The following is a 70227-nucleotide window of genomic DNA, read 5'->3' as shown; positions in this document are numbered from 1 at the left end:
CAGATTTCAGCTGGATATAAGAAAGCATTTCCTGGTCATTAGTGCTGTCCAGCAGTGAAATCGGCAGCCTCTGCCTCTGGAGGGAGACGACTCCTTCCCATTGGAAGTCTTCAAGTAAAGGGAGAGCGATCACTTGTTGCCTATGTTTGTAGAGGGGATTTGTTTTTTGGGTGTACTGTGGGTTGGTCTACATGGTCATTGAAGTTCCTTCTAGCTCTGAAAATTCTGTGATTTGGGGAACCCTCTTGCCAGGGTAAGCAATAAATTATTAGCACCACTTTACAGATGTGAAAACTCAGACTCAAAGTTTCAAGGGTAGTAAATATCAGAGTTAAGATTCAAGTCCAGAGTTCTTTGCCTGAGCTGTTTCTAACATGACACCTCATTGCTAACCTGATTTCCAAAATCCCTTGCCCCTCCTCCTCTCTTGTTCTCTCTTGTCCATACCCTCTCCCCCCACAACAATACCTGCTCTCAGATCCTTCATTCATACTTGGGTTTTAATGTCTGAGAACAGGTCCTAGTATTCTTCTTATCAGAAGGTTTGTATTTGAATATGGGTCAAAGCTTTAAGCCAAGGGAAGACTGGATAGAGTTTCCCGCATGAGTAAGCAGAGATGAGAGGATATTTTGAGATAGCCATTCTGTCCCTGAAATCACACACCACCTCCCTTATCCCCCTACATTTACAACCTGTGTGGCCTTGGACAAGTCATTTCCTTTTCTCTTGGCTTTAATTTCCTCAACTCTAAAAAGACGGTGCTGGACTATGTAGCCTCTAAGACCCTGTCTAGATCTATTATAGGTTTTTAACCTGGGATCTGAGAACCTGTTTAAAAATTTTTTGATAGCTCTATTTCAATATTATTGGTTTTCTTTGAAATCCTATTTTATTTTGCAAATTTAAAAATATTGTTCTAAAAAAGGTCTTCACCAGACTGTCAAAGGGGTTCGTGATACAAAATGGTTAAGAACTGATCTCATCCAAACTCCTCATTTTCTAGAGGACGAAACTGAGGCCCAAGAGAAGACATGGCTTGTCAATGGTCACAGTGAGTTAATGACAGAGCTGGAATAAGACAAAGTCTGGGTATCCTGGCTTTCCTAGTTCAAAGCTCTTTCCACCTCCCTGATCATCCTACTCAAAGGGATCAGGGCAGTAGAGTTGATCAAAAGCAAAGAAACCAGAGGATTGGGCTCAAGTTGCAGCTCTGCACTTCCTTGCTGTATGATCCTGGGCAGGCATCATCATGTGAAGGTGGAATCCCAGTTGGTCATTACACGGATCAGCATTCTTCCAATGTTGTTTGCCTTTACAATGTTGATGTTGTTGTAGAAAATGACTTCACATTGTTCTGGGAAACTGGCTCTGGTCTTGGATGGCAGGGGGATTAGAAATAGAAGGGAGCAAGCCACTGGAAACTCCATCCCATCTCCTGGGAATGAGCCCAGTTAGCTTTGAAACTCCCAGCGTTTGTACCCTGGTCACACTTGCCCAATCCTTAAATATTCTCCTTCTGCTCTCCCAGCAATGATGCCCAGTGGGTGGGTGTCAGCATTGTGTACAAGTTCAATGTCCCTGTCCCTGTTGGTCTTCAAGGCCTGGCTGACCGTCTTGCCCGTGAGGTGAGAGACACACACATCCAGAAATCTAGCATCTCAGTCAACGGTGAGTCCATTCTTGATTACCAGTTACCTTTCTGCATAAGGGGGAGGAGTACCTTCATTAGATGGTGCAGTTGCAGTATGGCCTAGGGTTCTAAAAGTTGGAAAATTGAGGTTTCTTTCTCACTCTGTCCTTGACTGGGGCCAGTCACTTAAGCTCTCTGATCCTCAGTTTTCCTCTTCTGTGGATATGGGTATAATTAACCCTTGCCCCACTTCAGAGGACAGAATGCAAAACTTGTCAATTGAATTCAGCTCCTTTAAGGGAGAAACTCTTGCTATACATGCAGTGTCTGTCTAAATTGAGTTTGTAGAAATTAGTAAAATAACAATAACCTTTTATATTTGTATAGCATTATCCTTTCCGCAAAGAATGCCCCCATTCTAACACTGCAACTAGGAAGGAAAGGGAAAGGGTTATTTGTTCAGCAAAGCTAGGCTTAGAACTCATTGTTCCAGAAAGTATGATAAGCCCCAAACATACCAGGGTTATCTTGTCCAGCTAAGTGGATAAGAGGAGCCAGGGCAGGACACCCTTTCCTGAGTCAGATGGCTTGGTCACAAGGATCATGCATCCAGGAACTCAGCCCACTGCTTCTCTCTCCAAGGAGATAATTATAGTGCCTCCCTCCAGGAGCTATCCCTCCCCTACATCTAGCTTGGATTCCCCAAAGGAATGACTACCATCTCACAGTCAAAGTTATTCTGTATCATCTCCCTCTTAAAACAATAGCTCATGAGCCCCCATCAGTGTTTTCCTCTCCAACAGTCAGCCAATAGACATAATTATCTCAAAACAAAGACATTTACTGAGGCATCATGGTAAGAAGAGTAACTATGAAACATTTCCCTTATAAATCTGGGGAAATTCATGTAGCATTAGTGGAAAGGCTGGGTACAAACTTAGGTATATTGGTAATGGAGCACACATGTAGGGAACATGTATGGAGTTCAAAGGTCCTTTCCCTTTCTTGTCCCTGTGTATAGATCCTACAGAGCAGGTTACTCAGTTAAGCTCCCTGAGCCTGTTCTTCTCTGCAGTTTGGCTCCTGGCTGCCTGGGTTACTTTTTTTTCTTGAATCTGTAATTGATTCTCCTCTCTGCTGCCAGGGTGACATTCCTTGGAGCTACTTCAGTGAGTCTCTCTTTATTTCCTTTCTCTCTGGATCTGATTCTGGGTGGCAGTGTTCTTTCTTACCAAAAGAGTATGAAAGAGCAAGATGCTATGGCCAATGGAGAAAGGGGAAGAAAACAAATCCCTTTCTTTCCCTAACCCCCATGACCTCTGGTAAAGATGTAAGTGAAAAAGTAGAGAGTGATCTCTTCCAAGGTTTTTCCTTCATAGGAAGCTGTCTTCCATGGCTCCAGAGTTTGCACCTCACAAAGCTTTCCTGCTTCAAATGTGTCCAAAGCAGGCAAGCCAGCTTTCTGAAGGCAACAGAGGTAAAGCCCATCTTCAGCTAGCCAATGGAGAGCTGTCCTCTAATTCCATCAGGGACAACTTTCTGACGTGCAAAGGGCTCAGAGCAGGGCTGGGGAATCCAGTTTGGATTCAGTCAAAGGGTTGCACTTAAGGACCTAGAGGGCTACATATGGCCTTGAGGTCACAGGTTCCTGACCCCTGGGTTACAGTGATAGACAGATCTTACCACTTCATTTATTTATTTTTTCTCTCATTTTTTTTTAAATTTTGAGCTCCAAATCCTCTCCTTTCCTCCCTCCTCTCCCTCCTTTTCAAGAAGGCAAACACTTTGACGTAGATTGAACATTTGCAGTCATGCAAAACAGATTTGCATATTAGCCGTATTTTGCACTTTATTTAACAAATGAACCCTTCTGTCACCTGCTCACTACTTTTTGTGATTAAATCAACTGGCCTGAGGGAGGAGGATTAATTGATGAGGATCCCACTTCCCCTCTTACATCTTCATAATTCTCATTTTTATGGCACTTGAAAGGTTGCAAACCACTTTCTTCACAACTCCAAGAGGTAGGTGATACAAGTATTATTATCCCCATTTTATAATGAGGAAATGGAGGCCTTGAGAGGTTAAGTGACTTGCCCATGATCACAAAACCAGTAAATGTTTGAGGTAGGATCTGAACCCAGGCCACTTGATTTCAAGTACCACCATGCTCTATCCGCTATGCTTAGAGGGCTGAGTTTCACAAGGCATACACCCTGTGTGCCTAAAGGAGGTTTTTGGATAGGATAGGAAATCCTCCCCATCCCTTGCTAGGGTTGACTTTCCATCCCCCCTTCACTGTTCAGAAGAGAAGGCGGAACTGACTGTATACAACTTGTGGCTTCGGATCCCTAAGTGGCCATTTTCTGAGGGGCTGAAGGACAAGGCGAGCAAGGAGTCTCAGGAGCTAAGGGGCAGGCTGACCCATGGGGTGAGTCTATGTTTTTTAAAAATAGAAGGGGAGTGGGGGTTGGGAAAAGGAGAGGCCCGGTGAAGGCCATGACCCATAATTCCTCCTCCTGTGTCCCAGCTTACCACCATCCTCAAGTCCACCGAGAATTTTGCAGAAGTCATCGTGGAAGGATTCCTGTGAGTGTCTGAACTGCTTCCCCCTTTCCCTTTCTCCACTCTTTTTTTATTCCCCCAGGACCAGCACCAGGAAGACCTGGGAGTCTAGTAACTTGATTCGGAAGGGGCAGGCAGCTAGAGGGTTACCTCCATAGGCTACCTCCAACCCAGTACCTTTGGGTGCAAGCCTTTGAATGTCAGATTTCTCTAAGAACAGAGACACATGTAGAGTCAGGGGGATGGACACATTGACACACTAGGGGTAGGGGATACTTCCTAAATCAGAGGATTCAGACAGTCTGAGCCAAGCTTTCCTGCTTTGCCCTCTGCATCCCCACCCCCTCCACATTCTGGACTCTCTTCTTTCCACAGGTTCAGCCCTGTGATAGCCACAGTGAGGCTCACCTACTTCAAAGCTGCACCTTCAGAAAGTGATGTCCAAGAATGGGTGACCAAGGGGCTGAGAACCCTTGAGGATGCTGATGGCCTCTACTTGGAGTTGGCTGTCCCTGACTTTGGTCAGTGCTTTTCACATGCCCTGGCCTTTTCTCCCTCAACTTCCTCCCCCAGTCTGTTTCCTGGCTCCATTTGCCCAGCTCTCTCTGTGTGTCTTCTCTATCCATATGTCAGATTACTTTTGTTTCTTCCATCCATCTATCTGGTTCCCTGTCTACTTGCAGCATTGACAGAAGTCATTGAATTCAACTTTTACCCAAGTAGAAGTTCCCTCATGGCCTCCTTCCAGGGCCTTCCATTTCACTGGCATGATACGTCATGTACACTGAAAAGTAAATTCAAGATTCATTTTTGGAGGGATGTCTCTGGAATGGTGGTGGTGGAAAGGGGAATCAGGACAAGCTTCCTGTAGGAGGTGGCACCTAAGCTGGGCCCTAAGAGGTAGAGGTAAGGTGGTGGAGACAAGGGATTAAATACCTGGCTTAGGGAATAGCTAGTAAGGCTTACGTATCTGCTTGTATAGAGTAGATAAGAGAATGTGAAGGGGAAATAAGCTTGTAAGGGTAGGCTGCAGCCAGATTGCAAAAGGCATTAAGTGGCGAAATGGAGTTTGGATTTTTTTCCCAGAGGCAATAGGGAGCCACTGTAGATTCTCAGGTGAGTGGCACTATTAACCTATATTTTAGGAATATTAATTTGGCAAATGTGCAGAGGGTAGATCAGAAAGAGGAAATTCTAGTAAGAGGGAGAATGGCCAGGAGGCTATGAAAATAGAGGTGATGTTTCAGTCTCTTCCAAACCTCATCTGTCCTTCAAGGCCCAGCTCAAATCCTACATCCTTCAGCAAACAATGTCCCCAGCCCTCAGTGATTTCCCCCTCTTCTGACAACTCCTACTGCTTGTATACTTTACATGGCACCTGATTCTTCCTAGGCCTCATGTCTTAGCTTTGTGTGTGTCTCCTCTCCTGAGCCAGAATGGGAAGGGAAGGTCCATATTTGCCCTCTAGACCAGTCAGTCAACACGCCTTTGTCAGATGTGTGGGGTACTGTGCCAGGCACTGGGGGATCTCCCGCCTTGCTATGGCCTCTTCTCTTTCTGTTCTAGACATGCCAAATTCTGGGCCCTCAGGGCTGTCTGAGGCTTCCTTCCCTCCTTATGCTGTGGCCATGACTGTCCTGGGCTTCCTGTTCCTCTTGGTTTTCCCCCTGATTCTTGTCCTGGTGAGTGGTTCTCCCTCCTGGGAGGGTGGGAACCTGGGGTACACCGTGCCTATAACTACGCTGGCCTGAACTGAGGGGGTTGTATGGTTATTTGAACCTATGACCACACCCCAAGCTTTTGAGATGCTAGAGGAGAGATGATATCCTGGGACAGAGGAAGAAGCTCTGAATGGTCCAATTCACCCACTTATTACCTGTGTGATCTTGGATGATCGAAATAACCTCTCTGAGCCTCAGCTACCCCATCTGTAAAATGAGAGGGTTGGGTTTGAAGGCCTCTCAGATCCCTTGCAGTTTTACATTCATGATCCTCTGGGCAGGAGGGCTGGGGAACATTGAGAAGACCAGCCGCAGGCCAGTCCCGGTTGGGGGGGTGACGTTGGACCCTTGGGTGAGGACAGAGACTGGATTCAGTCATTCACAGACACATGCACATCTCTTCCCACCTCCAGGCGTTTAAGACAAACCTGAGCAGCCAAATAGCTGGCCTGTGTGTCTGGAAGCCTGGCTGCGGCCGCCAGGTCACTGCGTCCCAGTATACGGTAGGCCTGGAATCCCCCCTCCTGGCTTTCTGCTAGAGACACAGAGCCTGGGATGAGCTGGGAGGGTGGGGAAGCCCGCAAAAAAAAGCCCACAGCTGAATGGGGTAGTCATGAAGTCTGGCCCACCTAATGTTGTCTCCCCCATGAGGCTGGGAGCTTCTCAAGGCCAGGGACTGTCTTTAGCTTTTCTAGCTAAAGCACTTATCACTCTCACACTTAATGTGGTGCTTGGAACAAAGTAGGCCTAAATAAATGTTATTGACAGACTGTCAGGTCTTGATTCCTCCCCTGACCAGGTATTAGACCCTGTGTGGGGGCCCTTTCACACAGACCACTGCTCTCTCTGAGCCCCACCTGTCAATACTAGTTAATTCTCATTTCTCTGGTGCTTTAAGGTTCATAAAGTACTTTCCTTACTGCATTTCTCTGTGCAAGGAGATACAAATATAATTAGTCGTCTTTTATAGGTGGAAGTGAAAGGACTAGCCGAAGGTCATAGAGCAGGGCTACCATCCAGATTGCCTGACTTTTCCCACAGCCTCTGGAGGGCTATTTGGAAAGGTTCTGATAAACCAATTCATATTGAAATGTTATTGATCGATTGCTTAGGATAGGGCCCTGCAGGGCATTGTCCTTAAAATGGAGGTTCTGGGAAGAACCAGCCAATCAGAGGGAGAGGCCACACAGGGTGGAGGGTACTTCCAGTGTGAGAAGTCCGTGAACTTCCAGAGGGAGGACATTTCTGTGGCACAGTAGAGAAAGGCTGTATGTAGAGGCAGCGTAGCCTCTAAGCAGAAACCCTGGGAGCCCTGACCCTCCCCCAGGAATATTCCTTCTACCACTGGAAGCTTGTCTAACCTGGGCTTCTCCTCCCACCCTCACAGATGCAATCCTGTGACCTCAAACACTGATGCACGGCCAGGAGCAGAGACCCCTGAGACAGCCTGATGGAGATGTGCCTCCTTCTGGTCACCCGGGGTCCCTATGGGTCACAGTCATTGCCTTAAACTGGAAAAGGAATTGGGGTGGGAGTGTTAGAGGCTGAAGTGTGATGGGAGGTTTGAGTTTTGCACCCTTCTCTGATCAGGATTGGTCCCTTCCAGTCCTGGTCCCATAAAACCTTGCCTGGACTTGAGGGGACGGAATTGGAGATGTGATGAGTGGCCAAATTTCTTCTGGGCAACTTTCCAGGCAGCATCCAGGGCTTCAGACTGATCCCTCATCACCCCAAATCCAACCCTTCCTCTATTCAGATCTTTGCTACAGAGAGCTCTTTTCATAAACCAAGGGGAGATACCCAAAAGCTTAAGTAGCACCCTTCCCAGGTGGTGGTTCTATTTTTCTGCAAGGGTCTTCTGGTGATGGTGTAACCCAGAGGAAAGACTCCAATGAGGGGATAAGGCCCCATGGAAGGTTCTTTTTTTGAGGGGAGGGACTGGAAATCCTCTTCATGTTATTCTAAGTGGCTGAGTAGCCCAGAAATTTCTTCTATGCTCACAGGGCTTCTCCCTGGGACCAGAGCCCCTATCTCTTCCCCAGGCCCATTTCAGCGTTGCCCTGCTCGGCTCCCTCCCATCCCTCTGCCCTTTGAGAGTCTGTGGTCTTCAGTTGCCACAGATCACCCCTGGATTTGTGTCAGCCATCAACTACCCCAGAAAAACTAGAGGGAAAGGGACACTGGGATCACCTTATCAGCAGGTGCCCAGGGTTTGAAGTTACTCTCCCCGCAGGTGGGGGCTGGGGAACAAACCCTCTGAGCAAGGGGAAACAGAACCGCCACCCTGGCTAGGGCAAAGGGTTGCATCTGGGGGATAAGAGTGGGGTTAAAGGGAGGTGCAGGTCACCTTGTGAAAGTTCTCAAAGGCCAAGCTTAGGCATCTGGACTCCCTAGGCCTCATTCCCTGGGTGCAGTCCCCCACAACACCCACATTCCTACTGTTCTATGTATGGGGCAAGTTGCTGACCTGAATCTTGGGACACAGAGGGTGACACACTCACGGGAAACCTGCAGAAGCTGTGTCCAGCCCCCTGCTGCTATATAGGCTACTCACCACCAGGCCCACCCCCTCCACCTCTCAAAGCTTCCCTGTCCTACATCCTCTGATAAAGTTATTCCTTGCAGACAGGACTGTAGTTAACTTCCTTTTGAGGAATTTCCCTTAGCACATAGTGCAAAATGGCCAGCCCTATCTACATTCTAGGATATAGAGATATAGTACTTACAGTTTTACCACGTATCAGGTACTGTGCTAAAACCCTAGGGCTACACATATGAGCAAACATAGCTCTTCCCTTCTTACATTCTAATAAAGGAAGACATATCTAGGGGAGTTGGAGGTGGGGACGGGGAGGGAAAGGGTGCTCATGTGGATTCAGGGAGGCAGGTGAGGAGGAAAAGCCAGATGTGAGTGAGGTGAAGAAGGTCACCCTAAAATGGGTGATGAGAAGGGAGTCACTAGTCAGTAGAGGAAGGCAGAGAAAAGGAAGAGGGGGAGAGGTCTGGAGATTGAATACAGGTGTGGGTGAGAAATGGGGGGGGGGGACCAAGAATTCTAGCTTAACTCCTTATTTCACAAAGCGGGAAACAACTAGTGCTGTAGAGTACAATGGACAGAATGCTGAATTTAGTGTCAAGAAGTTGCATTTGAATCCCAGCAATCACTTACTACCTGTGAAACTTGGGCGGTCCATTTTGCGTCTGAGCCTCAGCTTCCTCTTTTGTTGTTAAAATGAGAGAGTGGCTCTAGATAGCCTCCAGGGCCCTTCCAGCTCTAAATCTGATACTTGACTGAAGTCTGAGGATGGACCTGGTCACCAGGGGCCCAGTCCGACTTCCAGGCCCATGCTCTTGGCATTCTTAGTGGTTGAATGGAGCATGAGAGGGACGATGATGGTTGTAACAAGGCCAGTCTCCCCCTCCCTCGGGAGCTCAGGAGCTTTAGAACTCCTACTGGGAATTAGTTGTTGGCCATGAGCTGAGGGGCAGGGGCAGGAAAGGAGGTCGGAGAAGACTGAGTAGGGGCTCAGTAATAGAGTCCCAAGTCTTTGGAAGAAAGAGGTAGCAAATAAGGAGACCCTGAATCCTGGGCCAAATGATGGGAGAAAGGATAAGATAAACCAAAGAGGAAATTAAGACATTGGCTCAGAGTTTTAAAAAATTGCTTTTAATTTAAACATCTAGACAAACAAGACATAATTCACAATAATCTCCCTTCTGAAAGAAAAAATCCCAAAGTATGAAACAATCTTAAAAAAAAACAATGCACGCACAAAGCAGCATATTCTGATAGGGACAGCAGCTGGTCCAAGGAAAAATCAGGCCCAAACCCAGCTCTAAGGGCTGAATAGAGACAGCTGATTGATGGGGGAAGCATAGTGGGAGGGGGGAAAATAAATAAGAAACTGTGTCCTGGCCCAAGACTGTAGGACTCTCAACTCTTCTCCTTGGTCCAGGCAGGACAAGATCTGGGCCAGGCTGCTCATTACTTCAGAGGTTCTGGTACAAGAAAGAGATTCTCTTAGCTGCTGCTTCCAGAGTCCTGAGGATATAGGAGGGAAGTGAGATCAGGAGGGAAGGTTGCATCATTGAAGGGAGTAGACCAGAGTCTTCAACCAGGTAGACTCAAGGGGGCAGAAAGAAGACAAAGACTGATGGAGGCAGGGTTTGGAGGTGGGGGTAGAAAAGAAAGGTTCTTCCTTTTTGGTGCCCCAGATATTTACCTAGTACATGTTTATTTCTGTAATGACCATAAGATCTACAGAAGAGGGATGCCCTTCCCTGTAGGGTATGGGCAGGACTGGACAGATGCTTTATTCCCTCTTCCCCACTGCTCCATTTCAGAAGACATGAGCTAGGAGAGACTTTAGGAGTTATCTAGTCCAATGCCCTATTTTTACAGATGGGGAAAGTAAAGGCCCAGAGATCAAACGTGACTTGTCCAAAGATGACAACCAATGAGTGGCAAAGTTGGACTAGAACCCAGGTCAAACTCCCAGTCTGAAGGTTTTTCCATCATCCCGCATATCTTTTCCCTCCACTTCCATGCGCAATGGCTGCCCAAACCAGTTTCTGCCAAGGATATTTGATGTGGCTGAAACACTGAGCACATCTGGAGCCTCCTATGGGAGGTAGTTAGCAACTGGCTCCACCAGGCTGAGACTCACCTCTTCCAATGTGCCTTGGAAGCCCTGGTTATCCATCCCTAAAATTGGACTCCCTTCCTGTTGGCCAGAGTACTCATGCGGGCTCTCCATCTCAAACATCTCGCCATGCATCTGGTAGGCTCCAGGAAGTGAGAGTGTGCCTCGTTGCTGATGATGGAACAGCCTACACCGATGGAACGGCCTACACCTTACACACTGCAGAAAGGGAGAGAGGCTAGAGATAGGCTGGGGGGATCTGACCAACCACAGACAGTGTGGTTCCTAGAGGCAGATGGACTTCTGGTTCAGAAATCTGGAGAATTCCAAGTTCTCCATCTATTTGCTCCCCTACCTCTGCAGGATCCTACTCTCAGTTTCACGAGTTATTGGGACTGTGGACATTTAAAGAGAAGGATTGTAAGGGGTGTATTTCTGGTGTCCTTTGTGCAGCTAGGCAGCTGACCCTCCTGGTCAGCTGGAAGTGGCTTTTGAGCTAATCTAGAATCAGAGTTGGGAAGGACCTCAGAATCCTTCCCCAGGCCTATCAGAGGTTATCTAGTCCAACACATTCCCAAAGAAGAATCCATTTTCTAGTATGGCCACTTAGCCTCCACTTGACTATCTCCAATGATAAGAGGGCCATTATATCTCCTAAAGACAGGCCATCCCTCCTTTCATTTTATAGGATGAGAAAACTCCCAGCCAGAAAGGAGAAGGGACTCTCCCTAGGTCCCAGGGAATGAACTCTTCCTGAATTCGAGGGGGATTCTCCCCACCCCTACCCCCTTACCTGGAATATCAAGAAGAAACCTGTGAAGACACTCAGGAGGGACAGCAAGATGATGGTCACAGAAATGCTGGACATAGTTTTGGATCCAGGGGAAAACTCCAGGTTTTCTTCTGGAACACAGCCCATGCCCCACACTGTAACCTAGCCATTCTTTGGCCCCTTCAATCCTTGCTTTGGGGAAGGGAGATGATGATGATTATAATAACATTTCTCTAGGGCTTTACATTTTACAAAATGCTTTACATACATTATCTCACTTGTTCCTCAATACAACCCATGAAGTAGATGCTATTATTATACCATTTACAGAAGAGGAAACTGAGGCTGAGAGGTTAAGTAACTTTCTTAGAGTTACACAGCTAGTAAGTGCTTGGGCAAGGATTTGAACTCAGATCTTTCTGACTCCAAATCCAACACTCTATTGTGCCACCTAACTGCTAAGTTCTGGGGAGATTTGTCCCCAAAACAAGATGCCCTCCCATCCTCGGGAACCTCCAAGAACCTAGACTTCCCACAGAAGCTCCCCTGTCCCTTCCCTTTATGCACAGGCCACTTTGTACAGTGTGATGGGAAAGTTGCTGGGAAATCCTTTCCTCTATTAATGTGCTATGGTGCCTAAATACCACCATTGAGACCTTTCTTTTGTGGCTAAGCCAAGCCTTCTTTCAGGCTCCTGCAATGGAGGGAGGGATGGGACAGTGTGACAGCTTGAAGTTCAGGGAGAAGGAAGCTATTTCAAATGTTTTGTGGAAGTGTCAAGATGGCCTGAGGGGACTGTGGAATTGTGGGATCTGTAGAATCCGAGGTCAGGAGACCTACTGAGGAGACCTAGGGTCTTTCTCTGACTTGCTAATTCTGGCTCTGCCCTTGGTCAACCCATCATTCCAGCACCTTGGACAAGTTCAGTTAGTCATTCTCAGTCCAGAAGTATTTCTTGTGTTTCAGCACTGTACTAAGTGCTGGGCATACAAAGGAAGGGGAGAAGACAGCTCCTACCCTCAAGGAGCTCACAATCTAATGCAGCTGAGCTGGGAAAGGGATGAGGGGTACTTCTGTCCATTGTGAGTCAAGGGAGCTGGGGAAACCTCAAGGCCAGCTTGTTTAAAGGGGTTTGGGACTGGGATAGAGAAGACTGAGGTAGAAAAATAATGACCAGGAATTTCCCAAGTGACCTAGACAGGATTGTGTGGACTTGAAAGGAACAGAAATGGTTGCTGAGTGATGATGGCGGAAGATCTGAAATTTGGCAGTGGGGGTGGGGGATGTGGAATATGTGAAATCTTGCTTCTGGCCCCGAGTTTCAGATGATGTGAGGGGGAGGGAGGAGAAAGATTGATAGAACAGCCAGCCTTAGAGATGGTAGCAGGAGATAACATCTTCAAGAGAAAGCTAGTTTTCAGGGAGCACCAGAAGTCAAGAGTAATGTGAAAGGAAGAGAGCTAGGTTGAGGAAGTTTATTAGAGAAAAATTACAGATGGATTAGTAAAAAGGGAGAGCAGAGGAACATAAGGACTGGGAGGGCCAGGGCTGAGTTGGTTAACAACTAGAATATGGAAAGAAGTAGCAGGAGAAAGGGATTTTGAAGAAGTGAGAGGAGAGTAAAGAGTTGCCCTAGGAAGGGCAACCCAACCGTAGGTATTACTGTGGAAGGAAAAGATACCCTGCCCTTCTTTCCAGCCTCCACTGGTAACAACCCTATTTTTGTTTCTTCTCCCAGGGCCACCTTCCCCCTGCTCCCAACCCCAAGGCAGTATAGGCTAATAGAAGACAGAGGAGATATGGGTGGTCTCTGGACAACTGCAGAAAAGCAGCAACATTTCTTCCCCACAAACATTGTACTTGGGACAAAACCTATTTATGGCTCTGACCTTGGAATTCCTACTGCCTTGTGAAGAGGTAAGGAAGGTAATGTCCCTGTGTCACAAAATGAAGAACTAAAGCTGAAACAGCAAAGGTCTCAGATTGTGTTCATGGCAGAGCCAGATCTAGAACCTTGGTCTTTTCCTTGTCCCATGCCCTTACCATCATGCCAACTTGATAGAAGCCCTGGGTTTGAATCTTGGCTTTTACTCTCTAGCCTCAGTTTTCTCCTTTAAAATGGTAGATGTCCCTTCACATGGGAGGGACTTAAAGACTTGAGTGAATGAACCCTTAGGGTCTACCTTGAGGGTGCTATGAAACCCAATGAGATGAAGGATGGGGAAGTTGAATAAACCAACCTATGAGGTTTAATTGTGAAGGATGTAAGGGATAATTATTAAGAATGGACTGGAGAGGGGCAGCTAGGTGGTACAGTGGATAGAGCTTCAGCCTTGGAGTCAGGAGGATCTGAGTTCAAATCTAGCCTCACACATTTGACACTTACTAGCTGTGTGACCCTGGGCAAATCACTTAACCCTGATTGCTTCATCAAAAAAAAAAAAGGATTGGAGAGACAGAAATGTGCAAGCTAGAAAGGACCAAGGAAAGGGGAGAGCTGGAAAGCAGCTGAAGTGAAAGGCTGACCAGCCAGTCAGGGGAGGGGCAATAAGGCCTGAGTCCTGAAAAAAGAATGCTTTAGGCAAGACATTCAACTCAGCCCAGCAGAGCAGAAGTAGACACCTGAGAGAAAAGTGAGGGGCTAACTCCTAAAAGCAGGAGATAGAGAAACTGGTAGGAAGAGAAGTAGCCCAAATGTGAGGGCTGGGGCCTGAGAAGCAACCTGGAAAGGCCTTCTATCACACACGCCTGGCTGGCGGGGAAGGTTCGAGCCTGCCACAGTCTGAGACCTTTCTAGGGCTTAGATTCCACTCCTTCCCACACCTGAGCCAACCACACCCCGAAAAAATTACCTGCAATGAAGAAGGAGCTGGGGTCCACCTGAAACTGGGAGCCAGCTAGGTGACCATCTGAGCCCACTGCCTTCATCAGGGTCTGCAAGAGGTTTTTGGGCTTGGGCCATGGGGCTTGAAATAGTAGCTCTCCCAGACAGAGAAAGGAATCATTCCTTGGAAGGGATTGGAGGCAAAGATGGGTTAGAATAGCTTGTCATCTCTACTTACTGCTCTTCCCTTTGGAATACCTGTCAAAATCTCACCAGATCGACTAGCCCTATATGAGGCCTCACCTTTTCTGTGAGTCTTTCTTCCTCCGTTCTCCCACCCCTGTTCCTAGAGTACATACAGAGACATCTGGGCTTTGTCTTTCCTATTGGACATTTAGTTATCAGTCTCAACTTCCTAATAAGATTGGAAGGGTAGGGGCCTTATCTTCCCCTTTCTGCTGCATCTTTGCCAGCAGAGGCAGACCTCAGGCATGCAAGAAGCCTTGGTAAAGCTGAGAGTGTGTGTGTGTGTGTGTGTGTGTGTGTGTGTGTGTGTGTGTGTGTGTGTGTGTGTGTGTGTGTGTGTGTGTGTGTGAGAGAGAGAGAGAGAGAGAGAGAGAGAGAGAGAGAGGAGAGAGAGAGAGAGAGTGAGAGAGTGAGAGAGAGAGTGAGAGAGAGAGTGAGAGAGAGAGTGAGAGAGACGGAGAGAGTGAGAGAGACGGAGAGAGTGAGAGAGACGGAGAGAGTGAGAGAGACGGAGAGAGTGAGAGAGACGGAGAGAGTGAGAGAGACGGAGAGAGTGAGAGAGACTGAGAGAGACAGAGAGACTGAGAGAGACTGAGAGAGACAGAGAGACTGAGAGAGACTGAGAGAGACAGAGAGAGTGAGAGTGAGAGAGTGTGAGTGTGAGTGTCCACTCTAACAGTTGGACCCCAGCAGCTCCCCTATACAGGGTACTCACAGGCAGTCCTGTATTGTCACCTGCAGTAGGCTACTGTAACTACTCAGAGCATGTTTCACCTGTGGGAGTGTAGGGGAAAGCGGCATGAAAACAACAGGTAGGTTAGAGAAAGAAGACTTACCCTCCCCAGAGGTTGGCTGGCAAGTACCCTCAAAAGTTCCCATAATGCTGCCAATGAATGGATATGAGGGAAAGGGGAGAAGGTACCATTTTCCCCAGGATATAATGAATGAGGTCTTATTGTTCTCAGTGAGAGAAAGGCCTTCTTCAAGGAAGGGGGTGGTGGTGTTTGTCAAACACAAAAGATCTCTTCAAACAAGCAGGAATCTAAGCCTCTGGAATACTACCTGGGACCTGGTCAGTTTGGGGCAGACAGCCCTAGACTGATTCCTACTAAGAATGTTAAGGTTTGGACCTGGCCTCCTCCCTCCCACTAGCCCCACCAAGACATCTCATTAGGTTCCGGCTTGTTAAAGGGCCCACTATATTAAATGCCTGTGGAGACTGAGGATGCCTTGCCTAAACACAAGTTATAGTCCCGGCTGAGAGTAGAAACTTCTCTGGGTTTATCCGGGTTGGGCAGGGAGCCCAAGAAAGAGGGACTGCCCCTTCCGAAGAGAGGGGTCAAATTCCTAGGAGGGGACTAGATCTGTTGAGTTTAGAGTCCTCCCCCCTACACCAGCCCTACCCCTTCAACTTCTAAAGCCAGGCAATCCTCACCCACCGCAATAGCCAATTCTCCGAAGAGAGCCCGATGCTGAAGGGGTGGGGGCTCCAGCAAAGATTTCTCAAAATTCGGGTTGGTGACAAGGAAGGAAATGGGCAAGAACTGCAGATCCAGGTGGGACCCTGAAGGAACAGGACAAAGACATATATTTAGGGGGCAGCTAGGTGGCACAGTAGATAGAGCACTGACCCTGGAGTTAGGAAGACCCGAGGTCAAATGTGACCTCAGACACATGTCACTCACTAGCTGTGTGACTCTGGGCAAGTCACTTAACCCCAATTGCCTCACATTAAAACAATATAAAAAAAGACAAAAAAAGAGACACATTTGTAGCTATGCCTGGGGATTGCCTGGATCTCTAGGGCCAGGGCTCCTCTAGATTGTAAAGAGAGAGGTGGGGAAGTAGAAAGGAAGGGAAAGAAAGATACCTACCTGCCACAGTGAGTGAACTCAGATCCACTGACTGGCTGGCCAGACCAGTCAGGGCTTGTAAGACATAGGGGATATCTGCCCAGGTCTGGCTGTGGACATAGGCCTCGCCCCCAACCAACAGCTTGCCTTGGCTCTCCCTAAGGGAAGAGGGGACAAGGTCACTCATGGGGGCAGATCTTTGCCTTACTTAACAAACCCTTGCTGAGAGTTTTGCTAGGGATTCTCCTATAGGGCTAGGTCTTGGTTAAAAACAAACAAAAAGCCAACACGTACAAGAGGTTTTTTGTTTTTTGTTTTTTGCTATACAGAGGAATTAGAACCTCTGTCTTTAAAGCAAAATCGGAATAAGGCTGGATTTCAGTAAGCAGAAGGCAATAAGATAACCAGAAGGTTGTCTTTAGCCCCTGAAGTTAAGTTTTCAATGGAAGAATCGCTGGTGGGGCTGAGGGGAAGGGTTGGTATGGGAGGGAAACCTGGATAAAACCAGCTCTCTGTCTCTCAAGAGCAGACACTGACAAAGCATCTTTCTTCCCTGACAGGAGCTGTCTAAGGGGGACATCTTACAGGTTTCAATCTTAGTCTACTCTGCCCTCCCTCTCTTTGAGCAGCCATCCTGCTGTCCCCCTTCCACACTCAATCTCTGGGTCTTTCAAGGTGATGCTGGGATAACTTGAAACTAACTCATGGTGATGAGAAAGGTCTAGAGACTTTAATCAGGATTTTTTCTTCCCCTGGTGAAGATCTAGGCAGTTTAACAGGGGGCATTTAGAAATGAGAATTTTGCTTTAGGTCCAACTCAAATTGACTATAGAAAACTTAGGAGCAGATGGGCCCTCTGCTCCCTCAAGCCTGGATGGTACCACACTCTAGGGAGAGGGGGTGTCAGGGAAGCTCTGACTTTGGTCCTTGGCTCTTGGGTGACATCTAGTGACAGCTGGGAGCTCTTAACATCCTTAGACTGATCCATTTCCTAAGTACCAGGCATCTTGCCACCCAGGTAGCATGAAAAGCATCCTTTAGTCTTTTCTCCTGCTTCACAGAGGTAGCACTACCTCAGACTTTCACATCTTCCCCCTAGAAGGTCGTAGAACAGAACCCTACATTCAGAGGTGGAAGGGACCCTAGATGTCAAGTCCAACACTATCATTTTACAGATGAGGAAACTGAGGCTCAGAGAGGTTTGAAATGACTTGTCCAAAGTCACTTAGGTAGAAGCAGTGCTGGGATTCAAATCCAGGCCTCCAATGCAGAGGTCAGCGTTCTTTCTACTCTATCTGTTGGTCTCATGGCAGGAATACTGGACCCAGAATCTTAGGACCTCTGAACTAGCATCAGCTCTGTGAACTTGGCCAAATCGCTTAGCTTTGGGAGCTTTAAGCTTTCAATGGGGATAGACCTCCTCTTGCCTAGTTGGAGGTCTGTGTGAGAAAGCCAGGACAGAATTATGTAGAATGCTCATATTTTCTGCAGGGTACTTACTGTAACCCTGTCCTGAGTGTTGAGGATGGGGAAGGGTAAAGAAAGTTTTTTTTTTAAAGGGGGAGTTGCCATATAGTTATATGTCATCATTACTCAATGAGTCCCTCCCTGGTCCTTTGAACCCTGGCTCAGCAGCCTGGCTAGGCTGGTTTCCAGGGTTGGACTCTCACCACTAATCAGTCTTGTCCTCCCAACCTATCTGGCTGCCAGCCAATGCTAAGAGTGTTTTTCCCTACCCTACTAGGGCCCTCTTCCCTCATATATACATCTACATACTAGTACCAACTGGATTTTAGAAGGCTATTTACATGGAAAACATTTTTAAATTCAGAAATAAAGGCAAATAAGACATCTTGGAACATAGCATCATAGAACTGTGGCTGGGACCATGAAGGTCCTCTGTAGTTCTCCCTCTCCATTTTTACAAGTGGATAAGCTGAGGCCCAAAGGGTCTAAGTTACTTGCCCAAGGTCACACAGGTGATAAGTACCAAAACTGGGATTCAAATCCACTTCCCCCAACTCCAAGCTTCATCCTCACCATCCTGACCTCTGAGGCTATGGCTCTTCCTCGTTCTGTAACATGCTTTGCTTAGCTGGCAGCCCTACCCCCTCCCCAAATACTAGGTCTCCCATCCATCTGTCTTCTGCCCTCAGCCATGGGAAAGGGGAGAAAGAAAAGTTGTTGTTGTTGTTGTTCAGATGTGTACGACCCCATTTGAGGTTTTCTTAGCAAAGACACTGGAGTGGTTTGCCATTTCCTTCTCCAACTCATTTTACAGATGAGGAAACTGAGGCAAACAGGGGTAAGTGACTTGCCCAGAGTCCCACATTTACTAAGTATCCGAGGCTGGATTTTAACTCAGGAAGGTGAGTCTTCCAGACTCCAGGCCTGGCACTCTATCCACTGTGCTAACCTACCTGCCCCTGAAAAACTAGGAAAAAAAATACAAGTTACCTAAGTGAGAGTAACTTGTACGAGGAAGAAAGTAGACAGAATATTAGAGGTGGGACACTCCAGGTATTAGTTTTGCTTAACTGTTTTCCCCTAATTCTCTTTCAGTTACTGTCCCAAGAGATGGCAGTAATGTATTCAGAAAGGGACATGACAAACACAGAAGCATTCATAAAAAGACCGTCATGGAGAATAGAGGAAGTGGTGCTTTGTAAAGGGCCATACAAATGCCTATCCTTGGCTTTAGTCCAGGGCATGTGGTCTGGCCCCAAACAGACTGAGGGCAGACGTGCTTATTTAGGGACTGGCCATCTCCTTCCAGGGTCAGTATAATGCTTTAGACACAGCATGCCTTCAATAAAACCTTTCCTCCAAAAACCCTTGAACTTTTATCTAGTTCTGGGTTCATGTGTAGTCTCCTTGCTGGGGTGCTCTTTGGACCGAGCTTTGTAGGGCGCAGGGCATCCTCAAACCATGGTCACTACCTATTCTAGCTAATACTCCTTAGTTGGCAATGGAATGCCTCATTCTGCTTGTTTGACTGGACGTGCGATCTCACCAGCGAAGGAACTCTTGATAGCAGTGCAGAGCAGGTCCTACCGTATTCTGTGGTCTTAAGGTGACCAGGGGCAGGAGAGGCTGGACACTGAGAAGCTGAGCAAGTTGGCCAACGTACAAGCCCCAGTGTGTCAAGGGCAGCATTCAAAGCCTGGTCTTTCTGATTCCAGTCCAGGAGTCTAATCACTGCGCCACACTTCTTTTCATCGTAAGAGGTCAGTTTAGTTCAAGTCTCTCATTTACCAGAGAGGCCAAAGGCCACATACTCTATCCTTTCCAAGTCTTTCCTCTGGGGATCAGGAAAGGAAAGACCCAAGCTTTTGTGTGACGTTTCATTACTGGGTCCTGTCTGCAATGGGCCTGAGAAGGCTCAGGGGCCCAGTAGGAGGTAGAAGCTGGATGCCGAGGTCTGGTCCTGCGCCTCTGGGCACGTCACTTAACTTCAGAACCTCAGCTTTTTCATCTGTCAAATGGGGATTTTATTATTATCTTTTACTACTTTACCTGGAGAGTTGTTAGAAAGATGTAACTTTGTGCAGTCCAGTGCTATGGGAGTAAAGTTAACCCTTACCTGACATCGAGGAAAGAGAATCTCACCATGGGATACAGCTTTCCCAAATCCCAGATCACCTGCCAAAGATAACAAAGGCCATAGTCATGGGAGGAGGGTGGGGAGGACAGTGGAAAGAACCTGGATTTGGAGCCAGAGGGACAAAGTTACTGAAGTTCAGTTAAGTTAGCCTCTGGACCTCAGTTTCTTTATTTGTAAAAATGTAGGAGTTGACCTTGATCAGCTTTAAGCTCCATCCCAGCTCAAAGACTATGTTTCAATGCTCCCTAGGGCCATTGGGAAGCTAGGCTGGACTCTGTCTGCCCACCTAATGAATGTGGAGACAGAAACAGCAGATGCAGAGCCATTCTCATTTGAGTCCAAGATGCTGAGGTGGGTCCTCATTTTGTAGAGAAGGGAAAAAGGTGCCAAGAGGTTAAAGGATTTGCCCTGTGGTCCCATATCTAATGGTAAAAGCAGGATTTGAACCCAGATTTCTCCCAATTTTTCCTACTACACTATACTACCTCTCACATTGGTTCTGCTCTCAAATCTGCCTCTGGTGTTTGACACCTTATAAAACATCACATTGTAGGAACAAGACCACTGGTTGTAGAAGATGGAATGTAGGGGCATTTTTAAAAGCTTGGCATTATATCAATCAGTAAATAAAATGCCTACTGTGCATCGGGCACTTGCTAAGCTCTGGGGATACAAAAAGAGGCAGAAGACAGTCCGTGCCCTCCCTCAAGGAGCTCACAATCCAACCATGCAAACAAATCTATACAAAGCAAACTCGATACAGGATAAATAGGAAAGAACAGAGGGAAGGCTCTGATATTAAGAGGGGGATGGGGAAGGCTTTCTGCAGAAGTCAGGATTTTAGTTGGGTCTTAAAGGTTGCAAGGATAGTATCATGCACTGGTTGCCTGGAAACATTCTCAGGCTCACATATCCCCTTCTCCCCAGTCTCCTTCCATAGGCTAGCTTCCTAGGCAACGGTGCTTGGCTTCTGCCTATTCCCCAGCCCTGAAATTATAAGTCAAGAGGAAGGCAGCTCACCTGTTCCCTCAGGTTTTCTAGAAGGCGCCTGAGATCCTCGTCGGACAGGGGACCAAGCCTTGGGACCATAAAAGCAATGGGCAGTTTCTCTGGTTCTAAGTTTTCTATCCTATAACCTTTGGAGACATCGAGGCAAGGAGGGAGCTTGTAAATGTATGGTAAGAGGAGAGAAGCAGTGGCATCAGAAATTAGGAAGGATTGTAGGATGCTGGGCCAGGTTCTCTTCGAAGACTGCTTATTCTAGTGGAGAAAATGCTGGAGGTTTAGATTAGAATTCACGTCCCTGCCACTTTTGGCAAAGATGGCTCTTTTTCTCTAGGAGGTGGGGAACCTCCCACCTCCCCCCTGATATTTTCAGACTAGTTAGAAGGTGAAATGAGAGCTGATGGGGAAGTACTTTGGAAACAATGTGCCACAGGATGCTTTTTCAAAGGGATCATTCCTTCCCTGGCCCCAAAGTACCAACCTTTGAGAGGGTTAAGTAGGTTAAGGGCCAACCATCCTTACCACTGGAGTATAGAGATGAGAGGTCCACCTTCCACGAGAAGTACATATCCATCTTTTGATGCACCATGGTGACAATGCAACGAATGAGGTCTGAGCTTGTGGGGGGTGGGTCTCCCTCTACTTCCACCTCACTCTGGACAAACACAGACCCGTTGCTGGGGGCCAGAAAAAGGAGAAATTCAACTTGAGCCTGTTATCAGCCCCAGAAGAATCAATAACCCTGAAGAAGCCTTTGTATAGCTCTCTCCCTCAATAGTCCCTCATGTATTCAATGGAGCCTGGTTTCTCTCTTGCAGATTTCCCTGGTCATCACTCAAATACTTTTGGGAAGCCTTCCATGATTTACCCCTATATTACATTGGGGTAGCTGCTCCATCCTTCACCATCCCATCTTGGCATTACTGATGCGTCAGCCTAACCCGTTAGCCCTAGGGATTAGTCAGTCAACAAATTAGCTTCCCTATTACTGTTGAGGGCACTATCATGTTCCCAGTTACCGAAGACTCACAACCTCTGTAGAATCTTCAATTTATTCTCCAATTCCTCCCCTCCCCTGCCATATCCAATTCATTGCCAAACCCTATAAATTTTACCTTCAGCTCCTACATATATATGTATACTCACACATACATATACACATATACACCCCCCCCTTTTCTCCTCTGACATTGCAAACCCTATTACTGCACACCTGGACCATCCCAGTATTCTACTAGGGTTGGCCTCCCTGCTTTCCAGAAGTGTCTCCCCACTCCATCCTTTGTCCACTTAGCTGCCAAACTGATTTTCCTAAAGCACAGGTGCGACCATGTCACCCCCAGCCCTTCAATGAACTCCCTATCACCTCTAGGACCAAATACAAAATCCTCTGGGCTTGTAAAGTCCTTTACAACCTGGCCCATTCCTACCTTTCCAGTCTTAAGCTTTATTCCCCCTCCTCCACGGATTCAGCAGTCTGGTGACTCTGTTCTTGATGCTCTCCGAGACACTCTATCTTCTCACTCTGGCTGTCCCTCGTGCCTAGAAGGCTGTCCCTTCCCCATCTCCCACCTCCTGGCTTCCTCAAAGGCTCAGCTAAATCCCACCTTCTGCGAGTTTTTCCTCAGTTCCCCTTACTGCTTCCCTCTGAGTAGCTTCAATTTTGCCTGTATGTATCTTGTATGCACCGAGTTGTTTGCATGTCATCTCCCCCATTAGACTGTGAGCTCCTTGAAAGTAGGGGCTGTTTTTGCCTCTTCAGATTCCCAGTGCCAGACACGTAGTAAGGGCTTAGTAAAAGCTTGCTTACTTGTCGACTCTTCAGGCACCGTGCCAAGTGCGGGGGACACAAAGAAAGGCAAAACAGTCCCTGTTCTCAAAGAGATTCCTTTCTAATGAGGGAAAACATGTAAATAATGAGGAATGAACAACATAAATGGAAATTAATATCTGCAGGAAAGGTCTCCTACAGAGAGCGGGTTTTAAGCCGTCTTCAAGAAGCCAGGAGGCGGGGCGGAGCCAAGATGGCGGCATGAAAGCAGTGACTTGCTTGAGCTCTCCCCCAAACCTTTCCAAATATCCATAAAAAAAATGGCTCTAAACAAATTCTGAAGCAGCAGAACCCACAAAAAGACAGAGTAAAGCAAATTTTCAGCCCAAGACAGCCTGGATGGTTGATGGGGAAGGCTTATCGCCGCCGGGCTGGTAGCGGAGCGCAGCACAGCCTCGGCGCGCAGGATGCAGTGAACCTGGAGCAGGCGTCAGAGGGCTGAATCGTGGGCAGCTGCGGCGGTTTCCAGACTCCTCAATCCACCAATGCCAAAGACAACTTAAGAGGTCAGTGGGAAAAGTCTGTTTTTGCGGTGAGAGAAGGGCTAGGTCAGAGCCAGTTCCAGAGTGCAGAACGCAGAGGGTGGGTGCTGGGGTGGTGGCTGTGTCCTAAGCTTCCGGGCCCACTGACCGCAGGGGAATCCAGTGGCTGATCAGAGAGGGATTGCAGGGATCTCTTTGCCAGTGCTGAGGCAGGAAATCTCTTGCTTTGCCCGTGCTTGGATCTCGGTCACAGTTCTGGTGGTCCTGGGGTGAGGAGGAATGCTGGCGGTGGAGCTTGTAGTGGTGGTGAAGAGGAAACCCTCCTCACAGTTTCAAGAGAGAAAAGACTTGTGGCCAGTCACTCAAAGACCAGAGCACAGGCCAGGAAAAGAGTAAATACCTCGACCCTTATTATACCACCTTGGAAGAACTGAAAATTTACAGGTCCCTAGAAGTATCTCTGAAAACAGCTATACAAACCCCGAAGCTTGGGACAGTACATTCTCCACATTGGAAGCAGACTTTACCTTAACAAAGAGTTTAAAACTCAAGTAATTGGCTGGGATCATGAGCAAACCTGCAAAAAGAGTCAGACTATATTATCTTACTTTGGTGACAAAGAAGATCAAAACATACAACCAGAAGAAGACAACAAAGTCAAAGCTCCACATCCAAAGCCTCCAAGAAAAATATGAATCAGTCCCAGGCCTTGGAAGAGCTCAAAAGGGATTTTGAGAAGCAAGTAAGAGAAGTAGAGGAAAAACTGGGAAGAGAAATGAAGTGATGCAAGAAAATCATGAAAAACAAGTCAACAGCTTGCTAAAGGAGACCCAAAAAAATACTGAAGAAAATAACACCTTAAAAAATAGCCTAACCCAAATGGCAAAAGAGGCCCAAAAAGCCAATGAGGAGAAGAATGCCCTAAAAAGAAAATTGGCCAAATGGAAAAGGAAGTCCAAAAGATTACTGAAGAAAATACTTCCTTAAAAATTAGAATAGAGCAATTGGAAGATAGTGACTTTATGAGAAATCAAGACACAGTAGAACAAATCCAAAAGAATGAAAAATTAGAAAACAATGTGAAATATCTCATTGGAAAAACAACTGACCTGGAAAATAGATCCAGGAGAGAGAATTTAAAAATTATTGGACTATCTGAAAGCCATGATCAAAAAAAGAGCCTAGACATCATCTTTCAAGAAATTATCAAGGAAAACTGCCCTGATATATTAGAACCAGAGGGCAAAATAGAAATTGAAAGAATCCACAGATCTCCTCCTGAAAGAGATCCCCAAAGGAAAACTCCTAGGAATATTAGCCAAATTCCAGAGTTCCCAGGTCAAGGAGAAAATATTACAAGCTGCCAGAAGGAAACAATTCAAGTACTGTGGAAACACAATCAGGATAACACAAGATTTAGCAGCTTCTACATTAAGGACCGCAGGGCATGGAATATAATATTCCAGAGAGGCAAAGGAGATAGGATTACAACCAAGAATCACCTACCCAGCAAAACTGAGTATAATCCTTCAGGGGAAAAAATGGTCATTCAGTGAAATAGAGGACTTTCAAGCATTCTTGATGAAAAGACCAGAGCTGAATAGAAAATTTGACTTTCAAATACAGACTCAAGTGGAACATGAAGAGGTAAACAGGAAAGAGAAATCATAAGAGACTTATTAAGGCTGAACTGTTTACATTCCTGCATGGAAAGATGATATTTATAACTCATGAGACCTTTGTCAGTATTAGGGTAGTGGAGGAAAAATTATATGTATGTATAGATAGATAGATAGGGCACAGGGTGAGTTGAAGATGAAGGGGTCATATCTGGAGAATAAAATTAAGGGATGAGAGAGGATTATACTAGGAGAAGAGAAAGGGAGAGGTAGAATGGGGTAATTATCTCACAAAAAACAGAAAAAAAGTTCTTACAGTGGAGGGGAAACAGGGGAAGGTGAGAGGAATGAGGAATCTTATTCTCATAGGATTTGGCTTAAGGAGGGAATAACATACACATTCAATTGGGTATGGAAATCTGTCTTACCCTACAGGAAAATAGGGGAGGAAGGGGACAAGAGAGCAGGGGGTGATAGAGAGAGGGCAGATTGGGAAAGGGGTAATCAGAAGGAAATACTTCTGAGGAGGGACAGGGTCAAAAGAAAGAATAGAATAAATGGGGGGCAGGATAGGATTAAGGGAAATAGTTAGTTTTTCACAACATGTCTACTATGGAAGTGTTTTGCATAACTGCACATGTATGCCTATATTGAGTTGCTTGCCTTTTCAATGAGGGTGGGTGGGGGGGAGGAAGGGAGAAAATTTGGAACCAAAGTTTTAAAAACACATGTTTAAAAAAATGTTTCACATGCAACTGGGAAATATTAAATACAGGAAATGAGGTACAGAAATCTATCCTGCCCTACAAGAAAATAGAAGGGGATAAGAGAAGGAGGGGGGGAGAGATAGAAGGGAGGGCAGACTAGGGGAAGGGGCATTCAGAATGCATGCCATCTTGGGGTGGGGGAGCAGCAAGATGGGGTGAAAATATGGAATTCAAAATCTTGTGGAAGTAAATGTTGAAAACTAAAAATAAATAAATTTATATATTAAAAAAAAAAAGAAGCCAGGAGGCAGGAGTGAAGAAGGAGAGCATTCTAGGCATGGGGGCCTTCAGATAAAAGGTGGAGAGTCACTAGGAGGCCATTGTGGCTGGATTGTAGACAAAATGGAGACTTTGAAGATACCCTGTATTTGATGCCAGAGAAAGCAGGAGTCACTGGTATTTTCTGAGCAAGGGAAGGGCCATGTAACATGGTCTGATCTGGGCTTTAGGGAAATCCCTCTAGTAGATGAATAAGATGGATTGGAATAGGAAGACATTTGAGACAGGAAGACCAATGGGAAAACCGGTTTAATAGTCTAGGGAAAAAAAGGGGAGGTCCTGAACCAGGGTGGTCACGTGAGTGGAGGGAAGAGAAATTACAGGAAAGATGTTGCATATGTAGCAGGTTGAAGATGTGGATCCAGTTGCTGAGCAGGACATCTAGAATGTGAGTATGGGGGGATGGTAGTACCTTTGACAGTCATAGCAAAGTTGGGAACAGGGAAGGGTGGGTGGGGCAAGTGGAGATAATGAGTTCTGCTTTGGACGTGTTAAACTTGAAAGTCTACAAGACCATCCAGTTTGAGATATCCAAAAGGCATTTGGGGATGTGAGACTCAGGAGAAATTTGAAAAATCATCTGCACAGATATGACAATTGAAACCATGGGAAGTGAAGAGATCACCATGTGAGACAGTATAGAAGAGCAAGAGAGGCCAGAGCCTTGGAGGACACTTTGGGTTATTGGGCATGACCTTGACAAAGAACCAGCAAAGGAGTTTGAGAAAGAGGGGCTGAACTGACATAACCCGGAGAAGGCAGTGTCATGAAAACCTCGACAAAAAAAACAATATTCAGGAAGAGGAGGAAGTGATTGACTGCCTCACTTGCTTCAGAGGTGAGTTCATATAGTAGGCACCCAAGCACCTAGAATAGAACTTGACACCATTTGTGGGGCAAGGGAGTCATTTAAGAGGCCTACAAATACCGAGCTTTTATTCTGAGGGGAGGTTTTAAGAATCGTTGGGCATTCATAGCAGCTCCTTCCCCAAGGCTGGGGGAAGAAAAACTTCAGAGATACTTACAAGAAGTGGAGGATGTGGAATTCCTGGAATCCATTCATGTGGGACAGTATCCTCCTAAACTAGAGTCAGGAAGAGGACAGAACACAAGTCACAGACTGTCTGGGAACCCCAAGGGCATTGGGCGGGTAGGGCTAAGCTTGACCATGACCCAACCCCTGGCCTAGGTGAAGTTCAGTCCAGAGAGGCAGGATTGGAACTCAATGGAGTGACCACAGTTGTAATGGTTACTGGTTCATTAAGGAGAGTGCAGCCTATAGGGCACTATATAGAGAGACTCCTGACCTGGTTCCCCTGAGAATCCTCGCTCCGCAACCAATTTTTTTTTAGTGCTATTTTATTAAAACCTTAATATTGATCATCAATAGTATCAATTAAATTTGTTTTGTGCTTCTAACTTTGTAGGGCCCTGGGCAAGTAATTTTATCTCTGGTCCTTAGTTTCATCTGTCCAATGATGGCTCACTTCTTTATAGCCCTGGGTGCCATGAAATTATTCAAAATTATAAAGTGCTATGAAAGTGAGGAATTAGAGAGGAAATGCTCCTTAGAAAAGTCAGGCTACCAAATATTGTATAAAAGATGATGACCTTCTGCTCTGCTGCTTTGAGCCTTTCAATGTTCCCTGCTTAGGCTCCCTTCTGGATATGTGTTCTCCACTAATCAGAATGAGAGTTCCTTGAGGTGGGGCATGATCTCAGTTGTCTATTTCTGTTTCCCTAGAGCTTAGCCCAAAGGTCGACACACATAAGGGTTTAATAAGTGCCTTTTCCTTCTATTCACTCATACTTTAAGTGATTGAATGCCAGATTGGAGAGTGAGACATAAATTATCCTCACTTGATCGATAAGGAAATAAAGATTCACACAAAACTTCAGCCGTCTCTTGGGGAACCTACATTTCTTCTTACAATAAGCAGGGGGAAATAGGGAGGAACAGACTCAGCTTCCTGACAATGGACAGATGGACTGGAAGGGGAAAGGACTCTGGCCAGCGACATTGGGTAGAGACATTCTACTTACAGTTAATGTGACTTCCCACTTGAGTCTCCTGAAGTGGGTTGAGTGCTTATTTGCCAGGGCTGGGGTATAGGAAATCTGACTCAGACCGAACTGCAGAGGGATTGTGAGAACTAGAAACCCAGATCCTTTCTGTGGATTCCTTCCTTTCCAGGTGGGGACCTTCTGTGATATCTGTGTGGATGTCATCAGTACCGTTCCAGCACTGCCTATTCCAGATGTAGGGAAATTATTCAGGCCTTCCCTTCCAGACGTGGACTGTGGGCTGATTGGGAGGATCATCTCAGACCCTGAGCCTCCCCTGGTAGGTCCTGGGTGAGAATGCACTGCCATGGGAGAGGTGAGCCCTTTTAGGGGCTCTGTCATCAGGCTAGATGGGGAAGGGCTGCTGCCTAGCCACCCAATAACCTGAGCTGGAGTCCCCAGAACAGGGTGGGACACTGCGCTGGGGCGCCAGGGCACTTTCTCTTGCCCTTTAGTAGGAGAGGTCTGGGACTTCTCTTGTTCAGATGGCACAGTATTGGCCCATGTGGTTGGTGGGGCCAGGGTAGGGCCCTTGGTCAGAGACTCAAGCAAGAATGCTGCTAAGTCTGTGGGGCCCACTTGATTCAGGCTTGCTGACCCTGCTCCTACTTCAGAGACATTCTCCAGCTGTTCCTCTGGCATCTCGGAGGACCCTGGGATCACAGACCGAGAGGAAGCCCAGGGCTCTGGTGTGATGGAAGCCTGTGTGGCCCTTGTCTTAAGCTGGGCAGGACTCTGGAGGGAGGAAAGGAAAGGCGGTGGCTTTGTTGTGCCTCCCGCAGCCTGAGACCTGGGGCTCGGAGCACGGGCTGGGGACAGCTGTGTCGTCCAAAGCGCTGTTCCTTCCCCAGCCACCCTGGTCCCCAGAGGGTTCAGTTCACTCCTTCCGGCCGAGGCTGAATTCTCAGAGTGATAGGACAGCTTGGTTGTAGCCACTGGGCTGCCTTGGTGCTGGAGGGCAGATGCTACAGAGCTGGCCTGGCTGGAGACCTGATTTAAAGTGGTTCTGGAAGCTTCTGCAGTTGCACCCTGGCTGGTCTGTGGAACAGCCCGTAGAGGGGTCTCTGTGAAGGGGGCAAGAGATGGACCGGCCATAAAGATCTTTGGCTCTGCTGTCCAGCCAGAGTCCTGTGCCATGCCGCTGGGGAACGAGGCATCTGTGAAAACATGAAGCGAGGGCTGGCTGGAAGCAGACCCACCTGGGGGGTCAAGGCTGGGACCAGGCTGAAGAGTTTTAGCACCTCCAGGAATCATCTGCATTGTGGGTCCATACAGGCTCATGCTTGTTAGAAACAGTGCCATGGAAGGCCTCTGGGCATCTGGAGTACCAGGCATTTCACTAGCCAAGGTTGGTGCTGGTTGAGGAGGCTCTGAGGTGGCCCCAAGGGGCTCAGGTGGGAATGTTGAGGAGTCTTTCTCCTGCAGAAAGGAAACAGAAATGTCCTGAGGAGGGGGTAGCTAGGTGGTACAGTGGATAGAGTCTTGTAGTCAGGAGGACCTAGGTTCAAATCCGGCCTTTGACACTTACTAGCTGTGTGACCCTGGGCAAGTCACTTAACCCCAACTGCCTCACTGAAAAGCAAAAAAAACAAAAACAAAAACAAAAAAACCGTCCTGAGGGTTGGAAGATGTAGTTACCAAGGGCTCTGAGAATGGTCCTTCTGAGCTCGGGATAGTTTGGATGGCCATGCCTCTGCTGAGGGGCTTTGGTCACTCGGTCTGGGTGTTCTACTGAATCTCTACTACATAGCCCAGGTACAAGGCAAGCTGGCATCCTGACTCTAGGCTGTAGCATAGCCTTATGGAAGTTAATTCAGTCCTAGGAACACATGGGAAGAGGGAGCTAAGAGTGTCAGGTTGACTTACCTTGTCTCCTAGGGCTAAGAGGCTCGAGCCCTTTGGTGTAGGGACAGGAGAGGGGTCTTGCTTAGACTTAACCCCTCCAAGGGCTCTTGGTGGAAGAGACAACAGAAACCCCGAGTCTGGGGCAACATCCATGCCAGTGGTAGCTGCTGGCTCAAAGACCCCAGGACTGGCTGCTGTGCCAGACAACAGCCTGGACCTCCCTGTGGACAGGCCATGCTGAAGGATGGCGTCACTAGGAGAACCTGTTGATTTCCCGAGTTCAGTTGCTTGGGAATACTCTTCATGTTCTTTGGTAGTTGCCAAGAACTCCTGACCAGGCCCAGTCACACAGGGAGAGGATTCCAGGGGCCTGGTTGGTGGGGGGATGGCAGCGGTCCAGATGTAAGCCGGGGCATTGGTTGGAGAAGAATCTTTAGAAGTAGAGGTTACTTTCTTAGTCCCTCTGGAATGAAGTCCAGACCTGATGGGCCAAGGGCTAGTAGCTGGGATGGCAGTTGGGGAAGTAGCCTGTTCTCTGAGGTTTTCTGAGTGTGAGAAAAAAAAGGATCTCAGATGCTTGGGAACATGGGACTCTGTCTCTGTACTCCATGACACCCCCAAGCTTGGGAAAGAAGTGGCATTAAATGCCCTTTTGGCCTCTTTTGGAAGGCTCAGAGACCTGGATGCCTCTGAGGGGCCAGGGCCTGGATGTGTTCCCATGGATACCAAGGCTTCCTTAGAAGAGGAAAGGGCAAAATTGACCTCATATTTGGAAGGGGGCAAGACCCTAGAGTTGGATTTCCTTCTCAGCTGAACTTCAGAGGCAGATGCTGGTGGAGCAGACTCTGTGGATAGACTGTGATGTCTGAGGTCAATTTTGTCACCACCTATAGGTACCATTGATTCTGCTGATCTTGTTACCCCCAAAGAGTCAATGCCTGGAGCCTGAAAGGAGGGGGGCAGGCTAGTGAGTAGGGAGTCATCATCATCTAGTTGACTGACTTGGGCAAGGAATTTCTTGGCATGGTCTTTTTGGGGACCCATAGCCTGGGTCTTGAGATTTAGGGCTACATTGGCATACAAAGGCCTGATCTGAGGGAACAGCCTTGACTTGAAACTTAAAGAAATGCCCCCTGAGAAGAGTAAGGGGAATGGGGTCTGGCTTTGCCAGTCTCCTGCCCACCAGGAAGCCCCTTTGTCATCTGAACCTTCAGGGACCACATGGGAGAAGGAAGGTGTCCCAGGGGCTGACCTCTTTCCTTCAGTATCTGTTGGGACCTCAGGATGCAGAGGGATGACCCCACCAGCTAGTACCCAAGGCTCCTGGGATTGGTCCGTGTCACTTTGCATTGGGGTGGAACTGAAAAAGTCTCCTGGGGGAAGTCCAGCAGGTGTCCGAGCTGCGGTGGCTGAGAGAAGCCTCTGCTGCTCTGAAGAAGTGCTGGCCAGGGCCAGTGAGGCAGACGCCCAGAGGGAACAGACCACTATGACTCCTAGTCCAGGCCACTGACCCCTCGGTTCTGGGCCAGTCCCAGCAGACATCACTGGGGGACATGCCAGTAGGTTGCCCATGTTCTTTCTTGAGTATGGAATACTGGGAGTTTGCTCAGGAGAGGTAGAAGGCCATATTGGTGGGCCTGCCCCTTGGTGGCCAGGGCTCCCCCTCTCATATCTGGGCAGCTTCGCCATGGGGGTGGAGTACCCAGAGAAGAAAAATGTTACCATCAGAACCCTGTAAGGCAGAGAAAAAGTGAGAGCTTCAGACACCGGAAGCCAACACTGAAAAGAACCTCAAAGCAGCTGGTCCAACCCATTCCATTTTTGGAGGCAGAAACGAAGGCCTCTGGAGAGAGCTCAAGGTCATCTAGCAAGTGACCAGAAAGGCTCAAATGGTACTCGTCTTATTTCCTCTTTTGCCATCTGTAGCTCCAAGAGTCAGGGTGAGAAACAGAGGGTGGCCCACTCCTCAAATTGGGACTGGTAAGAGGCTAAGGACAATTGAGTGGGCTCTGGGGGGTGGGGCAGAGGAGGATAAGGGTAGCATTGGGCCCGAGACCCCTTTGGGAAGGGCTGGGGGATGCATCCCTTGGAGGGAAAGCTCTAGGGAACCCCCTTTCTTGTCTCTAGAAAGGGGCTTCTCCTCTGGCCGCTTGAAGAGGGTAGGGGAATCCATGCTCCCGAGGCCATGCACAAATACTCTTCTCTACACCCAGTGCTCCATCTCCTCAGGGCTTTGCCCGCTTTTGTCATTACTGAACCTCTAAAAGTTACTACTTATGAAGTGTCATTCTTTCCTTCTTCCCTTCCCCATCACTGGAGGGGGGAGGGGCAGGGAAGTAGACCATTGAGTTACTGGGGTGGGGGGGGAGAATGGAAGGAATGAGACTACACATTATCAGAGGTTTGGTTTTTTTTTGGGGGGGGATGTATTTATCAGTTATGTCTATTTAAAAAAAACTGTGTTCTTTAAAAATACAATTTGTTATATGGGGTAACTCTCTAGGAGGAGGAGGGATACTGAGGAAAATGATGACGATATTTAAAAAGATACCAACAAAAACTTATTTGGAAGAAACTATCCTGGGAAGGAGGAACAGCAATAGTCACAGTCCCTCCCCCAGAACCCAGTATGGTTTCTCAGTGGACTTAACATTGGCAAGTTCCTTTAGCCTGGCATTCAAGGCTCTCTATAATCTCTAACCCATGGGCTAACTATGCCAAAAGATAGCATTCCCGCAGTAGACGTGAAGAGTGTGCTTACTTTGATAGGAAATGGTCATTTTCTGAGGAGAAAAAAGTTGACTTTTCTGTTGTGCTTTAAGACTAGAGGGGGACTAGTGTAATGGACAACACTGAATTTGGAGTCAGAGGATCTCAGTTCCTGACCAGTGTAACCTGGGGTTTCCCTGGGATTGGGGTGAGGAGGAATAAGTAGATGGCCTCTAAGGCCCTGTTTAGCTCTAGATGTCCAACATATTTTCCTTGAAAATCAAAGGTATGTGTATCATCCCCAATTCTATAGAGTAGGGGGAAAAAAACTGAGGCTAAAAAATTTAAGGTATGTGTGTCATCCCCATTCTACAGATGGGGAAACTGAGCTGTGAAATCTGAGGTACATGTGTCATTCCTATTCTACAGATGAGAAAACAGAGGCTGAGGAGTGAAGCAATTTGCCCAGAGTCAGGATTTAAACCCAGGTCTTCTAAGACCAGTGCTTTTTCCACTGGTTGGAAACTTCAGCTATCGATAACAGGGTAGAGCGATCGCTGGGTTTGAAGCCCACCTTTGACACTTAGCTTTGTGACCCCAGAGCAGACCACTCACCCTCAGTCTGTAGAAATAGGGACAAGACTCCCGTTGCCACCCGAGGACTATGAGAATCAAATGAGATCATGTGTGTCAAGCAACCTCCAAACCTTAAAATACTCTTTGGGGAGGGAGTGTTTCAGTCCACGCCCTGCCAGAAGCTCTCCTCAGCCTGCCTTCCAGTCCTATCTCTTAGATCTTCCCCAGCAGTCCAGTCCCATCATTTCCCCCGAGATGCCTTCCTCCCTTCCCCCTTAATCCAACCCACTCTCTAGCTTAGCTCCAACCCCAACTTCACGAAATCTTTCTTTGATCACTCCAACCCACAGTGATGGTGTCCTTGGATCCTCTTTGTGCTCTTCATCTGGTATTTAAAGTACCAAGGGTTATTGGTGACAAGTGAAATTCCCTTCTACATGAGCTTCTTTTGGGGAGGGACTGCTCTTGTTTATATCCAACACACACACACACACACACACACACACACACACACACACACACACACACACACAGCTTAGGGAAAGTGCTCGGTAAAAACCTGCTCAAGGTAGCGATCCTTGACTGAGGAGTCAAGACCTATTACTTATAGATCATAAAAATGGCCAACAGCCAACATTTATATAGCTCTTCAGAGTTTTTCAAAGTATGCAGTAGACATTCTCATTCAAGCCTCATAACAACTGTGTGAGGTAGGTCCAGTTGTCTCCATTTGATGGGTAGAGAAATGGAAAATGGGACTTTTACTAGTAAATATGAGAGGTGGGATTTGAACCCAGGTTTTCCTGATTCCAAGCACTCTATCCACTGCATCATGCTGCCCTCCCCAGATCTGCTACCAATTTACTTGGGAGGTCCCTGAGCTGAGGAGCCCTCCCCAACTCGACCTCACCCCCACCCTGTCAACTTCAGTTTCTTCATGTCATCTAGGTGGCACAGTGGATACAGTTCTGGGCTTGGAGTCAGAAAGACCCAAGTTCAAATCCAGCCTTAGACATTTATTTACTAGCTGGGCAAGTCGCCTGACCTCCGTCTACCTCAGTTTTCTCAACCCAGGCAATAAGAACTCTGACCCTTAGCAGCAAAGACCCTGGGAGAAAGCAGCTGCCTCCACAGATCCAAGAAGGACATTGGAAAGAACCCTACTCATAACCTCTTAGATGCTGAGATTCTTCCATCATCTGAGGGCTACTCATTAACTGGTTTAGCTGGTCTGTGTGATGGACTGGAAAGACTAATTTTAGTCTCATTTCTATCACTCATTCCGTCTGACTCTGGGTAGGACACTACATTAAAAGCTCCTGATCTGTAAGAGGAAGGCTGGTGGGGGCCAGATCTAGTCTATTCTAGGTGTGATAGTCAGCATCTTATGGTGCCCATACGATAGGGCTAATATTCCTAGAGAAAGCCCCAACTTGTTTCTTCATATCCTTAGGGAGGGTGATTTTAGCAAGGACAAAGGTCTTTGAGAGGTACCTGGAACTGGGAAAAACTGAAGGAATTTTGATGAAGGTGGGGCCAGGTAGTCAGAGAAAGGAAGGAGAACTAGAGTGGAAATGGGGGGACAGGTAGGGAAAGAAGGGCCCAACGAAGGGGCATAGGAAGTAACCAGAAAACACCAATCACAGTTTGCCCCCTTAACATCTGCTGTAGACTAATTCTGCCCCAAGAGACTCAATGTCCCTCAGGATCTAGGATGGGCTCCTTGTCGTTAGAGAAGAAGGGTCTCCTTTTTACCCCTTCCCCACCCAGCCTTACTCACCTCAGCACCAGTCACTCAGCTTCTCATTCCCCTCCCACACAGGATCAACTGAATACAAGGCCCTCCTCAGCTCTTTTATACCTTGCCTATTAGGGTCCTGCCTTGAAGGGCCTCACCTGAGTCTTTACCTCATTAACTTAATTGGGACCAGGCTAGTGCCAAGTATTCGTCATCCCATAATGATTCAGGCCTGACTGTGTGAGATCTCTCTCACTGAAGAGATAGAGGGTAAGTCCTCAGATCTGGGGCATAAGGAAGTCTCCTGCTGGACTTCTCTTGAGGGATGGTAGAATCCCTGCTTTCTTTGGCCATGATCTCAGCTTCCAGCCCTGTTCCCAAAAGGTAAGGAGAGAGATGTCCTATTTGGAACTTAAAGGCCTGGGAAAACAGATGGATAGGCAGCAGCCTGCAAGGCTCCAAAACGACCCCCTGCCCCTTCATTCCCACATTTCTCACTCTTTGTACCCCACAAGAATGGAAATTACTTGCACCCCGCCATTAATAGGGCCAATGGAAAGATAAAGTAGGGGGTGGGAAAAAGTTTGCTGAAGCATGTGAAGGCTCTAAGATCTCCCACTCCAATTGGGGCTTTCCAAGGACTGACTTTTTCTCTTCTTCAGGCTTCAAAGTCTAGGGGTTTGTGCTCTGCTCAGGTGAGTTTTCTCCTGGGAGAATCATGGGATTGATTATAGATTTTAAAGCCAGAAGGAATCTTAGAGATGATGGGTGTCTGTGTTTAAGACTGTTCCTCCTCAATGTGAATCTCTGGCCCTGACCCAATCAGTCTCCTCATTTCAATCTCTCAAACCAGAGGTAGGTGGCCTTTGAGACACTGCATGGATGATATGCCCCAAATTCTCCATGGAACAAGGCCTGCCTTTTTTTTTTTTAAACAATATTCTTCTACGTGGAATAGTGCCACGGTAGTCCCTGCTCCTGGGAGGGCAGAAGCTGGAGGCTTCCTTGAGCTTGGAGATTTTATCTGTAGTAAGACTAACATCAGCTGGGTTTCTGTAACACTGATATGGTGAGTTCCTAAGAGCTGGGGGTCACCAGGCTGCCTAAGGAGGGGCAAACTGGTCCAGGCTGGAAAGATAAACAGGCTAAGACTTCCCTACTAATCAATATTAAGGTCAGGCTGTGAGTGGCTGCTGCATTTCCAGCCTAGGTGAGGTAGGGAGACCCACTCTTCAAAAACAAATAAACAAAACACTGGCTTTGGACTCAGGAAGACCTATGCTCAAAGACTCACTGCCTCTGAGCCACAGGACCCCAGATCTATAGCTGAAAAAGACCTTAAAGTCCATCTAGCTGAACCATTTTATAGAGGAGGAAGCTGAGTCCTAGGGAGAAGTGACTTGGCCAGGGTCACACAAAGAATAAGAAACAAAGCTAGGATTTGAACCCAAGTCTTCTGACTTTGGAGTTAGCATTTTCTGCATCGCCTCACAACCATTCTGTGAACCTGGGCAAACCGCTTAACTCGAGTGACCCAGGCCATGCTCTAAGAGGGGCATCTAGGTGGCTCAGTGGATAGAGCATCGGCCCTGAAGTCAGGACTGTACAGAAAGCACGTAAATCCTGCCATCGGAGAGCAGGAAGCCGAGGGCCGCCACAGCTGAGTCAGAGGCCTGGGTTCAAATCCTACCTCTGGTACTTAGTGACTGGGTGGCCTTGGGCAAACTCAGTTATTCCTTCTGTAAAATGAGGGCATTTGGCTTGAGCAGGCATATTGAACACCCAAGGGCAGAATCAGGTTAAAATGTAACTGGGAAACGTTTAACTAAATAAAATAAAACGTAGGTGTTAATATGTGGTTGTCTAAGTCAATATGTAGCCACAGGCATTGGTTTAATGACCCCTGTTTTTGAGTTTGACACTACTGGACAAGAGGGTCTCTGCAGGAAGTTGGTGGTGCAGCAGATAGGAGCACTGGGACTGGAATCAGGAAGGCCTGGGGTCAAATGCCACCTCAGACCTAGTTGTGTGACCTTAGACAAGTCACTTAACCTGTCTGTTTCCTCAGCTGTAAAATTGGAGTCGTTATGAGGATCAGATGGTTGTAAAGTGCTTGACGCTGGGCCTGGCACATAGTAGCCACTCTAGACATCATCATCATCATCATCATCATTAGAGCTCTAGAGCTATGATCCCAAGCTTGTTAAATGTTGTCTGGGAAAAGGAAGTGGGCAGGGTAACTGCTGTGGATACCCTGGTGATGTAATAGGGTCAGGGTTCTGGAGTCGAAACAGACCTCAGGCGCCTTCTGGTCTAATCCCCTCGTTTCATGTGTTTGGAAACTGAGTCCCAGAGAAGAAATCTAGCATGTAGGATGGACTGGGGGGGGACAGGACATGCACTCATAAGCATATGTGTGGATGGGTCGCAATCATACCTGCAGACTAATGATAAAGTGACTCAATTGTGAACTTCCTTCCCAGGGGAAACTTTTTTCCCCCCACCTTTGGACAGTGTTACCACAGCAGTAGAGTAAGAAATGCTATAAATTTGCTGCATATTTGGGTTTCAGGAAGGCATTTGATATCACCCCTCAGCAAGGGCTGGATAATGAAACAGGTGGACTTGGAAATGGCTGGATCAATGAACGTCTATTGGCAGTATAATGGGTACAAGCCTGAGGAGGAAATTCTTTTGTTGGTGCTATTCTTCTGTTTTTGAAGAGGACCGATGGCATCTCAGGGTGATGTCTTGACTTGTGTGTGAATTGGATTTAAGTGAGGCAGGGATGTGCAGTCATCAGCTTTACTCTCTCCTCCACTAGTGGCTTGAAGGCTCTGTCCTTGGTCCTACCTCCTCTCAACATCATTATGACTCAAAGGCAGGAATGCCATGCTTATCAAATTTGTAGATGACGCCATTTTGGATGATAGAATTAGAATCCCAAAATAACTTGACCTGTCAGGCTGGAATGATGAATAAATGGTGTAAGGTAGAGCACAGAAAATTGGTCTTGGAATCAGGAAAACCTGGGTCCAAACCTTGTTTCCTGGACAAGTCACTTCTCCGTACCTTAAATAAGTCCATAAGACTAGGTCAAAGGTAGGCACTCTGGGAACTCTCGGTATATCTTCTTTTATAGGATGGGGGCATGGCTAGAAAATAGTCCATATAGAAAAAATCTAGTTTCAGTGGTCCTCAAGCACCATTATCACCTGAGTGGGGAGGTTGACATGGTATTTATCTCATTTTTTCTCCTTATATCCTCAGCACCCAATACAGGGCTTGGCACCTAGTAGGTACTCAGTTCTAGACTCCAGCACTGAGATGGCTCACATTTCTGTGGTGATTTGAAGGGATACCAAGCGCTTTAGGAGCACACAGTTCTTTATCTGAGCCTCACAACAAAGTGTGAGGAGGGAGATAATGTAGGTGTCACCATCCTCATTTTATAGAGGAAATAAGGATCTCAGAGGTTAAGTGACTTGCCCAGTGTCACACAGCTAGTAAATGTCTGAGGCCCCATTCAAACTGGGGGCTTCCTGACTACTAAGCTTCCAAAATGACTATCCCAGGAAGAATGCCTGCTGGGGTAAAATGTATTCAGTGGAGGTTGACCAGGATGGTGGGCAAGCTCCAGGGAATTACATTTCATCTAAGCAGAAAAACAAAACATTTTCTTGAAAGCAGAGCCATAAAACAATGTAAATGATTCCTTGTTAGATGGTGAGCTCCCCTTCACTGGAAGTATTTAAGCAAAGGCTACGGGACCACCTTTTGAGGAAGGACCCCCTACATTGGTCAAGAGATTATTATTACCTGTAAGGCTTTGTCTAATTTGGGGGTTTTCTTTTTGGTTTCTACACCTGCCCCCTCCCACTACTTCCCACCCTGCCCAAGCTATGGAACAGCTAAGAGCCTGAATGCCTGGCTTGAACCATCTCCTGACTCTCCCCACTCAGACCACAAGCCCCCTCCCCCTTCCCAAATCAGGACGACCACTTCCAAAACAACCCAACAACTTTTATTGGCGTATTGCCACCGGGGCTGGCCGCCTCCTTACAAAACATTAAATAGTGAAGGGACTGACTTGGGCCAAGAACTGTACAAATTGTACACACACAAGGAAAGAGGCCCTATCTGTGGCCATGGGCTGCGGGGAGGGGAAGCATCACTTCTCTGGGGCAGGGAGCCAGGCCAGGCCGCCTGTGGGGTCGATGAGGTGGGGGTTGTTTTTCTGTCTCCTTAAAATGTGTGCTGATTCAACTGTGTGCTGGGCCAACTTCCAGAGAGGGAGGGATGGTGAGGGCTCTGTGCCCAGCCCATCCCTCTGTGCTCCTCCTGTGGCCAGGTGCTAAAGGGGGTTGAGGCAGCTGTCTGGGGCATGTCCAGCCATCATGGATGGACAGAGCTCTAGCAGGGCCCTCTCCTTGGAGGCTGGAATGGGTCTTGGACACAACGATGGGGAGTAAGGCTGGCTCCTCCCCTCTCCTGGGCTCAAAGGAGATTGCATTTCTAAGTTTAGTGGCAAACAGCTTTAGACCTGGGGCCAGTACAAGATACCCCTATGGGCACAGGATGTCCCCACAACTTTTAAGTACAGAGGTGGTTTACTGTTGCTTTGGTATTCCCCAGTGCCTAGGATGGTACCTGGCATAATAAATGCCTAAGAAATGGCACCAAATTGAGACCAGGAGAGGGGAAGCTGATTGGTTGTCCTGGGTGACCTCGTTCTCTGTCCAGGGTCTGGTGAGGGGCCAAGAAGCCCACCTAAGGTAAAGGTAATCAGCTCTCCTTAGTGCTGGAGTATGCCTTAGTTTCTGGTGCATCCCTGCCTTTAACAGGTCACTAAGCAGACCCATGACTTCACGGCCAGACTCAGAATCTGCTCAGATAGGTCACCATGGCAAACCTTTATGCCCAAATATCTGGCAGTGTTTTTCTCCAGATCGACCAGATATTCCAGGGCAGGATTTCCAGAAGAAAGGGGTGGTGAGGGGAAAGAGGTCATGACTTCCCTGGGGAATTTTGTGCTTTAGGAGGGTCTCTGGAAGCGCCCCCCTCACCACGTGCTACCTGACATTGGGGCAAGCCTGGGGCAGAAGCAGCAGAGGGGTTTGTACCTGGGTCTCTTGTCTCCCCCCAGGGTCGAGGAGGAGCAAGAATGGGTTACCTGCAGGAAAGACTTGGCCTGGGGCTAGTGAGAGGAGGTAGCAAGCCGACGAGAAGCGGGGAGAAGAAAGGGAGAGGAGAAAAAGGACCAGCCTGAGGTTCAAGTCCTGAGGAATAGACAGCAAGGAGAACGGAGTCTCCAGTTCTCAGCCAAGTCCTTGCTCTGGAGAGGAGTATTGGAAGGGGGTGGGAAAAAGGCAAGTGCAGACTGGAACAGAGAGGAAAGGGCAGGGAATCCTTGGGGGCTCTGGTGCTTAGCCTTCCTTCCAAGGGAAGGCCAGCAGGGCATGTAGCCAGGCCCTGGGTCATCCTTGGGGCCAGAGCTGGCCCTCCTGGTCATCCTCCTGGATATCCAGGGGGCACTGGACCTACGGCTCACGTCTCAGCTAAGCAGCAGTAAGCATAGTCTTAGAACATAAAACCTTCAACTCAGCCTTGAGAGGGACCTCTCAGACCTTCGACTCCTGCCCAAGCATGGCACCTCAACTTGGTGCCCAGCACTGCTACCCTACCAGCTCTGGGTAGGCTGGGGGCTGGGTCTGTGCCAGGCCTCTTCGCCTGCCCGTGGGCAATGGCAGGCCATCTTGCCAGGCGGCCTGTAGCAGGCGATGGAAGCGGGCACGGAACACAGAGCCAGGAAGCCCAGGCGGTGCCTGGCCTTCTGCCTCTGCCCTGGGCTTGACTGCTGAGACATTATCTGGTGCAGGCTCCATCTCAGGGGGGACCCCTGGCTGTCCAGACTCCTCAGAGCATGGCCCAGGGGTCCCCCTCTTCTTTTTTTTGGCCTTGAAGCCCCGGGGCTCCAAGTTGGCTGAGACTGGGCTGACTTCTTCTCGGAACTTGGAGCCTTCTGAGGGAGCAGCTTCTGCCTTAGCTTGGGGGCTCTGCCTGTTATGTTCTCCTGGAGGAGAGAGAAGACATTGAGATTAGGCAGGTAGGCAGGATGACTGATGGCTGCCCTTACTCTTGGCCCCACCTCCTCTGTGGTCTTGGAGAATGACCACTCTCCCCCACCCCCACTCTCCTTGACCCCTCTCTCTTAGGGTCCTAGCTAAAAAAAGGCAGCCCCCATCTCCTCCCCAGAGGACAGGTGATGCAGACAGAAGCAAAGACATGAACACACACACTTGGCTGCCCAGAGTGAATCCTGAACACGCAGCATGGCAGGGTCATGGAAGGGATGGGGGCATGCTGCCCACTTGGGCATAGGAGCATGGACCTCCTTAACCACCACACCATGCCTCACACCCCAAATCCCAAGGTCTCTGGAGAACAGGAAGGAAGACAGGCAGGGAAAGCAGAGCGTGAAGAGAAGGGCAGCATGGATTGTTCTAGTAAGCTTTCTCCACAAAATGGTACCTACTTGGAGGCATGGCCGCCAGGCTGTGAACAGGAACCTGTAAGAAATAAAGGTGGGGGTAATTTTCTGGAGAGAGGGAGGGGATGAGTATGAGGAAGGGAGGGGGAGCCCTGAGTACAGTGGGGAGGCCAAGAGAATCCAGGCCTCACTGCTTGGGGAGAAGATATTTGAGAAAGGCGCCTCGTTAAGTGATCTGGGAGTAGGGTGGTGGGGGTTAGTGGAAGGAGCCTTGGATCACACATATGGGTAGGAGAGTTCTGTCCCAAGTCAATCACTCCCAGCATAAGCAACATTCACTTCCCCTCCTAAAAAGGGAATGAGGCAGAGTGGTTTAGAGGGCCCCTCACAGCAATGATCCCGAGGCTTCCCAGTGCTGGGTATTAATAAGCAAGAGGCCCTCCTTCCCAATGTGCATGGCTCTTACTCCTCTCGTTTGTGATATTGTCTATAGAAAGCTGGGAATATGCACTATGGGTGCTGGGTGGCAAGAAAGAGGGGGACAGTTTATACCCCAAACCCATTTACTTCAAGAGCTGTAATTTGGATGGTATGGGTCATGTCTCCACCTACACAGGTGCCAACATCTCTATGCCTTAGTAGATTGTGGCTAGAACATACATCCCCTGACTGCCACCCCAGTGACCAACCTCTTGAGAGCTTAGCCAGGCTGGTCTGTAAGACAAACATGGAGTAAAGTAGCATTAGGGATGGAGTGATGGACTCTAGGAAGTCAGGGAGGCCCAAGTTCAAATCCTGCCTTGGACTACTAGCTGTGTGACCCTGGGCAAGTCACTTCACCTCTAATCATCCCTTCTTCACCATGTCTTGTGTGAGGAAATAAGGGCACGATAAAGGCTTACTACTTCTGGCAGTCCTAAGTCACTATTCTGCATCTGGTACAACTCACTCAGAGGCAGAGTTCAAACAAACAGTCCTTTTACTAAAAACATATTCCAGTACCCTCCTTCAGGTAGAAGTCATAGTTAAGAACCAGTTCAGAAAGATAAAAGCAAATAAAAAGCTACCAGCAATCAGGTTCCCTGGAGTCTCATAAACTCCCCATCAAAACCTGGAAGAAATGCTTTTATACTCCTCTTGCCCAAAGGGTCAATAGCTGAGTCCTGGATCAGTCCTCCTGGGAGTAAAGTGAACCCCCAAATGCCCCATGTCTGGGACAGAATTCCCTTGTAACAGTACTGGCTGGTGGTATGTGTGAGATGTCGGGGGGGGGTCTCGGGTGTATGGGGTGTGTGTGTGTGTATGTGTGTGTGAGATCTCATAGGTGAAGTCTTAAGGGTAAGGAGGAAGAACCCTGAATATCTGGGGTGGATTAAATCTGGTTGACTTTGTAGAATCATTGACTCAGAAAATGTCAGAGCTGGAATAGAGCCAACCTAGACTTCCTGATGCTACTGCACATACTTTCAGATTTTTAAAAAAATGTACTGATTGGCCTTGCTGATTTTTTCTTCTTCCCTTCCCTTTTTTTTTTAAATTCTTTGTTAAGGAATGGCTCTCTGGGATGGATACAGGGAGAAATTTAGATGACGTAGATACAAAAGAGAAAAAGAATGGTTCTGATGAAAGTCTGGGTGGGGCAGGAGCTTGAAACTCATAGAGGCTTATTAATTGTGACCCAACAAATTAGGAATTTGTGATAATTCAGAAAAAGGGCTTGTTAAAGTTTATTGGCCTCAGACATTTACTAGCTATGTGACCCTGGGCAAGTCATTTAACCCTGTGTTTCCTCATCTGTAAAATGAGCTGGAGAAGGAAATGGCAAACCACTCTAGTATCTTTGCCAAGAAAATCCCAAATGGGGTCGTGAAGAGTCAGACACAACTGAAAAATAACAAAAAAGTTTACCTCAGCACCACTTACCAAGAGTTTGCAGAGTGAATGAAGATTGCAAACCACATGCTAAGGAGGTGGGGTTTAGCCAATTGAAGAGAACACAACTTTGGAAGCACCCACACAATGAATGCACTAATTACAGTGCGTTCTTATTTCAATATTTGGTCCACTGTTGGAATAAAGCTGGCTCTTCCTGCACCACTAGGACCACTGAGGGCAGTACTGCTTAAAAGTTTTTCCAGATGGGTAGCTCATGCCCCATTGTTATTCAAGACAAAGTCCAAAATATCAAAAGTAAATATAACAAAATGATAAAGAGCAAGTGGAGCGCTAATGAAGAGATATGAGAAGACACTCCCCATCTAACCATTTGTGGAGGTGGCAGGTCCACAGGTGTTACTCGTTGCACACATTTTTGAACTTTCTCAACATATTGATCAGTTGTGCTTTTTTCCTCTCCAAAAAACAAAATCCAAACCACAACCCCCCATTTGTCATATGGGGTGCCCCTTGGGAATAGGAACAGATATATAGGATACTACAGTGATATAAGAGAAAAATCACTCAAAAATTACTTTTTAGAAAGAGCCCTGCTAAAAATACTTTGGAATATATGGGGACTTTTCCCCACTCTTATTGATAGCTTCCTGGGGGTATAAGCCCAGTAATGGAGTCTTTGTTTCTAAGGGTACAGACATTTTAGCCACTTTATTTGCATAATTTCAAATTGCTTTCCAAAGTAGTAATACCACGTCACAATTCCACCAACAAAGTATTAGTGTGCCTATCTTTCAACAACATTGACTGTTGCTATTTTTTGTCATCTTTGCCAGTTCGAAGGGTACAAAGTGAAACTTCAGGGTTGTTTTGATTCGTATTTCTCTTATTAGTAATTTGGAATATTTTTGTGGGATTGTGAATATTTGGCAGGTTCTTTTGAGAACTGTTCATATACTTTGATTGTCTATTGGGGAATGGCTATTAGTCATATATTTATTAATTGTTGCTTATCTTGGCTACCAAACTCTTTTTTTAAAAAAATATTTTCAGAACTGATTTTATTTGGGTAGGTAACTGACCAAGGGAATCTCATTTGTAACCAAGATGAAATTCACAGTATGGTGTACGTTCTGTATGCACAGAAATTTGTAAATAGATGTATACATACATTACTTTCCAAAGTCCAATTTCCATTCCCTTGTCTCCCCCCTACCAAAAAACAAACAAACAAAAAAACAGCCCCAAATTCAGCAAGGCCAACCTGTCCAGAACAATTTTAAAATTAAAGGACTGATAATACCAGTTAAACCAAGAAACTCTGACAACAGCATCATGTATCACTGGAGAATATTACTGAAGGAAAACGTAGTTTTGACTTTAGATGATACTAGATTATTTAATGAAAAAAAATGTCCTTCTGTCTTCACCATGGATTGCAGATTTTGATAACCCTCTCCTGACATATAGGAATTTGTAGTTGACATTCCAGTAATGTGGCTGGAAGGTGGGGGGGATGGGAGGGCAGTGAGGAAGAGGAGGTGGCTGACGTACGGGGGTGGGGGGCTGGATGCCTGGAGGAAGAATCTGGACTTTTGGTAGATCTCCAGCCTCCACTGTGCCAGTCTGCTCGTCCTCTCCCATTGAAACTGCAGCTGTGAGGGTTGGCTTATGTTCTGGAGGTGTAGGTAGGTACAGGTAGAATTGGGTGTGTGGTCTGAATTTTGGGGATTTTAGATGGTGGTGGTTCTGTTGTCTTGTGTTCCTTGGAAGAAACAACCACTGATCATTTAACCTGCCTGGGAGGGCTAGGCTGAGGAGATGGTTTCTTAGATTATTGTGCTGCTGCTGCTGCACTGTCTGCTGGGACTCTTTCTGTTGGGGCTGTGACTGTTCAGAATTTTGAGATGGCTGTGACTGTTGTACTGAGGTTACTTGAGGTGTTGACTAAAGAGATGGTGGTTGCTGCAATTGATGAGGAGTATGATGAGGCATCTGCTGTTTTTCTCGTGAACAGAGACCTAGGATCTGGTGGCAAATGTCTTCTAGTACGTCGACAGGCACATCTTGAACAAACTGTTCGCATCATCTCCTGTACATCGGTTTTGATGTCCATTCCTGTATTTCAAATTTGCATAAACGGCCTGCCAAGTACATGACTGCTACTGCTATGATCTCAGATTCCCACTGTAGTGATAATGTAGTATGCAAGCTGTCATTTACAAATGTCCATGCCATTTGAACCAATTTTTGAATTTTGTTTTTATCACCTTTGAGCTGTTTGGCATATTTGAGGAGGAACTGGTAGGGATGTTCCACTTTCAAATCAAATTTATGGTCTGTAATAAGATCCTTTCCAGAACTATAACTTCTTCCTTTGGGTCACTGCCAAACTGATCAAACTGTACACCATTTAATAAGTTATGAGCTGTTTTGATAATATCTTTTATATTTTTTAGGAGTTTCTTCTACTTTCCCTGCCAAAGAGAGACAGCACGCTCCTGTCACATGTCTTGGGAAGTGTTTAAAGGAATGAAACATATACAAGTGATGAAAATAAATTACTCCAGTAGCCAGGGTATCATAGTGTAGTCCCAAGCGTGTTCCTACAAAGATGAACTTGGCACCCTTTCGGCAGAACCGAGCTTCAGTAGCTGGATTCAGTCCTAACTGTGAAGGTGTGTGAGCCAAGTCTTTTTTATCCCAGTACCAGCATAGTTTTGTGTGGTCCAGGTTTGCTGAAGTTACTTAAGGGCTGGAATTTTCTTTATTCTCCTTCATTTATTGAAGTCAACTTGTTCTTATTCAAAAGGTTTCCTGAGAAAGTCAGAATCCTGCCACCTCATGAAGTCCTACATAGCGATGTCTCTCATTGCTGACTACGGCCATTTTGGTCTCGGGTCGATACCAAACTCTTATCAGAGAAATCTGATACAAAGATTTCCCCCACCCACCCCATTTGGCCACTTTCCTTCTTATCCTAGGTGCATTAATGTTGTCTGAGCAAAGGATTTTTGGTTTCAAGTAAGCAAAGTTATCTTTTCAATCTTTTGTGACTGTTTCTCTGGTGAATACACCTCTTACCCATAGATGTGAGAGGCATATGATTGGTTTCTCCAAATTTTTAAAAATAGACTTGTCTTTAAGATTAAGGTCACATATCCATTAAGAATGTATTGTGGAGTGTGACTGACACTCCACAGGTTGGTCTAAACCTAATTTCTGCCAGACTGCTTTCCAGTTTTCCCAGCAGTTTTTTTTAATCAAAGAGGGAATTATTTCCTAGGTAATTTATTTTCCCACTTTATTAAACACTGGATTATTGAGTTCTGAATTGTTCTCAGTCTCCCTCGTCTGGTCTGTTTCATTTATCTCTCTATTCTTTCACCAATACCATGATGACCTGCTGCTTTATAAGTTTGAGATCTCTCGTCCCCCTTTATCCTTACTTCATTTCATCATTTCATTTTATATTCTAGACCTTTTGTTTTTCCAGATAAATTATCATTTAGTTCTGTAAAGCAATTTAATTGGTTTAGGATTAAAACCATAAATTAATTTTGATAAAATTCTTATTTTTATTATATTGGCACGGCCTAGCCATGAGCACTGAATATTCCTCTAGTTATGTAGGTTGCTCTTTCTTTCTCTAAGGACCACTTTGCAATTCAACCTATACAAGTCTTTTGTGTGCTTTGGGAAGTTGGTCCCCAGATATTTATGCATGTCGTATGCATGTTATTTGGAATGGAATTTTCCTTTCTGTTATTGCTTCTTCCATTTTTGTTATCATATGGAAATGCTGTTGATTTAAGGATTTTGTAGCCTGCAACTTTGCTGAAGTTTTAAATTTTCTTAGTATCTTGGCTGGTTCCCTAGGGTTTTCCAAGTAAATCACCACACCATCAGCAAGCAGGGATGGTCTGTTTCTCCTCTTTACCTATCTTTATTCGCTTTCCTCTTTCTTGTCTTACTGCTAGCATTTCCAGAACTACATCAATAGTGGGGAGCGTGAGCATCCTTGCTTCAATTTATTGGAAAAAGTTCTAGTATATCCCCATTGCATATGATGTTTACTTTCGGTTTTAGATAGATACTTTTTACATTTTCTAAAAGGTCACTCTATGCCTATACTTTGTATGGTTTTTAGCATAAAACAGTGTTGTACTTTGTGTCAAAGGCCTTTTCTGGATCTATTGAGATGATCATACACTTTTTAAATGTTTTAACTTTTAATATGATTAACTATGCTGATTGTTTTTCTAATATTGAATCATCTTTGCGCATTCCTAGTATAACTTTCCTCAATTACGTGATCACCATGAATGATTTCTTGGATTAATCACTGTAGTCTAATAGGTTTTTTTAAACATATACATACCACGCTCAGATAATTATTTTTATTTCTTCCAATTTTGCTGTGCTTTTACTTTCTTTATTTGCTATTTTATTAATTTGATTTTCTGCTCTGTTCTTTTTAACCAGATTAGCTAAGGGGCTAGAGTTCTTTCTTTGATTTCCACAGCACAGCAATTCTCAAAACTTTTGGTCTCAAGGTCCCTTTATACTCCTAAAAATTGTTGAGGACCCCACCCAAAGTTAAGGATAGTCTGTAATGACCAACAGCATAGCACTTCTACAGAATACCTCAAGGTTCTGCCCCACATACTCATTATCTAGTGCTCTAGGAGGTAAGCAAGGTAAGGGAGGGATTATTATCCCCATTTGCTAGATAAGAAAACTGAGGCCCAATGACTTGCCTTGGGTCATGAAGTGAGCTAGCAGAAGTGGGTCATATCTATAAATATTTACTGTGTTATAGACATTACAATGTCTTAGTATGAAAATAAGTTTGGACTTTATAGGTGCTGGAAAGCTCCCTGGATCACACAGAACCACTGCCTTGGCAATGACAGTCATTAGTAGGCACTCTAGTTTCTGATCAATGAACTGAATGAATCGTAATTGTGAGTCTTTCTCGTGGGGACTCTACAGCATCTGCAGGCTTTATGTACACTAAGATTAGGTAAGCAAGTTCAACAAACAATTAAGCACCTGTTTTGTGTGTGGGGAGGGTCACTGTGCTAGGCACTGGAGGTAGAAGTGGGGGATTCAATGATTATAAAAGACAGTGGCCTTCTGTCCTCATGGGGCTTATAGACTAATAGGAGAATAAGACACCAACATGATACATTAACTATGTTGATTATCTTCCTAACATCAAATCATCTTTGCATCCCTAGTATAACTCTCCTCGATCACTTGATCACCATGAATGATTACTTGGATAAATCACTGTAGTCTGATGGGTTTTTTTTAAACATATACATACTATTCCATAACTATGATGCATATACACTGTGATACTATGATACACGCTATTATATAAGCACAACAGGGACAAAATAGTAGTGTGTGTGTGTGTGTGTGTGTGTGTGTGTAGTATTACTTACTGACCACTAATCCTAAAAGGTTTCATGGAGGTAGTTGGCAGGTGAGTCAAGCTTTAAAGGCTAGGTATAGATTTAACACGTAAAGAGTTGGAGGGAAAATATGCTAGGTATAAGGGAAAGCATGAGCAATTATGTGGTGGCAGTAGTAGGGTGTGATGGTGTGTTTGGAAAATCAGTTTGTCAGGAACAGGGAGTATGTGAAATGTGATGATAAGACATGAAGCTAGAAAGGTGATAGGGTGGCACCTGACTGACAAGGCCCTTCGATGCTTGGCCAAGGAATGGGAATTTTAACTTGGGAAGTGACAGCAGGATAAACAACCAAGTCTTAGGTTTATTGTTTTGACAATCATATAATGGTCAGACTGGAAGATGAAAAATACAAGATCTATACTCTTTTTGACTATTAAAAAAGCATTTGGTTCAGTAGAGTAAAATTCTGCCCCCTTCACAAAGTAGCTTCCAGGCATATTTCAAAATTACGCAAGATTTCCTTAAAGATAGAACAGAGATAACATTTTTAATGACCTTTTGATCATTAATATCAGGTAAAGAATAATACATGGAGTCGTAGATTTACCACATTCATTTGCCAATGTTATGAGGTGACTCAGTATAGAATCCAAGAGGGATTTCCCAAATCAATCTGGATTATGTGCCCCAGTCCCCTTCCCCACTCCCATCCTCAGGAACATAGCAAAGGGTTTTTTAGGTCATTAGGAGGTGGAAGAGTAGGTACACTGTTCAGTCACTTTCTCAGCAAGCCCCTCCCTGGGGTTCTCATCCACAACCCACTCCCCCTACTGTGAATGCCTTCTTGGGTAACCTATAATAACCAATAGCACTTCTATAGAACATCTTATTGTTTTTAAGCCCCCCACCTCCCAACCCCAGTTACCTATCTTGATCATCAGAAGTGCTCCAGGAGGTAAGCAAGGCTGAGATTACTATCCCCATTTGGCAGATGAGAAAACTGAGACCCAACAACTCACCTAAGAGGTCACAGAGTGAGCCAGGTCTCTCCTGTCTCTCTATTCTGTCTTTCACTTAAAGAGTCAAGAGTCAGCCTTACCTGCTAAGGTGTTAGGTGAAATGCTCAATTCTATAAACATTTATTACATTATTTGCTTCATGCGGGGCATCTTGCTTCACTGCTTCATCATCAAGTGGGAGGACCCAGTACAGTGCCTGGCCCAGAGGGATTTAATCAGCATTTATCACTTAGGAGGCAGCTAGGTGATTCTCAAAGGCGATATATCCCAGGAGAATGCATGCTTAGCAGCTCCTACTGGGCTGGAAGGGCTTGGACAATGGGGCCTGGATGATGTGTCAGTCATGGGCTCACTGAGTAGAAGCTCACCACCAACTCTTTGGTGAACTTTTCTAGCCAGAGGAACTTGAGAAACCATCAGTTACGGCATGGAGCATTGATGATTTGCATAATAAATTAAAAGACTTGCAATTTCTTATTAGCCCCATTTTAAAGGTAAGAATACCTCGTCTCAGAAAAGTGAAAGTGAAATTCACATGGCAAGGGATTGCTAAAGCCAGGACATCCTGACTTGGACATTCCCTTTCGACAGCACCTCGCTCCCTCTCAGGATTTCTGCAATGAGGAGTCACCCTTCAGGTACTCGACCTTGACAAGGTGGAAGACCACCGTTCTGAAGGCAGAAGTCAACCTGAAAATAATGGTTCATTCTTTGTTTCAGGACCACAAGTGCAGTGCATAGAGCCAGCATCTGGTTGAAATGTTCCGTGGACCTTACCAACGTCCACCTTTCTAGCTCTTTCAATGAATAGGGAGCTTGAATGGGTCAGTTTGGTGAGACAGGGAATCAACAGCCCCTGAAACTGACAAGGTGGAGAGGGTAATGAATTTCTCCCTCTCACTTCTTGCCTGTTGAATCTGTGACACTCTAATGTACTTAAATGTGATATTGGGTTATTGTAGGTACTTGTGTTGGCATCTTCTCCTGTCAGACTGTAAGCTTCATGAAGGGAGGGACCGGAACTCATCCAAATGTTAGGATGGTAGTGGGTTCTCAGAGCAGCACAGTGTGTAGTCAGAACACCCAGGCTTCTCCAACAGGATGTAAAGAGGGATTGAGTCCAGAAGGGGGTGGGCACTGGGGGAAACTTGGCCGCCGAGCAGGATGGACACAGCTGGACTCTGTGTCTCTCTAGCCACATGAGACCAACCTAAGCTGAGTTTGGCATCCCCATCCTTCTCATACCAGGAGCTTCTGTGGCTCTTAAAAAGTCAGGTATTCGATGAACCAAAGGAAGGCGATGGGGCTCAGGAAGGCCACCCAGTCTGGCACTGTCGGAGCTGAGGCTAAATACTAGGAGGAGAGGGGAGAAAACCAGGGTCAGGGGGGTGGAAAGAAGGTGAGGAGAGGGGGTCCTTACCGAGCTGTCTCCGGATACAGTCACGCCACTGCAGGCCCAGCAGGTCCGGGTAGATGTCTGGGAGCTGCCGGAGGGCCAGGAGCTTAAGCATGCGGGAGGTGCAGCCGTCAAGGGCACAGTCCCGTAGTGCCCGCTCCTCTGACAGCGTGGTAGGGCGCAGCTCGACCCGGTGCTCCTGGAGCACGTGGTCCACTGAGGACCCCGGTAACCGCGGGAACAACTTTTCCTTGACCAGGTAGATGGGCACAAAGATAGCTCCGGCACGCACCACGTGGGGGAAGGGACACTTGTGGGTGAAGAGGAACGTCTCTAGCTGGGCCAGCAGCTCCGCCAAGAGCCCCTTCACCCCCGCGCAGCTCAGCCACGTGTCTCGGGCCCGCCCCTCAGCCACGCGGGGCCTGCTCTGGCCCTTGGCTGGGGAGGACGACGGAGGCAGTGGGAGAGATGGACTCTCTTCGGCCTCCTGCAGCCATTCCCGGAGCCGTTCCGGCGAGGTGTGGGCCACGAAGCCAGAGATGGCGTCACACAGGGACATGTGGAGGCCTGTGAAATGTTGCTCGGTGCCGCCCACTTGGGTGGGAGCAGCCTCCGGACCCCTGCTGGCCTTGCCTATGGCGGGGGCTGGCTCAGACGCAACAGGAGGCGCGGGAGGCGTAGGCTCTGGCAGAGTCACATTGAAGCAGGTTACCTGCAAGGGCTGGGTGAGGAGCTGGAGGCTGGCAGACTGGGCAGGAGCAGGGACAGGGACAGGGGTAGGGGCAGGGACAGGGGTAGGGGCAGGAGCAGGTACACAGGCAGGGGCAGGTGCAGGAGCAGGGGCAAGGGAGGGGGCAGGGGCAGGGGCAAGGGTGTGTGGGGGCGCTGGCCGGAGGATCTTGAACTTGTGGAACATGAAGGCCACGGAACTGTGGAAGCTAGTCCTTGGGGCAGTCTCAACCACGGCGGATACCAGGGGAGGGGGAGCAGGCAGCCTGGGCTGCTCCTCCTGGACAGCCTGGTGAGTTTCTGCCCCATCTGTGGATGGCACAGGCTCAGTGGACAACCCCTGACTTAGAGCCCCCTTGGAGAGCTCAGCCAACTGCTTCTTGAGGCTCAAATCCAGTGCCACTTCCTCCTTGGGCGGGCATTGGCTGCTAGCATCGGCCCCAGGCTCCATCCGGGGCTTCCCACAGGGAGGTAGCAGAAGTACCCCGCCCTCCTGGCCGTGCCCATCCTTGCCCTCTGCTTCCTCGGGCAGCTCACTGAATGCCTCAGGGTCTGCAGCTGGGCAGGGCCCCAGGAGGGAGCATGTGGTGCTGAGGGGCGGGGCCTTGGGCAGGGGGAGGTCAGGCACCTTCTCACATCGATTGTCCAGGTAGTCCCTGTAGGGCGCCAAGCTGAAGACATTGTTGATGATGGGCATGGGCGGGGAGCAGGGGGGCGCAGTGCCCTCGGTCTGCTTGAGGCCTTGCGGGTGCTCCCTGGGCGAAGGTGGCAGATTCCGGGAACCGCTGCCAGGTGGAGTCCTGGGGGCAGGGCTGTCTGGAATGACAACAGGTGTAGGGGAAGGCTCTTCCACTCCAGCCCTGGGTCTGGCTTCTTCCTTACCAAAGCTATACAACCACTTCTTGTCCTGCGATTCTTGCCTGGGCTTCTCAGCCTTCGCAGGGTGGGAGACAGGACAAGAGGCCTCCCTTTGGGAACCTGCATTCAGGTTCGGCCCTCCACTTCCTGCATGCTGACACACGAGCTGGAACGCACTGTGCTGATTAGCTCCCAGCTTGCCCCGGGGAGCATCCTGGGCAGGTGATGCCCCTCCAGCCCCCAGGGCCGGACCATAAAGCGACAGGCTGTCCTGAGGTGCAAAGGCATAACCCGGCGTCTGAGAGATGAAGTCCAGCTGGCACTTGGGGGTGGGTGGCAGCTCAGGCTCATGGGAGGCAGCTGTCCCAGCCTTCAGGCCAGGGGAGCTCACCTGGATGGGGCCCGTGGGATAGGCACAGCCTTCCAGCTTGGCAGAGGGGACACAGGGCCCACGGGTGGTCTGCTGCTGTGGGTAGGTCCCGGGCAGCCCGCCTCCCCTATAGCTGAAGTTCTTGTAGGGGCTGGGAGATTGCAGAGAAAGCACAGAGCTGTTAGGTTTCTCTGGGGGCGGATATCCTGGGGGGTATAGAAGAGGCTGCTCATGCAGTGCTAGAGGGTAGTGGGAGGGTGCCCGCTCCTGGTAGGTAGGCACAGGGGGTGGTGGCAACTTTGTCCAGGAGCCCGGGAGCCCCTCATCTGGTTTCTTGTGCCCTCCATATGGCGGAGGATATTTGGAGTCCAGGAAGAGGGCACTCCGGATGGCACGGTACTTGTCCAAGGCCACCTGGTAGGATGAAAGGTTGGCCATGGCCTCCTTGCCCGACACCCCGCCTGGAGGCAGAGGGAGGAAGGCACCCTCCAGGTGCTGACCTTTGCTGGGTGTCGAGGCCAAGGAGCAGTGGGAGTTTCCTTGAGGCAATAAAGGGGCAGCAACCGTCCAGTCCATGTCTGGCGGCCTCTTGGTCCCACTCTCAGTCCCTGGGGTCCCCAGGGCCAAACATGACGGTGGCCCATAGCCAGGATCCATGTAACACATGGGGTTCCGATATACAGGCTTGGGCGCTGCCAGCGGGGCACAACCCGGTGGCCCTGGCCCCTTCATGCCCAGGTATGGAGAAGCCCGGGTGGCCTGCAGCAGTGGGTCACGGTGGTCTAGATGTCCTGCCCACTTCTCTTGGGCCAGGAGCAGATTCCTCATTGCGTGGTCCCGGCCCTTCTCCACCGGCTGAACGCTCTCTGCTTCTCGCTGGTACAACAAACAGTTCATGAGCATGCTGTCCGCCCTCAGGGACTGCCCAGCCACTACACCGCCGTAGGACATGTGGGGATTCCATCCAGCCAAACCGTCATGGCCCACTTCAGGGCTCCCCACGGGGTAGGTGAAATAGCTTCCCTTGTAACCCAGGTGGCCCTCACTTCCCGGGCCGGGCAGGGATCCTGACTTGCAGATCCCTGCGGGTGGCCTGTGCCCAGCATCTGCCTCAAGGAGGGCCAACTTGTTGTATATCATGGGGTCCAGAGGCCCAGGGGGCCGCTTTCCTGTCATCACTGCGTAGGGCCTAAGCCTACTGAGGACCAGCCGCTCTGAAAGAGAAAGAACAGAGACAACTGTCAGGGGCTATCTATCAGAAGTTCATCCTACCAAATGGGTGCACATGCCTACCTCACCATGGGCAAGTAGGGGGTGTAGCGGACAGTGAGTTGGGCTTGGACCAAAGTCAGGAATACTTGAGTTCAAACCCTGGCTGTGTGACCCTGACAAGTCACTTATACGCTTTCAGACTCAATTTCTTCATCTGTAAAATGGATCCAAAGATAACTTTAAGCATTTTGCAAATGTGTGCTATTATGATTGCCAACAGGAAGTATTTCCTGAGCCCCTGCTGTGAGCCTAGCAGGTGAGTCAGTCACTGGGTGGGGTAGAATGTCAGAGTTGGAACAAGACTTAGGGACTCTTGGTGGGGAGGGGTCATGGAACCCTTTGGCCCTCTGGTGAAGCCAAGGATCCCTTCTCAGAACCAGGATTTTAAATGAATCAAGCAAAATAAGCAGCATTAACAAGATACCCATGTCATTATCAAAACGTTTATAAGACACTGTCACGGTTATCAAAATTTTAAAAACATTTCGTGGACCCCAGGTAAGTATGTCCAAGGGCCCTGTTCACATCATTGTGATCAGTTAACCGGCGCTGCATAAACGCACAATCAATTCTACCTGAGGCCCTACAGATCTGTCAGTCACCACTTCTGGCTCAGTGAAATGCCATTCCATTGACACACCACTATGTGCTTGTCTGTTCCCAAGTCGATGGGCGGCTACTTTTCTGCCAGTTCTTGGCTATTATGGCAAGAGCAGCTCCAGGAGTCAGGTGTGTGGAAGAGGAAAGAAGTAATTAAGCCGTGCCACCTCCTTCAACTTCATTTCCCATCAGGGGCTCAGCTTGGTTCAAGTCCAATAACATCACTCCCCTCTCCTTGAGTAGCCTCTGGTGCCCCACCCCCATCAGCTTCCCTTTATGTGTTATCTTCCCCCAAGAGACTGTAAGCTCCTGTAGGGCACTGGGTCTACAGATTCATGTCTTTCATTAAAAAGGAGACAAAAGAGGGCAATACTTATTGATGGCAATTGGAGTTACCTGGGGATTGAGTGTCAGAGCCAGAACTAGAGCCCAGATATTCTGCAGCCCAGTCTAGGCTTCTCTGCATGTGCCAGTTTCCAAGAAAGAATCTCTGCCCTTAGCACAGAAGCATCTGGGTTGGTCCTCAGAGGTCATCTAATCCATTTCAAATACAAATAGGGAGGCAGCTAGGTGGTGCAGTGGATAGAGCACTGGCCTTTGAGTCAGGGGGACCTGAGTTCAAATCCAGCCTCAGACACTTGACACTCACTAGCTGTGTGACCCTGGGCAAGTCACTTAACCCCATTACCTCACCAAAAAAAAGTAGGAATCCCCCATGGACCATGGAGCCATTGCTTAAAAAACATGTCTCTAAATTTTCTTGATGGCATGCCCTAACAGTAAAACTTTTTTGCACCCCCCCCAAGATATAGGTGTACTTAGTAATACTACACACACACACACACACACACACAAAACTGTTAACTAATAAATATGTACGTCAGAAAACACAAAAATAGAAATAAAGGATGATGTAATGATGAAATAAGTTTTGATACTAGAATAACTGGAATTTTTTGAATAGGGATGTGACACTGTGAGAGCTGAGGCTAAGAAAACCACTTTGGCAGCTTCAGGGAAGATGGGATGGGAAGACTGGAGGCAGAGAGGCCAATCTGGAGGTGGGAGATGAGGCAGCACTGACCTAAGGTAAGGTGGTAGGCTAGAGAAGACAATGGATATGAGAAATGTGTTGTGGAGCTGTTCCACGTGTTGTTGCATGTTGTTTGACACTTTATGACCTTGCTTGGGGTTTTCTTGGCAAAGATACTGGAGTGGTTTGCCATTTCCTTCTCCAGCTCATTTTACATATGAGGAAACTGAGGCAAACAAGGTTAAATGTCTTGCCCTGGGTCACACAGCTAGTGAGTGTTGAGGCTGGATTTGAACTCAGGAAGATGGATCTTCCTGATTGCCAGCCCTATGTGCGCTCTATCCTCTGAGCCTAGGTAGTAATGAGAAAATTGGACAACTGACTTCGATTTAGGGGAGAGTGAGAGTGAGGAGACAAACAAATTAGGCTGTGTGTACATGTTTATTTCTCTCAAATTTCAAAATTCTCTTTCCAAATTTCATTGGGAAATGAGCTCACTTTGGGGCCAGGCTGCACAGATTATATACCCATATAGCAAGGAAGTGTTCCCTCTCCTCACTCAGGATGCCTATGTCTTTTGTCAGTCAAAATTATAGTTTCCATAGAACAAGAGAGTGCCCCCAGGATGTCTGGTCTCTGTCAGCCATGAACAAGGGAATGTCATAAGAAGAGTGAGCATCACCATAGGATAGTGTCCATAAAACGACAAGATAAGAGAAATGCCATTAATCAAGATCGTGTCTGGTTTAAGGCACTTGGTCTTTACCAGTTATAAACAGGAGAATGCTCCCAGTCAGCTTAATTTTGGGGTTCTCTCTGAGAAAGGGGCTCCAGGGGGTCCCTCAGGAGTCATTAGCCTTTTCCTAGTTCTAGAGCTACAAGGAGAGAACACGTGCATTGGAAAGCTGTCTGTGTGGCTACTGCAGTTGCCTGTGGTGGGGGATGTGACCCATGTGCTCACTCTTTGACTAGCTGACCACTCACCGGCTTTGGAGATCATTGGCTACAGAACTCCAGGGATAGGAAAATTATTTTTCTTGGTGGCACAGTGGATAGAGTGCTACTCCTGGAGGAAGGAAGATCAATACCAGACCCTTACCAACTGTGTGACCTGAGCAAGTCACTTAACTGCTATCTGCCTCAGTTTCGTCAACTGTAAAATGGGGATAATAGCCCCTACCTCCCAGGATTAAGTACCATAACTATTACTACTGAGTTATTCTATTATACTCCAAGATATTTCTAATTACTAGAAAGTTTTCCCCCTTATTTATCCAGTCTGAAATTGCCTCTCTGCCATTTCCATATGTTACTTCTACTTCTGTTTTTTAGGATCTGGCAGATAATTCTCACTAAACCATATGACTAAACTGTGTCTCCCTTAATCAGAGAGCATCTGTACACAGAAGGCATTTAATAATTGCTTAGCTAAGTTGCATGATGAATTAAGCATTTCATAAATGCTTGTTGATCCCTTCCTGGTCATCAACTTTTAAAACTACAGTGTGGGGGCTGCTAGGTGGCACAATGGATAGAGTACTGGCCCTGGAGTCAGGAGGACCTGAGTTCAGACACCACTTGATACTTACTAGCTGTGTGACCCTGGGCAAGTCACTTAACCCCAATTGCCTCGCAAAACAAAACAAAAAACTACAGTGTGGTTATACTAGATAAGTCATTAGTCCTGGGAATCAAGAAGACCTGGGTTCAAGTCCCTCCTCAGAGTCATTAACTATGTGACCCCAGGGAAATAACTTAACTTCTCATCCCTTTTTTGCCTAAACAAGGGGTTTGATGGCCTCCCAGGTTCCTTCCTGCTCTAAATTTATACCCTTTCAAGCCTAAAAGACAAAAGCCTTTTCATTTTACACTAAAAAGTTCCATGCTCCATCCATCATTAAGAAAAATCTTTATTAAGCATCAGGATTTTCATTTTGTTGAGAGACTACTAGGTGGGTGTTGTAGATATGGTGACAGGAAGACTCGAGATCCTACGATTGATCAATTGAATTAATCAATGGATTTCACTTATCAATAAATCATCAAGTATCTATTATGCTTGGCTTTGGGCTGAATGCTGGGGATAAAGACAAAACAAATGACTTGAGCATTCCCAATGGCAGGTTGAATTGACTGCATATCTGGGGCTTCTAATTTCAAGATCAGACACAGGAAGGCCCCTTTTCTGCCTCCGGGAACTCAGTGCCCCAAATGAGAGAACTGGGGATACTACAGTAACATATGATGCTGCAATGCCAGCTCTTCTGATCATCAGAGCAGCTGGAGTGGAGGTACCCAGGGTAAGATGCCCAAACCAGATGAATAAAAGTAAAACAACACAGGTGAATCAGAGGAAGAAGAGGAGTTCCGAGGGAAAAAAGATTAGAAACTAGGACAAGGCAATGAGGCTTTGTTCCAGGGCACTGACATTGAGAGCATTTGTAGAGACAGCTGAGCTCAGCCCAGAGAATCACTAGTTGGTACAAGAAGGTAGCAGGCATCCTGGCTTCTTTCTCCCCTGTGCAGTTTTGGGGTACTGAATCGGTCTTTAAAAAGCTAATGTAATGGCTCATTCTGTGGAGGGAGCCAAAATCATCAGGCAGGCTCTGAGGAGGGAGAGAGCAGTGCAGGCTTGGAGAGGCCACCTAAGGATTTTGGGAGCCCAGTGAGGAGTCTCGCCTGGTCTGACTGGAGCAAAGGGTTCATGCAAGGGAGGAATGTGAGGAAAGGCCCAGTTGGAAGGGGAGGGGGGCATAGGGGAGAGCTGCAGTTTGGGGAAGAGCCTTGGATCCCAAAGGCCCAGAGCAGGGAGGTCAAGGCGACAGGCAACAGCAAGAATTTCTTGGCCTACATAACAGAGTCACAGTTTCCCATATAATTTCCTGTATAATCCTCTCTGTTCCGTGAATATGGAAATGCTCCAATTAGTTGATGTTTGTTAAGATCAGAATTTTTTTTTAAAGGGGGGTTAAAGAAAAGTCATGATTGAGTTGCATCGTACAGGAAGTCAGGGATTCCTCAAGCTTGGGAAGAGAAGGCATTCCAGGCACAGGGAATGGCTCAGGGAGAGATGAACAGCTGTGCCAAGTAAACAAACATGTATTAAATGCCTACTGTATGCTAAGTGATGGGGATACCAAGAGAGGCAAACACGGTTCCTGTTCTCAAGGAGCACAGTGTCTAATGAGGGAGACAACGTGCAAACAATTACATACAGACAAAATATATACAGAAGTGGAGACAATCTCAGAGGAGAGGGGAAGGAAATAAGCATTTAGTGCCTACTATATACACCGGACACGGTTCCTTTAAGCACTTTATAAATATTATTTCACAACAATTCTGTGAGGTTGGTACTACTATGATCCCCTTTTACAATTGAGGAAAATGAGTCAGGCAGAAGTTAAGTGACTTGCCCAGGGTCACAGAGCTAGTAAGTGTCTGAAGCTGGATTTGAACTCAGTCTTTTTGATTCTGGGCCCAGTATTTCTCTCCACTGGGACATCTAGTTGTACTATCCTCCCTCAGTCGCCTAGGCTTACAACCTAGGTGTCCTCCTCAGCTTCTCCCTCTCACCCACACCCTCATACCCATATCCTGTCTTTCTACCTTCTTCTCATCTCTCCTATATGTCCTCTTTCCCCCTCTGACTGGAAGCAACTCAATGGGCTTCAGGCCCTCCATTTAAGGAGGGGGCTCAGCCCAGTCTCCCTAAACTACGTTGCTGTGGGACTTCAGGTCCCCATGCCAGGGACCTTCCCTCCCCTCTTCAGCTCCTTGTGTGTCACGTTCACTCATCAGATGGGAAGCTCCTTGAGGGCAGACTGTCTTGGGTTTTATCTGTATTTTTATTTCCAATGCTTAACACAGTGCCTGGCATATGCACTTAATAAATGTTTATTGACTGGCTTCACTGACACTGCCAGGCCTCTTCCCCTGCACCCCACCCCCACCCCGCCTGCCCTCATCACCTCATACTTGGACTGTTGTCTTAGCCTCTGGCTGTCCTCCCTATACCACAAGTCTCTCCCCACTCCAGTCCATTCTCCACTAAAAACTAAGTCTGACCAGGTCACCCCCTATTCAGTAAATCACAGTGGCTCCCTACTGCCTCCAGGATCAAATAGAAAAGCTTCTGTTTGAAAGCCCTTTCCTGCCTTTCAGTCCTCTTAAACCTCCTCTTTGAAGACTGAGCAGTCAGTGGTCTCCTAGCTGGGCCTCTATCTCTTGGCTCCAGGCATTTTCCCCGGCTGTGTCCCAGGCCTGGAGTCCTCTCCCTCCATCTCCTGGCTTCCCTGACTTTCTTCAAGTCTCAGCTTAAGAAGAAACCTCTTTGGCAAAGAATTGGAAATTGAGAGGATGCCCATCCATTGGGGAATGGCTGAGCAAGTTGTGGTATATGAATGTAATGGAATACTATTGTGCTATAAGAAATGATGAACAGGTTGACTTCAGAAAAACCTGGAAAGACTTATATGGTCTGATGCTGAGTGAAGTGAGCAGAACCAAGAGGACTTTGTACACAATAACAGCCACGTTATGCAATGACTAATATTGTTAAACTGAATCCTTCTCAGCATTACGAGGATCTAAGACATCTCCAGAGGCCTCGGGATGGAAAATGCTGTCCACATCCAAAGAAAGAACTATAGAAGTCGAAGTGCTATCACTTATTTTTACCTTCTGTTGAGTTTTGTTTCATCTTTCTGATGGTTCCTCCTATTGGTTTTAATTTTTACTTACAACTTCACTAATGTGAAAATATGTTGAATGGGTTATGTAAATGTAAAGCCTGTATCAGATTGTGTGCCATCTTGGGGAGGGTGGGGGGAGAAAGGGGAGAAAAATTTTCAACTCAAAAGCATATGGAAGTGATTGTTGATAAATCAAAATACATTAATAAAATTTAAAAAAAGAAGAAGAAGAAATCTCTTTTTCCTGGTCTTCTTTAATCTTGGGGCCTTCTCTGAGATAGCCCCCATCTCTTGCATGTTGTCTGTCCTGTTGGATTTCGAGCTCCTTGAAAAGAAAAGACTGGGTTTTTTTGCCCTTCTTTCATGTATGGCACATAAAGGCACTCAGTGAATGCTAACTGATTGACCGATTGAAGGAGGATTGGAAAAGGCTTCTAGAAGAAAGTGGGATTTTAGCTGGGACTTGAAGCAAGAAGGCTGAGTTGAGGAGGTGAGGTGAGCATTCCAGGGCTGGGAACAAGCAGTGAAAACGCTACCAGGACATGGGAATATCTTGTCCAAGTCACTAGATTACAGAGTACATGGGGCTAAGGGAGGGGGAGGTGGTCTAAGGTATGAGAAGACTGGAAAGATGAGAGAAAGCAAGTTATGAAGAGCTTTGAATGAAATAAGATTGCACATTTGATTCTAGAGGTGATAGGGAGCCACTGAAGATTACTGAGTAGGGGGAGTAACATGATCAGACTTGGGCTTTAGAAAACCACTTTGGCAGCTGAGTGGAAGATGGTCCAGGGTGGGAGACTTGTGGCCAACCAGCAGACCGTGAGTCTGGGCACGAAGTGATGATAGCCTGAAGCAAGCTGGTGGCAGAGTCAGAGAAGAAAGGGGGTATATAGGAGAGATGTTAATAAGGTAGAATAGACAGATCTTGGCAATTGACTGAATATGGGGGGTTAGGGTGGGGAGAGAGAATGAAGAGTGAGGACACTCGGGTTGTGAACCTGAGGGGTGTGAGGACGGAGGTGCCCTTAGGGCAAGTCAGGAAGACAGGAAGGTCTTAGGGGAAAGATAATGAATTCTGGGCCAAAACTAAATCCATTTATTATGTTAGAGGCAGTATGGATTAATGGATAGAGCTGGCTTCCAAGCCAGGAAGAGATGAGTTCAAATCCTAACTCTTGACACATACATGCTTACCCTGGGCAAAGTCATGTAACTTCCTAGAGCTCTAGGCTACTATGATTAAATTGGTGCCCACCTGAACTGGTAGATGGCCTTTCTCACCTGGGAGTTCCTCATACCAAGGAAATCACAGATCTAGTCTCAATTTCTGTGCCAGCTACTGTGCCCAGATTACAATGACGTGATTCAAGAGTTCAGATTTATCTGGGTGAATGGAAGGTGAAGAGGCAGTGGCCCAAGAGAGATAATGAGGCCTTAAGCCAGCTAGGCAGGGTGCTATCCCATCCGGAGTTGTGAAAGGTCTAGAATAGGGTAGGGACACTGGCAATAGAGAGCAAAGAACAGATTGTTGCCCTTCACAGGGCAGTGACTCAACACAGGGTCACCTCTGCCCTAGGGTTCCGTCTTCTGACTCCTACCTAAGCGGAAGGCAGGGAACTCATGCATCTCATTTCCTTTCCAGGAGATGTGAGTCATCTCCGCACTCCAGTTCATGTCACAAGGGCCCTTAGATATGCCAGCCCCAAGGGCATGACTGCCACCTGAAGGGGAAACCCCTCTTAGCCACCAATGGCCTGCAGCCACATCAGGCCTTTGCTGAAGTGGTTTTGGCCAGGAAACGATGAAGGAAGGCCGGGGACGCTCTGAGACCAATTGTCAGAGCCTCTTGAAGCACTATCTCCCCCTTCCTGCATAGCCTCCATTCACGGGAACTCTTGGTGGCACTGTAGGATGGAGTAAGTAAGGGACTCCAGGCCCAGGAGCTAGGAAGGTGCATTATGCCTACTTCTGCCTGAGAATAGTGATTGTATAGAGTCAGCCTGCTCTGACTTTTCGGTGGGGGGAGGAGGTGGGAGTTTTGGGGCAGTTCAGCTCCTCAGCTTAGTCCTCAAGAGAGGCAATATAGACCATAGCAGCAGCACCACTGGCCAAAGGGAAGAGAGCAGAACCCAAAGGACAGTGTATACTCTAACCTCAACATTGGAAACAATTAACAACTTTAAAAGACCAACACAAGCATGACCCACAATTCCCAGGGATAGATGATGAAGAATGCTCCCCACCTGCTGACAGAGGTGAAGGACTGACTGACAAAGCCCAGTGAGACATGTCTGGGGTCGGGGCCTATGTGGGAATTTATTTTGCTTGACTGTGCTAATTTGTTGCAAGGATTTTTTTTTCTTTTCTTTTTTTTCTGGGTGGGAGGGAGAAAAATAAATGTCATAATTTTTTTAAAAATTAGCTGATAGAAAGAAAGAGAAGGAAAGAAAGAAAAAAAGAAAGAGAATAAAAGGAAGAAAGAAGAACCAGTCAGTTTTGCAACCAGAGAATTCAAAACCCACTTCTAATGCTTACTACTTGTGTGACCTGGAACAATCTACTCACTCTAACTCCATTTTCCTCAGCTGGGTGGGCTCTTCCAGATCCAGAGTCAGGATCCTATGATCTAACTGAGTGATGCGGATCTCCCACCTGCTTAAATTCTTTCTACAACTCCTTGGGGGGAGGGTCTCCCCTAACCTTCATCTCACTGAGCCCACCCTCAAGCTGGAAGCTCAGATGACCTCCTCCACTCTCTAAAGAGAGGTCAAATTATTTTAGGGCAAAGGTTAATGCTGGCCAGGCCTACAGAAATGGGTGAGTCTGCTCTAAAGCGATAAGAGGGACAGGGAAGGATTGTGGAGGATGAGTGGGAGAAGTGCTCCTCTTCCTCCCTGCATGTTCAGGCCCTGTATCCATGGACTGCAGAATAGGAACCAAGTAGGCCCCCAGCCAAGGAGCCTTCAAGAGTTTCAACTCTGTAGCACCTAATTAACCTGGTCTCTCTGGGAATCCCCCTTCCTACTAAAGAGCTTGTAAAGCTAGGGTTTCCCTCAGGGGAGGGGGAGCTCAGGGAATAGAGGCAGAGTCAGCCCAACCTGTTAAATAACCACCTCCATATCAAACAATTTGGCATGTCCTTGCAATGGGCAAAGGGCCAAGGATTTGGAACGCCACCTTTCCCTTCTAGTAGGCCACAATGGGTATTTACCTCCCTAGGTGCATCCTTCCTTCCTGTCCCTGTCATTCTCCATCCCCCACTTCACCCCACGCTCTGAACCAGGCCTGGCCCAGCTCCCCTGAGCCACCTAGCTTCTTCAGGAGCTATCAGCTTAAGTTGAGGAAGGGGACCAGGGGTGGGTGAGCTACCATTTTCCCTAAAGGGAAAGAGTCTGCTTCAGATTGTGCGCACTTCACCCCTTGAGAGTGTGGGGAAGAGAAGGGAGCATTCCTAAGTGAATCTCATAGAATTCCCTGATAACTTCGAAGGCTCTTTTCTGACCCCCAAACAGAGGAAAGGGAAGAACAGTACCAAGAACTCTCCCATCCATCCCCTAAAGAGCACCTGCCCCTACTTGCTCCACCACTCACTACCCATACTTCTGAAGAGGTGTGCATTTGGAGGCAGGAGAGCACTAGATTTCTTCAGGGAGCTTAGTGGACATTCCTTCCCTTTAAATTCTTGACAAAGGGGTGTCTATTTGCTGTTCCCCTGAACGTTCAGCACTCCCTAATACTGTTTAGGCTGCCCTTTCCCCAATCTGGAATGCACTCCCCCTCCTTTTTCCATCCCCAGCTTTGTTCAAGGCTCAGCTCGGGTACTGCAAGGCTGCCTCCTCTGGGAAGTCCTATCTCTTTAGGCCTGGCTCCCTGTTCAAACCATCATATCTGTACTTCTCTACTTACATGTCGTATCCCCCAAGGAGCATACAAGTTCCTTGAGGGCTGAGACCTGCCTCCCTCTTCCATTTTGTCTTAATATGCTCAGTGCCTTACACGTAGCAGGCACTTTGAATAGTAGCTATCATTCACAAAGTCTTTTACATATTATCTCATTTTTATCCATGTACCCTAGGAGGCAGGTGGTTTTATCAGCCCCATTTTATAGACGAGGAAAAGAGTTGAAAGATGTTATTTGATTGACTATCATCCCACAGCTACTAAGTGTCCAAGGCAGGATTTGAACTCGGCTTTTCCTGACTCCAAGTTTACCACTGAGTTATCTACCTGTCCATTAATAAAGAAATGCTCATCAAATTGGATTGGACTGATTGTCCAAGAACTAGAGGCTAGGCACTTTGGGTCTCCTTCTTGAGGTCAGTTGGTAAACGTGGGGTAGGGAAAAAGACAGGATAAATGTGACAGCCTTAGATTGTCAGTGAAAAGGTTAACAGGTAACTTTCTTTTCTGGCATCTCACCTTGAAGATGGAAAGGCCGGATGAAGAATTTCTTCAGCCTCCTTCATTCAAGCAGTAGGGGTAGCTTGAGGGTCTTAGCCAACAGGAAGCTGGCTATTATCTACATGTTCATGGATAAGTGTCTTAAACTCTCCGTGTCCCCTGGGCACCTCTCCAAGGCTAGAGTTATGCCGGATAGCAGGAGTTCTCTGCAGATGAAATCACAGTTCCCAGGTCCTATCCTTCCTCCCCTCAAAAACAAACACACACTCAAACCCAGAAAAAAACCAGCAGAGCTCGTTTCATTCTGAGGCAGAAGGGTGTGAGGAGACACCCACTCATTCCTAGAGCCTAGGAATCCCACAGTTATTCAAAGGGTCAAGTCTCTACTCTGCCAATGTTCCCGGGAAAGGACCTCAAGGACAGGTCCTCGAAGTTCCTGCAGGGGGAGCTCTAAGCACAGTTTTGTAGCCTGGCCTGCTGTTTCCCCAAAGCAGGACCCCAGCCTCAGTCCAGGGAAAGGGGACAGAGCTCTAATTCTCCTCTAATTTGGAGACATCCTAGCCCTTTTTCTTCTGATGCCTTCTGGGACCCCAGGTGCAGAGTGTCCTGGTGGGGAGGAAATTAGGGAAATGGTCAGGGATCTCTAGATTTGGGGAGGATGGCAGTGAAGGCCAGTTAGCAGAGTCCTGAAGGCTAGACTCCCCTTCTTTACCTCACTCTCCCAATATGAAGCCAAAAGATCATCCCATAAAGCAGGGGTTTCCAAACTGGGGAACATATACTCCCAATTTTTGGCAAATAACTATTATTCCATAGAAATGAATTAATTGATATTTGATTTACTTGTATTAGTACGGCAAGCTCATACAGGTTTATTGGACACCAAGAGTCCTGGATTGCAAAAGGTTGGGATCTCCAGCAATGGAAGGAAAAGGTCCCATCTGGATAAAGTCAAATCTTGAAATCAAAGTCCAGCGACCTGGGTCTAACCCAAACTCTACTATTCATTCCAGGTATGACCTTGGGCAGGTTAGCTCCTTTCTCTGGGCCTTGGGTTTCCTTCTTGGAAAAATGAGGGGGTTAGACTAGACTGGTGCTTAACCTTTTTTTGATCAGGGGCTCCCTTGGCAGTCTGGGGAGGACTGTGGACTTTATCACAGAATATTTTTAAATGCATGTAATGAAATATATGGGAAAACAAAGGAAATCAAAGGTTAGTGTCAAATCAATAAGTCAAGAAGCACTTGTTAAAGGCTTACTGTGGGCCAGGCACTGTGCTAAGGGCCTCAGTGGATACAAAGATGTAATTTTTCTCCATCCAAGTTCATGATAGAGGTAGTGTCTGTTGAATCCCCTGGACTATACTGTCTTTCTGGTCCCTTCCATTTCAACATTTTAAGAAAAGTTACTGCCAATGGCAGCCAAGGTGGAGTCTCCCATTTAGCTGTGGAAAGAAGGCAGCAGTAAGGGCCCAAACCATAGCCTTTCTCTTGCTTCTTTTTCTTCTCTCACAGCAATGGTGCCCACCACTAGCTTCCTCCAGGTGCATGGTCCTTACATTGCCAGCCTGGCACCGTCTGGATCATCCCTCTTCAACACCTCGAGCTGGTTACTCCCCAGTTCTGAGTTGAAGGGGGCCTAAAATGGCCTCAGGCCTGCTCCACCCCAGCCACTCGTGACTTTGGTGTCTCCTTCCAGGGCACTGGGGCCTCACAGAGACAGCACAAAGACAGCCTTTCATTTCATCTCAACGGAGGCAGGAACACTGTGCTCCCCTCCCCCCCCACCTCCCCACCCCCCATCCGAGGCTCTTTTATCTGGACCAGCAGGTCCCTGGGTCAAGGGGTCCAGGAACTTGTGATCCATACCCCAGTAGCACCACCACCCACTTGCGGGTCCCTTTGGGGGGCGGGGCGCACAAGCACTACATCCATCCATGCCGAGGCGTCGGTCCCCAGCAAAAATGCTCTCCAACACGGATCGGCTGACACAAGGCTGACCGAGGAACTGCTGTGGGCCGCAGCCTTCAGGAAGACCCGCCGTCGGAAAAGCAAACCCACAAGCGCACGTGTGGGCTTACTCATATATCCACAGCAGTAAACACACATGCACAAGTGCACGCACATACACAAGATGCACGCTTGGACATGCTCACGCAGGTATTGGGCCCAGGTTTCTGTCCCTGGCCTAGAAATGCACCTATCCGGCGTCACTCTCTGGGCCCAACGGGTCACCAGGCGCCCTAGGCCCACTGGCGGCCCGGCCCGCCGGCTTCTGCCCCTTGGACCCTGTGTCGTTTTTGCTTGCTCGCCGCCGGCAGGCCGGCCGGTTCCTTGCTCGCCTAAGTCCCAGGAAGCCCAATCGCTGGCTACTGCAGGGGGGTGGGGTGGGGAGGAGAAGGGGGAAATGATGGAGGGGGGTGTGTTAGGGAGCGGGGCGGACAGTGTAGGCGACCCGACTGGCCCATAGATACAAGGCCTCAGGACAGGGGCGCTGGGAGAGTGTACCCCGAAATCAGCTCCTTCCTAAGGCCACATGGCTAGACCCTTCGCCCCCCATCCCCGGCAGTTGCCAGGTCAGCCATCCCAAAAGAGAAGCAGAGAGACGGGCAGGGGCTAAATCCCTCTTTCCCGCTGCCCCTCTGTCCCCTCCCCCCGGGCTCCCGAACTTCTCGGCCAGTCACTGGGAGCGCGGTGCCGGCTCCCTGCTGGCCCTGTTCACCACTCTCCACCGACACCCCAAAACCCCTCCTGCTCAGGTTGCCCACTACGGCCCAGCCTTGGGTCCCCTGGGCAGACGACCTGATGCAATAATGAGGTAATATAACCCCCACCCCCCCTCCCACGGCCGCCTCTCTGCTGGAGGGGGCTCCCCATTCCCCCGTCAGGACCCTGAGACAGCCATCGCAGTCCTTCCGCCGTCGGGATGGGGGGGATGGAGAGGGGGCTGCGGAGTGCGGGTGCTTCTGAGCTCCCCAGAGCCCTGCGCACAGCTCGCCAGTGGGGGGAAAAGAAGGGGGGTCCTCGGTCCCCCCAGCCCAGGCCAGTAGGATGGGAAGTCGTCAGCCTAACTTTTCTGCCAGGGCCCGCATTGAGTCCGGAAGGAAGCTCGAGGGCCGGGGCCGGGGGCTAGACTGGGCCAGGCGGCTGGGCCGGGGAGGGGGGAGGCGCGGCGGCAGGAGAAGGAAGCCCGCTTACCTGTTGCTTTTTGGCTCGTTCGCTGCTGCTCCCTCCTGTTGGAGTGCGTGCCCGCTGGGGCATCTTCCAGGAGCCGCGGGCGGGGGAGGGGGGTGGTATGGGCTGGGGGAGGGGGGGGATTCCGGGGAGGCGGGGGCTTCCTAGCGGCTGGGAGCAGGAGCGCCCCGAGAGGTGGCCGCAGCCGCGAGCAGACCTCAGCGGCGAGGCGGGCCGCCGGAGGTGCCTCCCAGACTGCCGTTCCCCGCGGCGGCTGGGCGCAGTCTGCAGTCCCCGGGCGGGCAGAGGGGGCGGGGAGGAGCCGAGGGCCGGGGAGGGTGGAGGGAGGAGGGCAGGGCCGGCAGACAGGAGAGAGGAAGGCCGGGGGTGGGGGCAACACCCGGGGCCCCAGGACAATTGGCGGATTCGTCAACAAGGAGGCGCAGTGTGGCTGCCGGCAGGCAAAGGGAGAGACAGGGGCGCAGCTGGCCCAGGCACCCTCTGCTACCCTGCCAGGGATGGCCGGGGGTGGGAGGGCGGGAGAGAGAAGGAGGGAGTGCTGCGGGGGCGGGAGCAGGCGGAGCTCTGGGCTGCCGCCCGCCGCCGTTAGCTCCTCTACTCGGGACTGGGGCGCTGCATCCCGTTTCTGAGGGAGGCGCCCCGGACAGCCCCGAGTGCCAAACCATAGTTGGATCTGATTTGCATGTGGTTTTGCATTTCATTTGCATGATGTTAGCTTACTGCGGAGATGCCCAGGAATCACCCTCCCGCCAGCCACTTCTCCATGCCCTTACTTCTCCCATTCCGGCTTGCCTATATCTCTTCATCCCTTTCTTTTTCTGAGAGCCCTCCAGGTCCCTGAACCTACCCCCACCCCAGATGCTTCTCCCTAACCTCCCCTGCAGCCAGATGCTATACCTATTACAAAAAGAACCTTAGATATTATCTCGACTGTTTGCCCCATTTTTCAGAGGAGGAAACTGAGGCCCAGAAGAGGCAAAGGGTTTGCCTAAAATCACACAACAATAGTGCCAGGGCAGGGACTAGAATCCAGGTGTCCTGATTTTATTTAATGCTGGACTCTTTCCACTCCACCACAAAGCAACCAGCTCCTAGAAATTAGGCTGGAGAAACCATAGATTAGGCCCCAGAATTGGCGTTCTCTGTCTCTGTCTCTCTCTGCGTTTCTCTCCGTGTCTCTCTCTCTCTCTCTCTCTCTCTCTCTCTCTCTCTCTCTCTCTCTCTCTCTCTCTCTCACAGAGTCTTGGGCAATTTCTGCCAAACTTCCCCGGTATCTGGAGAGATCAGTTCTAGCCTTTCCTTGCCCCAAGCACATCTTGTATGTAGCAAGCCAAATTAATTTCTCTATAAGTAAAATATCATATTACTGACTTTTGTCTTTATATGTATTCCTTTCCTTGTAACAAAGAAAAACAGGAAAGCAAAACCAATGTATAGTGATTCTTATGGTGTATGCAACATTTTGCACCTGTAGGCCCCAGCCTCTTTATTGCCTACAACTGTTGCCTCTATTTCTCACTTCCCACTCACTTTTTCCTCCCAAGTACAAGATTACTTTTAGTTCATCTGCCAAGAAAAAAAAAAGCTACAACATAAGTGACTCACAGCAGCCCATAAATGGTCAATAGATTTATCTTCCTTTTCCTATTGAGTCCTAGCTTCATCTCTAGCTTCCATCCTCATAGTATTGCCCTAAAGACTGAGACTCCCCTAGGACAGAAACACACTTAGGATTGCTAAAGGCTCACAACATTGGAATCTCTTATGGTGATGGCACAGGGCAAAGCCCAGGGTTCTGCTCCATATTGGAGCTTGGCACCTTGCTGCTCCTCCTGCTGCCAAGCCACATAACATAGCCCAATTGATGGTCCAGAAGGTCTTGACACTGGCCACCATATAGTCCCAAGGTTTCCCTGTTCATAGTCACTACCTCTCTGGCTAAGAGGGTATATCCATAGCTGAATTTTGGAAGTCTCTTGTCCTTTGGAAAGAGGGTTCCGACTCCCCAACCTCATGGAACCCAACACTTGGCTGACACTCCTCAACTGCAAAGTCAAAAGCAAACTCAATGGAGA

At 47.8% G+C, this 70227-nt stretch overlaps 2 protein-coding genes and 1 pseudogene across 4 annotated transcripts; all 3 read right to left on the bottom strand.

The window, feature by feature from the left end:
- Window positions 1-9574: 9574 nt before the first annotated feature.
- Window positions 9575-33692, bottom strand: LOC110214051 (uncharacterized). Of its 3 annotated transcripts, XM_078150813.1 has the most exons (13): window positions 29773-33689; window positions 27886-29325; window positions 26868-26926; window positions 21387-21541; window positions 20880-20995; window positions 19839-19897; window positions 16277-16413; window positions 15842-15966; window positions 15118-15176; window positions 14185-14339; window positions 11354-11463; window positions 10585-10779; window positions 9575-9959 (listed from the first exon to the last, which is right to left on the bottom strand). In XM_078150813.1, the coding sequence occupies exons 1-13, from the start codon at window positions 31474-31476 to the stop codon at window positions 9939-9941; spliced, it is 4335 nt and encodes a 1444-aa protein (XP_078006939.1). In that variant the 5' UTR covers window positions 31477-33689; the 3' UTR covers window positions 9575-9938. The 3 variants fall into 3 exon arrangements, with proteins under 3 accessions (XP_078006939.1, XP_078006941.1, XP_078006940.1); XM_078150814.1 differs by lacking the exon at window positions 9575-9959 and having other exon boundaries at window positions 10668-10779; window positions 11354-11524; window positions 29773-33692; XM_078150815.1 differs by lacking the exons at window positions 14185-14339; window positions 15118-15176; window positions 15842-15966 and having other exon boundaries at window positions 29773-33692.
- Window positions 33693-38776: 5084 nt separating this feature from the next.
- On the bottom strand, window positions 38777-68934 carry CUNH15orf39 (chromosome unknown C15orf39 homolog). The gene is made up of 4 exons (XM_078151599.1): window positions 68926-68934; window positions 68156-68825; window positions 51023-54169; window positions 38777-40847 (listed from the first exon to the last, which is right to left on the bottom strand). The coding sequence occupies exons 1-4, from the start codon at window positions 68932-68934 to the stop codon at window positions 40450-40452; spliced, it is 4224 nt and encodes a 1407-aa protein (XP_078007725.1). The 3' UTR covers window positions 38777-40449.
- LOC110213992 (cyclin-K pseudogene) lies at window positions 43854-50944 on the bottom strand (annotated as a pseudogene).
- Window positions 68935-70227: the final 1293 nt, after the last annotated feature.

The sequence above is a fragment of the Phascolarctos cinereus genome, unplaced genomic scaffold, assembly GCF_003287225.1.
Source record: "Phascolarctos cinereus isolate Bilbo 61053 unplaced genomic scaffold, phaCin_HiC Scaffold_3;HRSCAF=262, whole genome shotgun sequence".
Taxonomy (NCBI): Eukaryota; Metazoa; Chordata; class Mammalia; order Diprotodontia; family Phascolarctidae; genus Phascolarctos; species Phascolarctos cinereus.
This window is presented reverse-complemented; position numbering and strand designations above follow the sequence as displayed.

Coding starts and splice junctions, on each gene's coding strand:
- LOC110214051 (XM_078150813.1), bottom strand. CDS start 31,476: ATGGTAACATTTTTCTTCTCTGGGTACTCCACCCCCATGGCGAAGCTG. Junction 15,177..15,841: donor TCGGAGAATTGGCTATTGCG/GTGGGTGAGGAT, acceptor ACACTCCCACAG/GTGAAACATGCTCTGAGTAG. Junction 14,340..15,117: donor GTGACAATACAGGACTGCCT/GTGAGTACCCTG, acceptor ATCCCTTCCAAG/GAATGATTCCTTTCTCTGTC.
- CUNH15orf39 (XM_078151599.1), bottom strand. Junction 54,170..68,155: donor AACGAGCCAAAAAGCAACAG/GTAAGCGGGCTT, acceptor TTTCTCTTTCAG/AGCGGCTGGTCCTCAGTAGG. Junction 40,848..51,022: donor CTGTATCCGGAGACAGCTCG/GTAAGGACCCCC, acceptor TCTCTCCTCCAG/GAGAACATAACAGGCAGAGC.